Consider the following 72,089-nt stretch of genomic DNA (forward strand, 5'->3'; position numbering starts at 1 on the left):
CCATTCGGAATCTAAAACGCCATACAATACAACAGGTTGTGGACCAAATTGCTATTGTTTTATTGTAAGCAGTGTACAATGAACATTTGATCAACTAGTCTTCCTAAAAGCTTTGGTACAACTCTCCTCCTGGTCTAGTCTTGCTTTTACTGCAGGTGTGGGACACCTTATGTGCTCCAGCTCCTCTACACAGTTACCATGCAAACACATATTGTCTACTAAAAGGCACTTATGAATACCTCATGATGCAATGCAAACGACTTTGACAGAGACATCCTGAAAAGGCTGCACAAGGGTCTTTTTTGGGATTTCTACTGGCTTCGCAACCTGCTACCGTTAGAAGCTCCTCTGGCCTTCTTGATTTTATTACCCTGCCATCACCCCACTAAAAACATAGACGGGTTGGACTACCTATTTGTAAACAATTCTTTAAGTACCACATGTATAATCCTGCTTCTTTCACATTTGCCCTAGTGCCCCTGCCAGCACCTACTTAATGGCAGCTGAAGGCACACCAAAGGCAAGCCCACCTGTGCCCATCCACACCTGGATCGTGACCAGTACCACAAACCTATGTCAAAGCACACCCCAGCGATCCACAGCAGCACTTCTCCATTTGTTCGATCTGAGACACATTCTTCATTGCTACCATGCCATGCCACACACCACAGTGAGAGCCTTCATTTGCACACATTGCCGCCTCGCCATCAGCCATCTAGCCGCACCTCCCACACAAACACTAGCCACCACAACAATTATGTTACACAACTCTTAATGCAACAGCAATCACGGCAAACCAACACCTCAAAATGAATTAATGTGCATGCCACTCAACACCTGCTCACATAGCAAACATGAAACCTAAATTGCTGAGCAGCAATGCACCAGACCTTCTCTTCCTCATGTAAACCTAGTTCAACCCAACATTGGCACCCGACATCACCACAGCAGTCACAGCAGTCTACAAGATTGCATGACAGGACCACCATCAGAAACCAGGGGTGGAACTTGATATTATGTACAAAGATGCTAATATTTGCTGAATGACTACAGAAAAAGCAAATCCATCAAGGGAACATCTGCACTTCATGCTTCTAATCGCTAAAAACTCACATCAAATAGAACCCTTGCCCGTCGTCCGCTGGGACCATGAGCTCCCTTCACCAACCTCATCACAGACTTTCTGGCCCTCCTCACCATCGACTCGAAAGCCTTCATACACCTCGGAGAGCTCAATTTCCACTTGAAAGACAGAACTGACCCTGCTACACAGCACTCCTAGAAACCCTAAACCATATCAGACTATCCCAGCTTGTCACAGAACCTATACACATTGCCGGACACACATTAGACCCCATCTTTACAGCCTTCAACTACATTAAGTTCCACTCAACCTCACCCCCTCACATGGACTAACCACACAATATTACACTTCCAAAACAACACACTGCAGACCAATGCCTCCACCAATGTCAGCCTACACCCTGCAGCTTGAGCAAAATCTGAGAATCAGGTTAGCTCAACACCCACCACACTGACCTACCCAACCCTGCAGACATCATACAAATGAAATTGATGACTTTAACAACACAGTCAAGAACTGCACAGACTCCCTCGCACCCATCAAATACAACAAGCAGGGAAGATCCAACAAGCAAGTCAGTTGGTACACAAACGACCACCAGGTCACCAAAAGACACTGCAAATACAGCTGTGGCTGCAGCAGGTAAGAGCAATGGGGCGGTGGGGTCTGGTGAGGGGGGATTTTGAGAGACGACCACGAGGGAAAATTAACTATTTACTTAAGTTTCCCATGTGGTTGTCTCTCGATATCTCTCCTCACCACCGCTCTTACCTGCAGCGGCCGCTGCTGTGCAAATCGCAAGAGAGAAAATGGAGAGCAGACCATGAGGAAAGGATGTGAATCAGCTTCTTGTCTGTATTCAGATTTTAACAAAAGGCAAAGGAGGAATGATATTCCCTAAGGAAAGAGAATTGAAAGAAGAAAGATGGTGTCAATGGACTGATAGTTAAGGAGTTCTAACAGACCTGCTAGTGAATTTACGTTAGAGTCCCAGGCTGTGGTGGAAAAAGAGCAGTACATGAGTTTCCAACTATAAGCTAGTGCTTGCAAAAAAGTCATTCGTGTATGTGCATGTCTGTATTCGTGTGCATGGGTGTGCTGATCTGGAAAGTTTTGGGGTGAATAAATTATTAATTCAGCAAATTGATGTTGTATAAAATCCACCATTTTCAAATTGTATCTTCCTGTCAGGGAGTTGGACAAAAAAATGTCTGGACATGGCAAGTAAAGTATATATAATATGTGCTCACAGTTCGCTTCAGCCCTGATACTTTGACAACCTATTCGCAATTATGATTAGTACTGAACATCTCCTTGCTCATAGTGATTTATCAGAAAAACGTTGTCATTGTACCATAAATAGCTATATCAGTATGAATGAGCAATTGGCAATGACAGAGACATGCATGTGTAGATAGTTAATTTAGGAAACTAGCTGCCATGGGGACACTAGTGTTTTTAGGATGGTGCAACTCAGAAGAAGTATAGGACCTATGTATAACATTGGTAAACTTGTTTATGTACATTATTAACTTTATCATATAATCTGTGATTTTTCATGTCTTCACAAGCAGATATAGGCATGTAAGAGCCATTTGACATCACGTACATGTTTTGTTTTTTTACACACTAAGCAATAGTGATATGCCCAGTTAGACAGTTAAATATACAAGGCAGCAGTCATTTAATCAGTCTCTGCCACAGTCAGTGGGCCTGATTCACAGAACTAACTTAAGACAAAATCCTAAACGTACTACCATTTTGGTATTCAAAGAAGGCACTTACTCATTTTGGTATTCACAGAAGTTAGGAGTCCTAACTTTACTACTCCTAAACTGAGAAAAAACCTAACTTTAAGACTTCCGGTATTCACAGAAGGCATTTAGGAGTCTTAAAGTTAGGACTCCTAACTTCTGTGAATACCGAAATGAGTAAGTGCCTTCTGTGAATACCAAAATTAGTAAGTGCCTTCTGTGAATACCAAAATGGTAGTAAGTTTAGGATTTTGTCTTAAATTAGTTCTGTGAATCGGGCCCTCAATCTCTGTTTATTTCTGTCACTGACGTTCAAACACAACAACAGTACTACACAACACTCTAAGCAAACGCTCAAGTGCACATTTGCATGCAGACACTCGCCCTCATAGACATAAATGTGCATTCTCGCACTTGCAGTTAGCACACTCTGTCCAACAACAACCCACCTTTGGCCCCAGAAAACCCTGTTTAATGATGATGGAAATTGGACCCGAGGACTGGATTGAACAGTCAAATCATCAGGATTTCTTCTTAGTCTCGAGACAGAGTAAAACAGATTGGTTTTCGCTATTTATGGCATTTCAGTCGTGATCTTTGTAAGCACTGAGCTTGGTGTTGTCCTGTTCAGAGTTTTCTGTCAGTGGTGATAGAAGCAGGCCATGCTATTACCGAGATCATTATTTATTGAAAGTCCCAGCAGGCCACGTCAATTATGCAACCCCAACTAAGTAAAAAAAACTTCCAATTGCACACAATAGCATGACAAGCAGATATTGTGCTAAACAATGTTTATTTATGGAGCTTGTGAACTTTCAGATGCACTAAATGACCTTGGGATCTATAGACATTACCCAGCCATGCAAGCAATATTGGATTTGTGTCATGAGCGTAAAATATTTAAAGCCAAATAATTGAAGATCACAAGTCCTTCTAGCACAGTATGTGTGAACCTTTTGGCAGATGAGATTTACAGGAACGCAGTTAGTTTACTGTGGGCATAAACCAGTCATGCATTTTCGAATATTATCACCTTATAGGGCATTTAGAAGAAGGAATATGCAACAAGCACGCATTGTGCTTAAGGAAAAACATAAATATGAATACAGAAGACGTTTTCTGTGGGAATTATAGGCCATTCAGTCTGTCAGAACATATTATTTTATATTATCCTGGAAACTGTGTAACTGTGTTGTGATTTATTCAATTTTTCCTTTAAATAACCTTGACTTGATGCAGCATCATAACATATAGCAAGGTATGCGGCTATAATTATAATGGTGAATGTAACCACATACACAAAGAGTTGGAGTTTGAACAGGATGCCAATGATGCGCGCCACCGCCACGGTCTGGCTTTAAATATAATAATCAACTGCGTTATGTTATGGCTTAAATTGCTTTTAACTGAATAATTTTATTATTTGTATTCTCAAATCATAATGGCTGTTCATTGCGCCACATGTTTTATTTTTGGCATGAAAGAAACATCCACTAAAAAGACGAGTGTGACTCGCAGGTTCAAATTCTGGAATGGCTGGTTCAGGTTATTATAATACACGGGATTATGTAATTCTTGTATAAACGCCGGTCTGTAATTTCTTTATAATTCATTGACTTGTGATGCACCTAGTCGCAGAGATGCCAGAACTCGACTATTACAAGTTATTACAGTCGAGTTCTGACAATGTTTGCTGCTAGAGCCAGCAGCTGAGGTGAAAGGTCGTAAAGCATAACTGAAGCAGCTGTTGAAAGAAAGGAAAAAATTGAACATTGCTTTTCCTTATTCTGCTCTATTTTTCTAGTTTACAATGACAAGCGGTTAATTTATTGCACTCCTTAGATAGCTAGAGAAAAGCTAGAATCTTTCTGCATGTTTCTACACATTTCAAACTACTTCTATTTAAAAAAAATAATTCTGACGTGTATTGAGCAGTTTCTAATATCCGTTTGCAACAAATATCTTACTGTTTTGTATGTACTTAATTTTGCAATAGATGTTTTGTTTTTATTCTTCATGTTTCTAAACATGCTCATTCTTTGATATGAAAGTGCTACACACCAAGGTTTTGAGTGTTTTGTGGGAAAGGTGACAATGTGACCATGTATTATGTGGAATAAATTCCACACTGGCGTGCATGATAAGGATATTTTAAGTCACCTTAGAGTTCCACAATCTCATAAACGAACTTGCTCTTGTTCCTCTGTATGGTTATGAAACTCCTTTATGACTGCAATACCTTATAATGTTCGGTAGGTGGCATTTATCCCTTATATACTTCTGTGGTCAATAAGGTGCCTACCTCTGAAGACCTCATTACCTCTACGTTCCACATCCTCAACCCAGTCATAACCAATAAGGTAGTATCCAATTACAAACAGGAACAAGACAGGAAATGCTTGCTAACCCCACCACCCTCTTGTTAAGGGCTATAATACAATAGCCATACCATAGCACTCCCTGTTTTATTACCTGTCTCTGACAGGATACGGGGGATGCCGAGATGACAGCCTGGCTTTTTCCTCCAATGGAGTTGCAGGCTTTTCTCTCTCTGCTGGGCTTTAGAGAGCGGTCGTGACCAGCGTGTGAGCTATGGGATTCAGGACTCCGTTATGGTCTCCTACAACTCCAGGCCCGTGCTTCTTCCTCTTACACCAGGTAGAACTGCCTGCTTGGCTTGCGTGTTTTCCCAGGGTACTCTCAAGCAGATTGGCCTTCTTGGGCTGAACGACGTTCCCGCACAGCGGAAGCACGATCGGTGTGTTGATGGCTTTCAGCAGTGATTGCATGGGGTTGCCCATGGGTTATCTGTGCACTTCGGGGGGGGGGGGGTTGGTCACCAGCTGTGGGGGTGTGGGAGAGAAGTTTGGATCTCAGTTACCTGCATTCTGGCTGTGGATGGCTGGGCAGTACCAGTGTGGCTAGGTCTGCTGAGTTGGCCGCTGTTGTCCGTGGCAGTATTTGATGCTGGTGGCTCCTGGGGTTTCCACTTGCCCTGGGTGGTGTTTGATGGCCTTCACTTCGGAATGTCCTGTCAATCATGTGTTGGTTGTGTCAGATCCGGTTTCAAGTGCATTTTTCGAATGCCTATTTGTGAGACGGTTGTTGGCTTGCATTGTGCAGTTCTTTGGAGTGGTGTTAGTTTCTCTCTGCTGGGTGCACTTTGGGGAAACATGCTGGGAAGAGTGAGGCATTGTTCACCCATGTCTTTGTCATCTTCTTCTGTGCTGAGTTTGGTATCTGCTCCTCCCTCTAAGACTAAACTAGCTGATTTTGGAAACCTTGGCTTCCATCAAGAAGAAGAAATCTGGCTCACTTTCTGGTGGTGGGCAGGAGCTTTATTCTGACATTTCCAGCTCAGATTAATCTTAGGAATCCTCTATGAGTTCCATGGAATATAAGGGGAAGTAGATCTCCAAGGACATGTTACCAGACATTCTAACCCATGAGAGTGAGAACATGGGGTTTCCTGATGAGGAGGTGGCCCGCCCACGGTGTTGCCACAATTTAGAAAGTAATTGACTAGAGCACTGCCCATTCATCTCTTTGTGATGGACATTCTTTTGAATGAGTGGAAGGATCCTGAGCGTATTCTACTGCCTTGCTGCATGTCCAAGCTTTATCAATTGAGGTATTTGGAGGATTCGATTCCGTAATCGCTCTATGTGAACTCTATTGTGGGCAGTTTGGTGGGGAGGTCATCAATGATGGAGGATAATGTCCTTAGGGAGAGTGCTGACAAAAATATACATTCCTCTTTGAAAAAGGCCTAGTCGGGGTATCATCTTGCCATTCATTCTGGTACATAAGGAGAGTATGTTGCACAGTTGTTGTGGTCAGACCTCAAGGCGTTGTTCGCTACTATGCAGGAAGGTGGGTGTTGTCCTGAGTTATTTGAATATATGGAGCACTTTTCGGACATTGCATTTGATTGAGTCAGAACATCAGTTTTGTCCAGTGGTGCTTCCATTGCAGTCTGTTGCTGAAAGGGTGGAACACAATTCTGCCCAGAAATTGATGGCTTTGAGATTGCCATTTACGTGTCCAAGACTTTTTGGGACAAGACTGGAGGAGACGTTGCCTAGGGTTTTCAAGGTGCTGAAACATTCCTTTTCCTTTAGGAACCCACAGCAGCCAAAACAACCTTTCTTTTCTTTGAATAAGTCCTTTGCTTAGCCTCCCTGTTGGCAAAAGTATGCCTTGAAGGGTCAGAAGGACCAGGGCCAGTGCCAGGGCAAGGGTTTCTAGGAAAATTCCAGAGAAACCTCCTCCAGAACTGGGGAATCCTAATCAGCATTCCTGATTATACTGCCGCCAAGGAGCAGGTTGGTGTGACACCAGGGGTTGGAGAGAGGCTGCATCAATGACTGCCGTGTTGGCGTCACATGACACCGGACAAGTGGGTGCTGAGCGTACTAGAACAACGTTACCAGATCAAGTTCCTCATATTTCCACCTTCATCTGGCACTGTTTCGATGCCATTTCAGTGGGATGTTCTCAGGAGGAGCTATGTTGGATGGGGTTCGATTGCTGTTCCAGAAGTGGGCTATTGTTCCAGTTCCAGCATCAGAGAGAGACAGGGGCTATTGTTCTGTTGTGTTCCTCATCCCGAAGATTACAGGGGGTTTATAGATAGTGATCAACTTCAAGTCCCTAAACTAGTTTGTACAGAGGATCCCTTTCAAGATGGAGACCCTGCAACAGATTATTCTGTTAATTCAGGCGTGCTTTGTAGTGATGGTGTTGGACCTCCAGAATGCTTATCTCCATGTTTCTGTGGCTTTGAGATCCCAGAGGTATCTGCGGTTCTCACAGAGCGGTCATTTCCCACCATTCAGACTATGCTCTTTGCCGAGGGTCTTCACCAAAGTGGTGGCTATCTAGTTACTCACCTTCATCTCCAGGGGATCTCAGTGTATCCATACCTGGATGACTGGCTGATGCAGGCTCCGTCTGCTCTGGTGATGCAGCAACATCTGGGCTTGACCATTCTTACTCCAAGAAGCCACGGTTTCATCCTGAATCTTCCGAAATGCAATCTCCTACCCTCAACCTGGAAGACATTCATTGGAGCAGTGTTTCAACACTGTTTTGGGCAAGGTGTTCCTCCCTCAGTCCAGGATCCAGCGGCTGACGGACTTGGTGCTGTTACTGTTGTCGCGGAAAACAGCTTCTTTGTTTCAGTGGATGGAAGGGCACAAGGCGCCCTCTGTTTTCACGGTTTTGTTGGCCAGGTTACACCTGCGGCCGTTGCTGAGGCACCTACACCGGTTTGTTAGTTTCATGATTTAGGATATGCCCTTGGAGATCCCTGTGTCTCCGATTATTGTGCGCAGCCTGCAGTGGTGACTGGACTCCTTGAATCTCACAAAGGGTGTGTGGATGACAACAGACACCAGTGCCCTGGGTTGGGGAGAGACTTTGGGTCTGTGGTCCGTCAAGGCTCATTGATATGTGATATGGTCAGTTGGGTGGAGCTTCATCTCCAGGCCCTTTCTGCTCAGCACATAAGGGATACGTGGTAGCGGATATCCTGACCCACAAGTTCCCGTCTTCTCAGAATCTGTGTCTGCCTCCCCCCAGCGTGTTCCGCATAATCTGACGGACGTTCAGATGCCCGGAGGTGGATTTGTTTGCCTCCAGTACCCATGCTTTCATCCCAACATTTTTCTCAGGCTTTCAGGGGTGGGGGTCTGGGGAGTGGATGCATTGTTGATCCTGGGTCCTCCGAGATTCCTGAATCCCTTCCCTCCCTTTCCTCTCATTCAACCTTTTGTTTTGAATTTTCTGAGGGAGAAGGCTCAAGTGATGGCTATGCCGCACTATTGCCCATGGAGGTTGTGGTTCCTCCTGTTAATGAATCTGGCTGTGGGGCCTCCATGGATCTTGCCTCAGAGACCTTCTCCTCTTCAGTCCCTCACCCATCCCTCGCTGGTTCCTCTCACCCTATAAGTTTGGAGGTTGAACGACAGACTCTACTGAGACACGGTGGGGATCCACTCTGTCGTGTTATTCTAAGCATTGGACTGCTTTCGAAACTTGGTTTTCTCTTCATGGTCTGTCTTCTACTTCATGTTCTGTTTCTTCCATCCTTCAATTCTTTTTGAATGGGCTTCATAAGCACCTTGCCCGGTTGACATTGAAAGGCCAGTGGGCAGCTGTCAGGGCCTTAGAGATTCTGGTTCTTTTTCCTACGATGCAGGACCATTTGTTTCCAGGTTGTTTCAAAGTTTCTCTCCTATTTCCCCTGATGACTGCTCTTTTGTACTGTTGTGGGATCTTTTTCTGGTCTTTCACTCTCCTCAGTCCTCACCTTTATAGCACTTGACTACTGTGGATTTCAAGTTCATGTTTTTTAAAGTGACTTTCCTAGTGGCTATCACATGGCAAGGCAGTTGCGGGAACCTTCTGCTTAAAGGTGTTCCCCTCCATTTCTATGGTTCTTGGATGATGCTGTGATGTTGAGGTTCTTCCTCAAGGTTCATTATAAGTTTCATACCTCTCAGGAAGCGGTGCTGCCTTCTCTCTGTCCTGCTCCTTCTTCTCCTCCGGCACACTCAGGATTCAAAGAGGACAGGTCAACTGCTTTCCATTATTCTGACAGTTTATTTGTTTGATCTTGCAGGGCAAGGGAAGACTGCATCTAAGATGACCCTGTGGCGGTGGATTAAGGACACCATCTCTTTGGCATATTGGGGTGCTGCCTTGCCATATTCTTCCAATGTTCAAGCCAGGCCTACTAGAGATGTTTCGGCCTCGTGGGACACTTTTAAGGGAGTGACCTTGGAAGAGATCTGTTAGGCTGGGACTGGGGTTTCTGAACATACCTTTATCAGGCATTAGCACTTGAATTGTGCTCAAACTGACTGTTTGAATTTTGGGAGAGGGGTTCTGCAGGCTGTGGAGAGTCATTCTCCTGTTTGAATTGTTCTCTGGATGTTGCATTAAACTTCACTACTTTGTGTTTCTATCCAGTGTGGTTCTTTTTTTCAGACGGTATCTCAAAGGCCTTCCATTTTATGTCTGCTTTGGTACACCTCATTGGTTATGACTAGGTCTAGGATAAGTGACGTATATCTAATGCCCTGATTACTTACCAGTATTTCTCATTACTCATAGTCCTACTTGTCCTCGATTAGTTACACTGTCCACCCACCCTCCCGGTATCAGGCCTTTGTGTAGCTTGGTAATTTCGGAAGTGCTTCCTATGGCTATTGTATTATAGCCCTTAGTGGGGGTCGGTGGGGTTAGCAAGCATTTCCTGTTTTGTTTCCAGTCTGTGAATGAATACTACCTCATTGATTATAACTGGATCGAGGATGAGTAGGACTAAGAGTAATGAGGATTACCAGTAAGTAATCAGGGCATTACCTGTGACCTTGATTTAGAGTTAGAAATCCTGCATCAGGTTAACTATTGATAACGCAGGCTGAGGGAATTACCAGGTGCCAGATTCCTTCATAATTCTAAGCTTTGCTGCTCAAAATAAGGAAGGGTACATTAAATCTACATCTATTTGCTCTTTCTGATCAATCAAACTTTTAGTCCTGTGGTGCTTTAGCACATTTTTCATGAGACATTTCCTATTGAAAAATGCAGTGTACTTTAAGGCCCTCTACACAGTCTGTAATCCAGATTTTAACAGAAATTCAGATTAAAACAGGTTTTATAAAGAGACACTGATTTTGGAAATGGCCAGATTACATAAACTGGGAAGTGGTGCAAAAACAGGAGCATTTGCATTCTAAGTATGCCTGCATTAAAGAGGCAGAAAAACCATCAAACACAAAAGTATTACACAGAATCGAAAATGTATTGAAAATGATTGTAAAATGCATTTTCCGATGTATGAAATATCTCTGATATATGAAGTGTATTTATCTTTTTTTCTTGTACAACAAATATTACAAAAACATGATTAATCAGTAATTAACATTTTTATAAAGAAATGCAGCAACTTGATGTTGGACTATTTCTGTTGCTCCTTCATTTTGTTTTAATGTTAGTTTACATTTTAAATCACATATTGGCAAATATGGCTTGCTTTGTTTAAAGATACAATGACATTCCCCTTTACATGCCTTTGAAAAGCTGCTATTGGCCCTGAACTGTTGCAGTACTGTATACTATTATTCAATTGTTGATGGGCCTCCTTCAGAGAGCCACAGGAGTTGAGTGTGCAGCAATCCAGACAATCACAACACAAGCAAGACTGTGCTATAATATACATAGTTAGAAGCCACTGAATTTGGAAATATGGCCTTCAGGTAAAGTGCACTTTCAACCCTGGTGACACCAAAAACCAAGCATGGTTAAGCCATGAACTCTGGTTTTAATGTGCTACACACACACTCACACAGGTACACCACTTTCCCTGCACTTATATGGTCACATTCTTTTACAACTGGCGTACTGTGGCAAACTTAATATTTAATCCACCCCGACAACAAAGAACATCTAATTTAATTTTATTTCAAGTAAGAGGGAGATCTTTCCAAAAATTACCCAGTGAGGTGGAGTGGGTTGAAAAATGAAAAAGAATGAAATAATTAATAATGTTTTTTTATGAAGTTCAACAGCTGCCTGAAGGTGTCTCACCTCTTGAGAAAACTACACGAGCCAGTGTTTCTCCTAGAAGGACTAAAGAGTAAGGAAAAAGAGATAGTGCACCAATCTCTCGTGAACGATCTGGTAATTCCTTCCAGTGAGCAGGAGTGACAACTGAGAAAAAGCATCTCTCTTTTCTGGTGGAGAGGACATGGGCACAACTGAAATGCATTGGAAGAGGATTGAACCATGCAAGAGTGCCAGTGGAGCTGAAGCCAAGAACTCAGATTTGTAGAACAAGTGACAACTAGCAACTTATGAATGGATGTCATTTAAGGGTCGGCAGGGTTGATGCTATTACTCCTGGCATGCCCCTTGTGCCCCTATTATCGACAGTGGCAAAATAAGTGGCAGGAACAGAAGCAGCTCGTTCTTATGGAGTCAGTGGGGGCTTCACTCACCTCGTTTTTGACAATTAATTATATTGATAGTGAATAAAATTACATTTCCCTGGCAGCTGAGGAAAGTAAAAACATTGCTTTTAAATGTATGTATGTTATGTGCTTGCTTGCAGTTGTGAGTGTGTTTATGTAAGAGAGAGTGTATGCATGAATGTATGTGCATGTATAGGCAGAGTGTGTGTGTATGTGTGAGTGCATGTTTATGTGTGAATGGGGTGTATGTATAAGCATATGTATGTATGAGTGAAAGTGAAGGTCAAGGGCAGGTGAAATAACTTCCACTACCCCATGCATTTTAGTTATTTGACGTCCATGAGCTTATGCGCTGATCAAAGTAACTTAAACAACATACCTTTCTTTTTTAGTAACCTGTGAAGAAATCCAAATTGGATTTATCTGAGCTTAATTATTAATTATGTAATTTTACGCAACATGAATACAACATATAAGAAATGTAGGTAATCCATCCATAGCAAGATTGCTTCCTCCTAATCCAAACAGGATAAAATTGCTTCCTAGATCACCAGCCTGCCCCATTCTACTTGGATGAGAAGAATAATTTCCCAAAAATGTTTACATTGGTAAAATAAGGCTTGATATTCAACACTCTGATATTGTATCATAGTAGTAGGGACCATGGGTCAGCTAGGAGCCTATTTCGACTGGACATAGGACTGGGAAAAGGTTCCTTCCCTAGGAAGAAGAGCTTCAGTATATCTGCATTCAATGTATAAGGTTTTGTCGCAGGGATTCTGCTACTACACAGAACTGTGCACAGAGACCCAGGACCTCAGTGAATTGTGGTGTACCAAAAAACTCCGTATCACTATAAGTACTCCCTTTGGTAACCTAGTCTCTCATTCTGAGATTGAGGCTAACTAGAACAGTCTATAAGATGTGGATCGATGGTATGCCCTATGTGAAGGTATTAACACCACTCATGCGTGGGGAAGGAAGCATTTCCTTTTGTTATTTTATTACCTCACACACCCTAGTGGTGTCATGCTTCATCATTAGGACACCCTGATGCCTAGAAGTCGAGTGGACTCGACCATCTTTTTCAGGAAGCACTTGCTGAAATAGATTTTGGCCAGGGGGATAAAGATTTAAAAACTCACTTTAGTGCCTAGAAACCCTAACCTGCTAGCATCAGTGTCACATTAGCTCTTACTCCTGTAGCAAAGGAACCAATGATTAGACAACACAGAACATGCGACTTAGGTTATACTCAGGAATGGTGGGAAGCAAGAACACTCTTTTGTTATACTCTCATACCAGTCTACAACAGGATTATACAATAGTCACGGGTAAGGTTAAGATATTTATTTTAATGACGTGCTCTAAGATGCAGTATTTTTGCTAACATAAGCAGACATATGATTAGAAACAATATGATCAGAAATGTTACAATTCCAAATAACACAAAAGGAGAAATCATATTACAATGATGGTGAAAATAGGTCCTATAGCGCCTAGTAATTCACCCTCCCTAGCTAGGAACCTTTGTTTTATAAAAATATAGAAGGTCTCTTAGGCTTGTGTGGGGGACCCCATACCTCTAGAATCAGCAGAAGTGTATCACATCAGGATCTGCAAAAGCTCTCTGTCTCTCTGGAAGAACGAGCTTCTTCCAAGTGTGTGAAATCATGCTTAGAGTGCATTATTAAAGGCGCTAGAATCACGTTGGCTTGCAGCTGCATATATGTTATGACAAAAACGTGAGCCGATCAGCCCGAACAACAGCTACCTTGTTATGATAACCTTGGAGGCTTTAGAACTCTGTGTGCAGACTAGAGTCACGATGTAAGTCTAGGGATGCTGAAAACAAACCATTCTCATGTGAAGCATTTCATGCAGCCTAACTTACAACAACAGTTATATGCAGTGTTGTGTGCAAAAGCGGCAAAAAGCTAAAATGGCGTTTAAACTTCTAATAAGCATATGCTAACTTAACAATGTGCGCAGCAAGGCCCAGCCCTTACTACAGTTTATTGGTGATCCAGGATGTGACTAGAGCAACTTTTTCTCGAAATTTAAAATGACAGTGACTACCACTTACTACATCATAGAAAAATCCCTCACAGCATACTGTGTAGTGATGAGGCCATTTTACTTGTTTTACTGACGTAAGCTTACTGGCTCACTTATTTAAACTCAGCTGTTGTGTGCTTAACTCACCCTTGGTCACATTGAACTGGAGTGTAGTTGTCAGACCTGATATCCTTGGAGTAATAGTCCCTCAAACCTTTTGCCTTCACTCCTCCTGTTAGCTGACATTTTTCTTGTTGGCTTTAGGACTTGGAGAACTATACCACTGCTAACTATTCCTTAGGTTCTTGTGCTATCTCCCAAGTACATTGTAACATGGGGTTAGATCTGATTGACACATTTAATTTACTTGTAAAGCACACTAGAAATTACGTACTACTTTACCCAGGGCATGTAAATTAAACATTACTAGTGGGCCTGTAGCACTCACTGTGCCCCTCATATATGCATTACCTTAAAACATGCCCCAGCCTGTAGTGCCAGTTTTAAACTGCCATTTCAACCTGGCAAAATGTATCTTTTTCTAGGCTTAATCCTTCCTTTTAAATACATATGTCACCCCTAAGGTAAGCCCTAAAGATCCATAGATCAGGGGGCATTTGTTCTTACGTTTTACACATGCTGGTAGATAAATATCATTAAATTCAGTTTTCTCTACTGTAAGGTCTATTTCTCCTATTCACTAGCATTTTGTTACCTTATTTATTTATTTAATAAGTGCTAATTTTTGAGTGGGTCAAAAAAAGGGGAGTGTTCTTCATAGTGCAATGAAACTAGGGTAATGAAGGCCAAAAATAGAACAATGGTCCAAAGGCAATCATTTTGAAACATCCCATACTGTGGCACGGATTAACACATTTAAAACCTGCTTTGACAGCAAATGATTTTAAAGAATTCTTCAATGTAATTGTTTCTTACAATGCATGATGAAGGTAACAATTCCAATATGTGGAAAGGTGCAACATGGGATGGCACAGTGACATGTGACCTACCTATTTCCCAATTCACCTAAGGTTCATTGCTGGTCAGCCTATGTTCTACTCTGCAGCAACAAATCCTGGTCAGCGGCTCCTTGCAGAAGGGGTATGTGGCTTATGTAATCCTTGTCAGTTACAGCCTGCAACTTAGTCCCTCCATAGATTTTCAAAAGAGAGACTAAGGTTACAATTACGATTTTTCCAAACCTGTGATGGCAGTCCATGGACCACCAGCCTCGGGGTCTACCTACTGTATTACAAGTAGGGATGTTGGACCACCACTGGGCTGCTGCTTCCACCGGGATCCCTGATCCCATGACAGTTATGCAGCGGTCTGAGACAACAATATTTGGTGGTGTCGCTGCAGCACCGGTGAGCATATTATGAGTTCCCTCTTTGCGACCCTTTTCATGGTGGTGAGCCCTGTCATCTCGTAATCAGGCCCTAAGTTTGTCGTCAACGACATCGCCACCTGCCTTGCCCCACTGAACCTCATCTTCTCTGACATTTAAAAAAAACTATTCTATGTCCAAAAGAAAGGGGAGGCTGGGCCCAATGCATTTCTTGTTTCCGACACACGCTTCATTGTGGTCAGCTAAAACATTCAACTTAGCCATTGTCTTGCCTGCCTAGATCTCCACAGTTGGCGTTTTAACATTGTGGCCACTATTTTACACTTTATACTTTAGAACTTCATAACTCTGATTCTATTGATTGGATGATTGTTGCTTTTGTGTCAAATAATGCATTTAAATGTCCTCTATGTGTCTAAATTAGTGTGGATTTATGTTCTGTTGTGTTTTCACCTTATTACTCATTAATTACTGCATAAATACTTTACACATTGCTTCTAAGTTACACCGGACTGCTTTTTGTGCCAATCTACTAAAGGATTAAGCACATGTTAATTTAGTGACTTTTGTGGTCCACCCAGATGAGGATTGTGGCTGTTGCTTGAAGAAGGTTTCACCCCCTCAAGCAACAACCTGATTTCTCACATTGGTGATCAGTAGTATAATTCAGTGATTGTGTGTGTGTATAGTACCATGCAATGATTAGTGTAACACTACCATTCTACCTGACTGTGACTCTGCCTGTAAACACAGAGTTAAAGCTCAGTAGCATGAAGTGCTTCACTGTGGTTGAGTTCAGAACATTCTACAAGGAAAGGGAGGCTTCAAGCACAAAGAAGCTACAAGAAAAAGGAGGTCTGAATGGACCTCAGAGCCGGGGAGGAAGGTCACCAGTTTCAAATCACAACACATGAACAGGGAGGGGAGGAGTTTATGCAGGTCTGAGAAGAGAGCCTGGCCCAGGTCCTGGCCTACAGCACCCCTGAGAGGAGGAGTTCCCTGCCATGGCAAACAGCATTGTGCCTTCCAAAGGGCTTCCCCTAGAGGAGCTAAAGGACAAGAGAGCTGTAAGGGAAACCAGGCTGCAGATGGCCACATTACATTTGGGAGCAGGCGAGGAGTAGGCTGCTGCAAAAAGGCCAGTGGAGGGGCCACCCAGGGACCTGAGAAAAAGAAGTTGGAGGAGAAAAAGATGGCCATGGAGGAGAGGGGAATGGCCCATGAGCTAAGCACCCTTATGATGACGCACCCAAGAATCTTTGCTGTAGAATCTATTAAGAAAATTGGGCGGTAACATGCCAGGGAATTCTGGTCACTCTTTTTTATAAATTGGCACTATGGTAGCCTCTCTCAAGGAATCAATTACATTACCCCTAACTGCTGCTCTTACAACGGGACCAAAAACAAGCACCAGTATTGCCTACAATTTAGGAAAAGGGGACCTGAACGTGACCACGAAACTTACTCACAAAATCAGTAAGTCTTTGGACAACTTTTTTAATCCAGAATAAATCAATTATTTTAATCCTCAATTATTTATCAAAACATCATTGCACGATATTCACATATTTATAGACAGAAATATTTACACTCCACATTTATTCCACACAACACTTCTCACATTTGGTACCACTTTCAACCATGCATACACATCCTAACACACATGAAAAAATAATTGGCATCAATTTACACATTACATATTAACAAGAATTAATTCAGAAAAAACAACACAGGAAATCAGATCAAACGTTAAGTAATTAATTGTGTTTTCAAGAAAATATCCTAGTGTTGTACAGAAGGTCTACGCGTTTCGAAAACCCTTTTCTTCAAGGGAATTCTCTTCAGGACCACGTAGCTGTGAATTAAAGAACAAGAAATGGTCAGTCTCAAAAGACGACCACCCCTGTGTCACTAATCAAGAAATGAAGGGAGAAGCTAATCCTACCTCAAGGTGCTTGTTTTCTTTAACCTCAAGGTTTCTGAAATAGACAACAACAGCAGGCAGGCTCAGAATGGTATATGGCTGCTCAGCAAAACAACTAGCAGAGTCATAAACACCAGGACATTTGTAACCAAATCAAGTACTCACATAGATCCACTTATACCGCTTGTGTCGACTGGAGTGTGAAATCTGTGTGGTTCAAAGGGCATATGTTATTAAAAGGGCAAGTGTTCTTGACAGCGTTTCTCTAAGTGCGGCGGGGAACAAAGGAGCACGTTGCCGCATTACTTACTTATTTAACTTTGTTTAGATGGCGTATGTATGGGTTCCGCCGAAAAATCGTTTGACCGGGGGATTAAGTCCGGGTAGCGGATGCCTCTCTGTAGGGATACAACAGAAAGCTTCGTAAGTGATTGGAGCCTCGCATCCATCGGGAGGGTGGCTCGAGAGTGCCATTCAGACCGTTCGTTCATTCTTACCCATGCTTTTTCTGTCTTTTGCCGTACGCAGCAGTCTTCACATACTGTCAGCATCTCTCCACAACCTCCGATAGTGGAAAACTGCCTATGTGGCAGCGTGGGTCTCGTATGAGGTTTCGCGCAACGTTCCTTCCTGTTGCTAGGGATTGTGGGATTTGGAGTTTTTTCGGGGGACGGAGAACTAGTCCCGAAGATTTTTTGGAGAAAAGGGGGGGGACTAGTCTCTGTGTGACGTTGCCGGTGGTCAATGTTATCGAACTATATATCTCTTAAACGAGATAATTGGATGTTTGTGCAAGGCTGATTTTTTTCTCTTTCGCGGTCAGGTGGAGTTTAAGCTTTAATGGTGCAACATGGTATATTGAGTCGGGTGTAAGCTTGGTCCTCAGATTCACTGTGTTACAACTGCAAGGCCAAAATTACTGGATTTTCTTAAAGTCGGTAGAGTTCTGACAGTTCATTAAGGCCTTCCACTGTTGTGTTGAACTTAATAATTAACATTGCCTCGCTGCGAGCTAATTTATTTTCGAGGTCCCCACCTCTCGGATCTTTTTCGATCTTGGCAATAACCGACCACCTTAGGTCGTCCAGTGTGTGTTTTTCTGTGTGCCACTGGTTAACCAGTGGGGCAGTGGTTACATTCTTTTTAATTCGCGATTTGTGTTGTGTGATGCGGCATCTCACTTCTTGGCTTGTTTTGCCGATATAGAGTTTCTTGCAAGGGCATCTAACCCCATAGATGACATATCGGGATTTGCAGTTGGAAAATTTCTCATGTTTCCAAAAAATATCTCCATGTTGGAACAGTGAACCTTCTTCTGTACTGTCGCAGCAGATGCAAGATCCGCATTTGTGGTGTCCTTTTAAAGGTGGCAACCCAACATAGGCGCCTACTGTTCTTTCTTTTTTAAAGCTGCTCTCACTAGGTGGTTTCCTAAATTGTAGGCAATACTGGTGCTTGTTTTTGGTTTTTTGTTTATAGTGAGGCTTGTCCTTATTGCCCGTGAACCCAGACCCAGTTTTGGTTACGGCTCTTACAACGGGAAGCATCCTTAACCACGATGTATAAACAACGACTCACCGGAACAACGAAGATTGAACAACGAAGAGGGCTGAACCAGGAAGGTAACATCCACGAAAGAAGGAACAACGAAGGATGGAACCACGACTTTTAGAACACGGAGCATGCTAGGAAAACGTTTAAAAGGGTAGATGGGGGGTGTGGGGGGACTCCCCCCATAAATACGATAAAAAAATATATATAGTTAGAAATATACGTGAAGATTAAAATCGTAATAGTTAAACGTCAAATAGAGCTAAGGTTGTTAAAAAAATTAGTTTACATTTAAATTACCGGTTTATGTCAGGAGATGGCAGTGTTGCTTTGATTTTAACAATTGTAAATGCTTTTCATTCACGAAAAGAATATGATCAGTGTGCTTGTTTTAGTAAACAGATCTTAACTAGTATTATAGAAAAAAAAGGCATTAAAACTAATTTTTGGGTGGTTTAGGGAGTAGTGGTTTAAAATGTAGTGGTTAAGTAATGGTCGTGGTTTAGCCTTCGTTGTTCCAGAAGTCGTGGTTTAGGCAATAGTTGTTAAGTCATACAGGGCCAGATGTAGGTAGGCCAATACCGGTCGGTAACGGCCAAATTGACCGATTTTCGGCCGTTACCGACCGGTATTGGGCATTCGGGATATAGGGGACCCGAGAACATCCGAATCGGAAAAAATACGAATCGGAAAAAATACCGATTTGGTAAACTTTCCGAATCTGTAAATTTTTCGAATCAGAAAAAATACCGATTCGGAAAATATACCGAATCGGAAACATTACCGAATCGGTAAATTTACCGATTCGGAAAATAAGAAATGGTAAAATGAGTTTTTGAGATGTAGGAAACCTCTTAAATACCGAATTTGCACGAAATTTGGTGTTTAAGAGTCGGTATTTACCATGGATTCAAATCAGGTGGTAAACAGGTGCATGGTATAAAAAAGGCCCCAAAATGCAACATTTTCACCAGAATGGCGGCCTTCTATGTCATTGCGAGGCGGATACGGCTATAGGCAGAAGGAGAGAGGGTCTGGAGGAGGGAGGAGCTGGTGTACAGGCAGGGGATCACTCTATTCCAGCTTACTGAGCCTGAGATCCTCCAAAGGTACAGGCTGGCTCCCCAAACTATCCTGGACCTTATCAGGGAACTTCACCCACTATTGGAACATCCAACCACAAGGGCACACGCCATCCCCCCATGTGCAGGTGCTGTGCAGCCTACACCTGCTTGCTTCTGGGAGTTACCAGAGTGTGGTTGCTGTGGTAGGTGGGGTGTCCCACAGCTGTCTCTCACGTTTCTTTAAACAATTCCTTGATGCCATGTTGCAGAGAATGCATTTCTACATCAGCTTCCCTGCAACGCATGCAGAACTGCTAGGGACAAAGACAGACTTTTATCAGATGGCGCATTTCCCAAACATAATTGGCTGTATTGATGGTACCCACAAACCAATATGCCCACCTGCTGCCACAGAGTACATTTATCAGAACCGGAAGTCCACCCACACTATAAATGTACAGGTGATCTGTGATTCCAAGTACATGATCACTGGCCTAGTAGCCAAATTCCCCGGGAGTACCCACGACTCCTACACCTTCCAAAACAGTGGGATCTACGCACGGCTGACAGCGGGGGAATTTGGCAAATGATACTTTCTAGGTAACACACTGTGTGAAATTCCCTTGATACGTATTACAGGTGGATGTGTGTGTGTGCATGTGAGTAATGTTTTTTCTCTTGCCATTAGGGGACAGTGCATATGCCCTCCGCTCCTTCATCCTCACTCCCTACCTCAACCCTACAACACCAAGTCAGAGGAGATATAACAGGGCACACAAGACAACCCGAAACATTGTGGAGCGCACCTTTGGCATGTGGAAGAGCAGGTTTCGCTGCCTCCACAAGAGTGGAGGTGCCCGCCAGTACACACCAATCATCTGCTGCAAGATGATTGCAGCCTGTGCTATGCTGCACAACCTTGCGGTCAAGAAGGGCACAGCAGTGGAACTCTCAGATTACGAGGACCATGATGATGAGGAAGCAGTGCCTGAACCACACCCATCTAGAGCTGCAACACCTACTGATGGCAGACACAGGCGTGATGAGATCACACGCAACTACTTTTAAGTAAGTTAAGAGACACAGACAGGTGGAGTATGCACAAAATGTAGTTTAATTTGGTAAAGAGGTAGATTATTAAGGCACAACTGTGCAACAGAAAGTATTTAACTGCAATGATGTCAGTCCTGGTTCACACCACCATGAACTTTAAAAGTCATTTCCTTCCACGCTTCCCTGTAACACCTGTAGGTTGCTCACCCTGCTCACTGTCTTGCTGGCCTGTGGCCTCAGCGTGGCGCCTGCTCCTCCTTGTTTCAGGCACAAGGGTGCTTCCTATGCTGCTCCTGATTGTGCTCTCCTCACTGACAGGCACATCCAGAGCAGCTGTATGTGCAGTTTGGTCATTTAACAGCGCCTCAAGAGCACTGGTCATCCTGCCCATGCCCCTAGTGACCTCATTGGTGTTTTGGGTCATGGCCTCCTGCATGTTACTGCTTCTCCTGCATGATAGGGATGTGGCATGGCCAGGCGGTTGATGGCTTTATTTAGTCCATGACCACGCTGCCTTTCTCTGTGCCTTGCCTCAAAATCAGTGTCTAGTTTGGTGCTCAGCAGCTGCACCGAGTTGCCAATTACCCGCATCCCTGCTGCCATCTCTTTGTTGACCTGTACCAGCTCACTGATGCCCTTTCCTATTTCTCCAATGTTGCTGTTCAGGGACCTCATTTGCCGTTGGCATGCCTGGATGGCTCTTCCTTGCATCCTCTGTATTCTCACCATGCTCCCCTCCAGACCACGGAACACACTTGGACCCTCAACTGGTGCATCTGCTGGCCTCTCTTGGACTCTGCGGCGTCTTGAACCACTATGGGCCACCCCTGCACTGGAGTGCCTTGTACCAGTGCTGACATCTGCAGGCAAGTTGTGTGTTTCGCCGCCCTCACTGTCAACTGCTGAAGACTCCATTTCTAGGAGTGGGGCCACAACATGCCTCCTGCTGGGTTGTGATGCAGGTGTGGACTCATGCTGTGATGCTGGCATTTCTGGGGATGACAGCAACAGAGGGGATTGTGATCTGGCAGGGGACGCCAGGAAGTCTTGAGGCATTTCTCCCGGTGGCGCAGCGGATTCAGTTTAAGGTCCTCTGCGTCGCCTATAAGATCTTGAAGGGGTCCCCGGCAACGATCCTTACGACCCTCATGGCCAACTACATCCCAGCACGACCCTTAAGATCGGCAGACCTCGAATTGGCCGTGGTACCGCGCTTTAAGCGAGCCAGGGCCGGTGGACGCTCATTTCGAGTGCGGGCCGCTGCTTTGTGGAACTCCTTACCCCCGGCAATTCGCGCTATGAGCGATTTGCTTTCTTTTCGTCGCGCCGTGAAAACATTTTTATTCCCTTAGTCATTTTGCTTGTGCTGTTTTTATTTAGTTGTGTTGTGTAGCTGCCTTGTCGGGCGCCAGGACGCTCCTTAGCTGGATCATCTGTGCGCCTAATAAAAACCACATAACATAACATAACATAACATTTCTGTGTCTTGTGCAGGAGGATGCCTACTTGATGCACCTGTGTCCTGTGGTGCGGTGTGGGTAGTTGGACCTGCTTCCTGACTGTCCTCCCTCTCAGGTGGTGTGCCTTCAGTCTCCTGCGAGCGCCTGCGAGACGTTTCACCTGTGGACATATGAGCGTACATTAGCTATGCGCTACTGTCTCACAGTCACAACAATTAAATATGTATCACATTGGCTATATTCTCTATGCAGCCATTTCCTTCACTAGTTGGTTGTTGTGCTGTATGACATGTTATTGCATCTCTTGACTACATATCGCATCATGAATTGGCCCTGTATAGTGCTTGCAGTACTGGACTGGGGTTCACTGGGCCACAAAGGGTACAGGTAAGGATGATGGTATGGGGGGTATGCTGTGCATGTCTCTTACCTTTTTTGGTTGCAGCTCTGGCTGAGCTGTCTACTTCTCCCAGTCCGCAGACGCTGTCCGGTTCGATGGTTGAGGCCCCCATCTCCTCCAGGTCTGTAAGGGGGGGTGATGGGTTCTTGCCTCCACCAGTTTTGGATGCCTGCTTGTGATGTTCAGCCATTTTCTTTTTGGTTTGGCTCCTGAGGTCATAAAATCTTTTTTTCAGGTCCTCTGTGTCTCTGGTGGTCACCCAAACTGCATTTACTTTGTCCAATATTTCCAGCCAGATTTTTCTTTTGGCAGATTATGCCACAGTGAGGGACTGCCTGCCAAACAGTTTGTGGTGCACCTTCACCACCTTCTCCACAAGGACCTGCAACTCCAGGCTGCTGAATTTCAGTTTCCTCCTCCTCCTCTCAGGCTGCTCTTTTTCCTTGCTGCTTGCCATTTTACACTTTTAAAAGTGCACCAAACCCTTTCTGCTGCTCAGTGACTCGGCTCTGCTCCAACTGCCATTCCAGGAGCTACTAATTAGTTGCAGCTGCCTGTGTAGCCACTTCCTGGGAGGGAGGGGGAGGGTGGTAGCACCTGATTGGCTGCCTGCCTAAGTTTCACTTTTGTTTCCCTACCGATTCTGTATTTACCGATTTGGTATTTACCGATTCGGTATTTACCGATTCTGTATTCCTAATGCATTCCTATGCGGCGAAAGGCCCATAGGAATGCATGGAGTATTCAGAATTGGTAAATACAGAATCGGTAAATACAGAATCGATAAATACAGAATCGGTAAATACAGAATCGGTATTTGCCGAAAGTCCGATACCGATTTTTACTGATTCAGTATTTTTTACCGATTTTTTATCTACATACCATTTACAGATTCTAAAATACCGAATCGGTAAAATTCGGTATTTTAGAATCGGTAAAATCGGTTTAGCTACATCTGGGCCACAATCTTTTACAACATTAGTTAAAAGAGGGACCCAAAAGTCTAAATTATATTTAAATAGATCTATTGTGACCCCATTGGGGCCTAGGACCTTGCCACTGGCTGCACAGTGAATGGATTTAGTAAAAGATTCTAGGTCTAACAGGTCTACTAACCAATCCTTGTTTTATACTAGAGAATCTGGCATAGGGCTGGGTCCGTGACATAGTCAGTTTTAAAAAGGAGAGCAAGATGATCTTGTTCAGGAATGTGACACTCAATGCCAGTGGCTGGATGTCCATTAAGAAAGGCTGGTTTACTGATTCCCAAGAAAGTCTTTTAACTCTGAATTGGGCAGCCTTTTCTAATTCCTACCAGTCCTTGCCTCTAATATCTTGCCCCCTGTTACTGAGAGCATGTTTTGAAATATTTCTAGCTCCTCTAAGATCCTCCATATTACGAGGAGTCTTGATCGTGGCCTTTTTTAGCGCCTTAAGCGCAACTGTACATTCACAACTGACCCTTGACTTATTTGCTGTGGACACCTTTTTTGCACAGTATCTAATGAGCAACTTGTCTGATATCTCTGGGCATATATTAATCACAAGAGATAGAAGAATAGGGTTACGATCACTGAAGGGAAGAGGACACACCTCATAGTGAATGAGTTTTGTGCAAGATCAGTTGTCAAAAGAACAACATCTATTTTGCTCCCCTTACCCTCTTCCTATGAATGTAGGAGAATTTGAGTTTCCATGATCATAGAAGTACAATGAAAAGGTAAAATTATATGTTAAGATTAACTGATTTAGGGCTTTTCCGGTTGAATGTATAATATGGCTAGTGGCGACCCCCTGAACGTTGTAAGCCCGCAAATGCAATCCCTACTACAGATGCATTTAGTGATAATAAAGTCTCCTGCCCATATATATGGAGTGTTATTATTCCCCAGTCAATTCACAAAATCTAAAGTGTCCTCCCCAATTCTTGAATGATCTGTACAATCTGAGAAGAAAAAAAGTTAAAAAATAAAAATGCATTAAAACCACGTTTATCACATTTTTTAATTGTAAATATTAGATTTATACCATGTGGTGGATGCTACAACTTTAACCTTCAAGTTTCCAATAGCAAAAGACACAAAAATAACCAAGGCCCCCTTTCCTCACCGCATAGATGATGGTATTGCATCGGAGCAATAAAACCCATTTAAGGCAATAAAGTCAGCAGCCTAAGTTTCCAGACAGCATATAAACTCAGACTTTTGGGTATAAACCCCCCAATCCTCATTATTAAGTTTGTCCAGGGCCCCCGCAATGTTCCAGGAAAGAAAATTCATTCCTTGCCCAAAATCAGCATTGGACTTATCCACATTTGCATTACTCTGCGGCTGAGCAGAAAGGGGAAGATTGATAGCAGCGTCCGCTATGTTAGTTGGTCTAATTCTACCATCTGTGGGGGTGGCATCTGGTGTCAATCATTTTCTGTAAGCCCTACTAATACTTCAAATCAGTTAGAATGAGTAAATGTTGCTGGTGGTGGCAATCTTTGCAGGGATCTCTATGTTTAAATGCACAGAGCATTTAAAATATAACCTTTTGGAGGTGTGTAAAAATAGCCTAATAGGCACGCCTTCATAGTACAGGAATTAGAGCTGACCATATTCAGGCGTGGCCATAAAAAACAGACACACTCAGGATCTTTAAAAAATTAGGACTACAAAATCCCCCTCTATAGATTTCAGTGTAGAACCAAGCGTATTTGATCTGCGGGCCATAATTAATTTGTCAGTGACTGCAAAATGTCAGACGAGACCTAGATGAAACAAACAAACAAACAAACAATCCCTCATCCAAGAGATTACTACAAGATCTAGAGGCCTTGCAACTCATTCAACAAGTAGACACAGACACTGATGAAAAAGGACACATCCTTGACCCCATCTTTTCTTACGACCCAAAGATCGAGGTCAACTCACCCATCCTGGTACCATGGTCAGACCTTTACTTTACCCCTTTTACCCTCATTAAGACACCAACGCGACTACCATCTAACATCACTGCAAGACTGACCAGGAGCTGGGCCAAACCTGCACCTGAAGCCTGGGTCAAGACCCCGGAGACCTCCACTCCACATCTAATGTTTAACCCAGATGAGGCCCAACAAATGTATACCGAAATCCAAGCGCCCTCTGGTTTAACCAGCATCTAGCCTCTTTGAAAAAAGTGCAAGAAACCGGAAAGGAACTGGAGGAAGTCTTATGGCTCTGCGCTAAAATTGCAATATAAAATGACCATCAAATTAAACCAGCTCAGTCAAAGGTCTATAAGAAAACTATTAACCAGCATGCCAATTTCCCTAAAGAACTATTTAAGATAGTAAATACCCTGACAAAGGTCGAGCAGTGCAGCTCTCCCCTACAGTCTACTAAGAAAAGATGCAACAAGCTCACAGCCTTCTTCAATAAGAAAGTGGTAGACATAGGCACAGATCAGAACCAACTGGCAAACTGCACGGTTATTCCATCCTTATCAGCCCTGACTCATTTACCAGCTTTAAATGAGGAGAACACCTGCCTACTTATGCATAAAATGAAATCAGTCTCCCCTCTAGACTCTGCACCTTGCCATATCCTTCTCAAGGGTATGGGAGCCATTCTTCCAACTACAATAGAGCTATTAACACTCTCACTATACTCCAGGACAATCCCAAAGAAGTGGAAACATTAGATTGTAAGGCCCCTGTTGAGAAAACTCACTTAGATTCAGGAATATTGGGCAACTGTTGCCCAATCTTACTACTACCCATCCATTGGAAAATATTTGAGAAAAACATCAATCACACCCTTTCCCAATTTCTGGAAAATAATCATTTTTCACATCAGACAGATGGGATTTCGCCCACAGCACAGAATCAGCTCTCCTGGTGGTTTCCGAGAAGCTTTAAAGCATCTTGGACTAGGGGTTTGGCTGCAATTCTGCTCCTGGACTTAAGGAAGGCATTTGATGCTGTAGACCACCGCACTCTGCTAAGTAGGCCTAGGGAAGTCGGGATTCAAGGCAGAGCCCTACAGTGGCTCACCTACTTTCCAACAAACAGATCAATTTGGATAATGGAAACCTCCTGTCTCTCTCACACCATGCTGGCTAAATGTGGAGTTCCACAGGGTTCGCCTCTCAGTCCCACGTTGTTCAACATGTATATGCTCCCGCTGGAAGATATCGCACAGGAGTCTGGGCTCTCTGTCATCTCCTACCAGATGACGCACAGCTGGAGGTCTCCTGTGCGAATATCCCAAACTCGAAACATCATCAATTAGTGGCCTGTCTTGAAAAGATGTCAATTTTTAAAAAATACATCTTTTTATTGAACTTTCAAGTAAGTTACAATACATTTACCAATAACTCGATGGACCATTACACTACTGCATTCTTCATCCATGTGTAATCCATGTACATTAAAAAAGACTCTATACCATTACCATTTACCAATAAAGTGGGAATGACACATATACACAATACAATTAAAATGAGGGGTTGGCACTCATATAGTCAGTAAAATACTTCCACATGTCTTTAGGCCGAGATCGGGCTGCTAGTTCTTCTTCATAGGTGTGTAGTGTATCTGGACAATACGTCATATCACAGATCCATTGCCTAATACTTGGTGCATTTTTACTTTCCCAGCACATTGAAATTCTACATTTTGCTAACAATAGCGCCACCACACAAAATTTGCGCTTCACCGCATGCACATTTACCAGTAGGCCCAATAAAAATGCGGATGGTACATTCAATCCCTGTATCTGTCATTTACGCTATTAACTTTAAAACTTCCCCCCAGTAATCATGGATCTTCGGACAGCTCCACGCTAGGGGGATAAAGTCTGCTCGGTCGGACCCACAGCGTTTACATCTTGCCTCTTGTCTATGCCTAAATTTAAACAGTTTGACAGGTGAACAGTACGCTTGATGTAAATATTTAAAATGCAATATTTGTAAATTTCTGTTAGTTGTTAGCATTTGAGTTAAAGCACAAGTGGTTTGCCATTCCGCCTCTGTGAGGGGGGCATCCAACACCTCATTCCATCTCTCCATGGCTTTGTTAGTATGATAGGGAATTTCACTCAGTGCCGTGGTGTATAGCCGTGAGACTAAATGTGTGGTGTTTGAGGATGACAGCAGAAGTTGCAGGGTGTCTTATTGTGAAGGTTCAGCGGGATACGTAGGATATCATTTTTTAATCGCTTCTTGAAGTCTATAATAAGTGAATCGAAACAGCAAAGTCTGGTTTTTAATATAGGAGAGGTCTTGCAGCGGTTTGAACACCCCTTCAGCATATAGGTCCCCAAAAGTGGGTATTTTAACCTGATGGAGTAAGTCCATGCCCACCTTCTCCCCAGTAACCGACAGCTCAGGATGATTATGTAGCGGGAGTGCTGGAGCATAGAGAGGCAACTTATGTGTTAGTCGGCCTAGGTGCTGCCAGGCAGCGTTGGTGGCATCAATGGTATTAATATCATTAGCGTGCAGAGGTGGCAGCTTATGCGTAATTATGGCTGTCAAAGGTATGGGCAAAGCATCACCCTCCTCTACCGCCGTGTGTGTTAGATAGGGGATCTTATGATACCAATAAGCTGCGTACTGCATCTGCGTGCATAAGTAGTATAGAAAAAAATCCGCCACGCAGAAGCCTCCTTTTGAGTAGGGAAATGTTAGTGTGTGAAGCTCTATTCTTGCCTGTTTGCCTGTCCTTATCAATTTAAGCACTAATGAGGTGATACGTTTGAACACTTCTCCGGGGGGGGGATTGGAATGTTGTTGAACAGATAAAGTAGCTTGGGGAAGATATTCATCTTGACAATTGCTATGCGATCTGCAAGAGATAGCGGCAATTGTAGCCAGCGATGAACTTTATCATCTAAGGATGATAGAACCCGCCCATAGTTGGTACGGATGACAACCTCTGGATGCCTGTGATACCAAACTCCCAGGTACTTAACGGGATAAGTCTGCCATTCTAAAGGGAATTCGGTTGTGTGTGATATAGTGGTGTCAGTGAGTGGGATTATAGAGGATTTCGTCCAATTGATTTGAAGCCCAGAATGTCTGCCAAACTTAATGTATTCCCTTAATAATGGGGCCAAATTTTGTTCGGGGTCACGGACATAAAGAAACAAATCATCCGCGTAAAGCGAGATGTGTAAAGGCCTGGATCGAAACTGCAACGCAGATATGTGACGTAATTGTCTGACTTTACATGCGAGTGGCTCCAAAGCTAAAGCAAATAACAGCAGGGACATGGGACATCCCTGACGTGTCCCAAGGGATATACTGATGGGATCTGATATATATCCGTTCACCCGGACCCTGGCTATCAGCTTGGTGTATAGTAATTTCACCCATTGTGTGAATATTGCCGGGAAACCCATCCTCCCTAACACCGTGATTAGGTACGACCATTCGATAGAATCAAAAGCCTTAGCGGCATCTAGCATAACCACAACTGCTTTGGTGCTGGGTATTAAATAGTGAGATAATGCAAACAGGGTCCTAGTGTTGTGTGTTGTAGCCCTGGATGGTATAAACCCAGACTGGTCTGGAAGGACCAAGCTGGTCATAAGGGGTTGCAGTTTGACGGCAAGTAGTTTGGCTAATATCTTAGAGTCAACATTAATTAGTGATAAGGGTCTGTATGAGTTGCAGGACTCAGGGTCCTTAGCTGGCTTTAACAGTGCTATGATCATTGCCTCACGCAACATCGGTGGGAGTATATTCTGGTCAAAGGCACTCCCATACATTGCCACTAAATGAGGGTCAATCATATCAGCGAAGGTTTTGTAGAACTCACAGGTAAACCCATCCGGGCCTGGAGCCTTTCAGTTGGGTAATGATTTAATTATCTCTGTCACTTCCTCCACCGTTATCGGTAAGGATAAATATGTCCTCTGAGTGTCTGACAGCCACGCAATGGCCACATCTTCTAGATACGTTAATACTTCCTCTGGTGGTGCCCTTGGGTGTGAGGCATATAACTCGCTGTACGATTCTACAAACCCCTTTAAAATACCTTCCGTGTTGGTGGATACCGAGCCATCCTCTCCCTGTATCTTCAACATCGACTGGGAGCTACGACCTTCACAGATTTTTGACGATAATATCTACCTGGAAGGCCTCCCTCTCCAAACCTTCTAGCCGCAGGACGTTTATGGACATATCTAAGTTCGTCTTCGGCGAAGGATTGATGTTCTGTGAGTGCCTGTCTCAGTTCTCCCAGGATGGACGGGTCGCGTTTACGTTCATATTGAGACTCTAGCGATTTCAACCAATCTTCACATCATGACAGTTGCCCTCTAATATCCCGCAAGATCCCTAACGTGGTGCTAATACAAACGCCTCTCAGAGTGGCTTTAAAAGCCTCCCAGAGGATGCATGGATCCTCCGTGGAGGGTTCATTTAATTGAAAATAGTCCTTAATTGCTTTGGCTATTGTGTCTGCATATACTGAATCAGTAAGCGCCCTAGCGTTGAAACGCCAGCTATATGGAGGTGGGGAGTAGTGCGGTATCCTAAGAGATAGAAGGATGGGGTTATGGTCAGAGAGTGTTTTGGGGATATGGTTAATGTCCTGAGTCCAGAGTAAGGCTTTTTCCGACCCCAACCAATAATCTATTCGGGACCAGCTCCCATATGCCGCATTCGTATGTGTTGCCTCCGTAGCCCCCTGATTCCTCATCCTCCAGATGTCATGCAGGTGTAATGTAGCCATAATATCTCATACTTTCGCTCGCACCTTCCTGTGTGGTTCAGTGGTAGGGCCAGAGCGGTCAAGATCGTCATCCAATGCAAGGTTCAGGTCACCCCACCATAGCAGTGTAGTGTCAAGGTCATCTTGCAAGTGTGGCCAAACCTCCTGATAAAAATCTGGCGCATCAATGTTGGGCCCGTATGTGTTACCAATCGTAACTCGCTGCCCCCGTAAAGCCCCCGTAATTATTACATATCTCCCTTGACTGTCCTCTACTGTGTGCTCTATGCGGAAAATTGTACCTTTTCTCACTAGGATCAGGACCCCTCTGGAATAGGAAGAGTATAGGGAAGAGTACGTCGACTCAGCCCATCTACGGCCTATTTGCTTATGAGTGTGTGGGGCATTGTGGGTCTCCTGTAATAATGCAATATCGATATGCCATCTGTCCAGACATGCAAAAACCTGTCGGATTTTTGGGGGATTCGTCAATCCGCGGATATTCCATGTGATGAGATTTAAGTGCCGCCTACCCACTTTTTCGTCAGACATATGCATCATATACATCTAAGAAATGACAAATGAACCCCTAATTGCATATTCAATGTGTCTCACTTGGAACAAAATTCACACCACTCTGGTATATACGTCGTCTGATCAGCTGTGCATACATCATGAATATCAGCAATGCAGCTTAAGTGCCCTGGTTCATCAACCTGAACAAACCCCCAACCCCACCTCCTCCCTCCCACTTCAGCACCCCAAACCTGCCGAAGCCATTCCCCAGAAGTAACTTCCCTACATCCCATATATTGAGCGGGGAACACCCATGTGTAGGTCCGCCTAGGGTGCACTACACCATCCAACTTAATGGGTGGGGGCAGACCATGATGATTAACACAGATCCGTGCATGCAACAAGCTGCACCATTACACAACCAGAAGTGAGGCATCGACTTAATAAACATGTCGGCATTCCAGCAGTTTTCGAGTTTGTCATTATCTAAGCACATATAGTACTAAGCATGGCTATCCAGTCTCTCTGTCTGTGGCATACAATGGCACATTTATTCCGCAGACATTAGTGTGCCGTTTATCACAGTTAATCTTGTACAATGGAATTGTGCTATGAATGACCCCAGGCTAGTAAAACCCGGCATTGAGAAGCTCCTCACATGCAATCATATTATCACACAACAGTCTTGTGCGGTACCCACAACCCCAGTTCGACCATTGCCTTCCGCAATAGGTACCACTCACTGTCGCCATCTCTGTAGTTTCGGGAACATGTTCCAGGGCAACTTGTGTGTCTAATTTGCGTGTGTAAGTTCAGGTAGCGCACCAATATGAGCCAGGTCCACGTCCCTCTGCTCAGCCGTCTCACATTGGCTCAATTAGTCATCTATTGAGTCTAGGAGACCTGTTAGTTCCATATCGCCACACCAATTTAGCATGTTATGTCCAAAAGACCAGCCCTCTGTACATCACCTCCAGTAACCGGATGTATGACGTTACAACGCATACTTTTACAACGCCTACCTTTACATCGCAAGTTTCACAACGCATACCATTACAACGCATAATGCTTTTGGGCGCTGGATAGTGAATAGTTTAATTTACTATTCCAACTCCAGTCCCCGTGGACACTACGGAAGGTTATTGGATAGTATATTAACCTATTCCCTATCCTAGAGCGGCCCCAAGCGCTATGCGTTGTAATAGTTTGCGTTGTAAAAGTTGCGTCGTAATGCTAGTGCATTGTAAAAGTTTTGTTGTAAAGGATGTTTCCCCCAGTAACCACTCTCTACAACTATCAGGCATTTTTCTATACCTTGCAAGCTGGAGTCAGTTTGTGGATCGTAGTCACTTACCATCCCAGGCAAATTGTTATATCAGCAGTCTTACCCAGAGCAGTTACATTAGTGATGTCGGCTAATCGCCTATTGTAGCTACTACCGCCGTAACTGAGAGTCTTCTTGCGGTAGTCTCTTTATTCCAGGTCTTGTTGCTGATCCGCTTGTTTCTGCTCTTTACACTTGCTTGATAAAACCTTGAGCCGCTTTAGGTGTAGTGAGAATCGTGGATTTGCCATCCCATGTTAACTTCAGACGCACTGGATATAACATAGCATAGTCTACCTGCAGGTTTCTCACTTTCGCTTTAACATTCGCAAATTCCCTACGTGCCTGTTGAACCGCAATAGTGTAGTCTGGGTGAAATTCAATTTTTATTCCCTTGGTAAGTCACTTGCCCCTTTTCTCTTGCCATCCTCAGTATGCAGTCGCGGTCCCAGTAGTTCAGCACCTGAGCCACAATAGGCCGTGGCGGGGTTTCTGGTGGCGGTCTTGGTGCAAGCGATCTGTGCGCTCGTTCGACTATAAATATCGACGACAGCTGTTCCACTCCAAACACCTCTCGACACAGATCCTCCACATATGTTTCCATATGACCCGTATTCGTTGATTCCGGGACCCCTGCGATCCGGACGTTGTTTCGTCGTGAGCGGGCTTCTAACTCCAACGCTTTGGCCTTGATCACCTCCAATACCTTTTCCATATCCCCACATTTACCTGCAGTGACAAACGCTTCATCTTCCACTGCTGATATGTGATTTTCAGCCACATCGAGCCTCTTCCCCTGCTTGTCCAATTTCGCCGCCATATTATCCACGTGACACGTGAGGTGGTCCAGCTTCCCATTTATATCTTGCAAGTTGAACTGAATTGCTTTCAGGATAGCTGTCATGCCATTTTCTGTAGTTATTTCCGCTTCAGTTTCCATGTCCGAATGCGCTGCCGGACCCCGTGCCGCCCTTCGAGATTCAATGTTCAGTTTTGGCTGCTGGTTGTCAGGTTTTCCCATTTCGGCAGCTCGTGGCACTACCTGCAATGCTTTCTACTATGTTGACCGTCAATACCACAGATTCAGACTAGTAAATCCCTGGTGTGCGGAGGAGCGTTCTGGTCAGACTTGGAGCCGCTCCCAGAAAAGTTCTATATAGGTGCGGCGGGGCATATCACTTTGAAAACGATGTCAGTATTAGATAATCTGCACCCATTATGCAGCAGCACCCTGCAAAAGATTAGTGACCCCCAATGCCACTAACGTTAGTTCCTGTGGGGTTGCCCCGCAGAAAAGGATGAGGGGAGAGCGCGATTAGTGGCTGGAGTTATGCCCGGGAAATTGTCTGCATCGCAGTGGCGCAGTTACCTTCAGTACCCAGCAGGAGTGTCAGATTGCCTATGCCACAGTTCCGCTGTTATGGAGCGTGCGATGACCAAGGTGGCCTTCTATTTCGGCTGTGGCGCGCAAACTACCCAGCAGCTTCAGCCCCTTCTGCACGTCATACGTCGGCACCAGAGTCTTTAATCTTACCAACTGTAAGGGGGCTCACAGACGCCGGAATTGGCCAGGAAACAATATTACTTATAGCAGTCAACGTGTATGTCCCCGTTCAGGGCAAGACCACTATGCCGCACATGGTGTATCAGCTGTGTTAATTATGACAGCTCTCCGGCTACTCAATCAGGCAATCAATAGTTAGAAAGTGGAGCGATAGCGCCATTATTGCGCTGTCAGCACATTCCACATTTGTGCCACAGGCAGTATCAGGGGTTCATATCACGCCATTTTCTGCACCATTTCCGCAGTGCTGGTTATACTGCGCCCGGAGTGACCATACATGCGTAGCTGCAAGGCGTTCAATATGGCCAGGGCAAATCATTCACCAGCGGGGGCTCATCCATCAATCTCTTAGAGGCATTCAGTCCCACTCACCGTACCGGGATGTTCAGACTGTCACAAACTACGGGCGCCGCCATTTTAGGTCGCTTTGTCTGGCGAACTCAATTTCATGCTGCAGCTATATCAATGAGCCTGCAATCTCCCACGCAGGCATGCCAGCCTTTCCTGCTCTATTCCGCTCGCCTGTCCACTCCAGAGCATCATCGCCACCGGTGCCGCGCTCATTTACCAGCACTGCCGGTCAGGGAATCCCGTTAGGTGAGTAGCCACCATGTTATGCCGTAGTCTGCTGTCCGCCAAACTGTCACTATCTTCTCAGTTTGCCCACCAAAAGTACAGCTGAAGCGCTCCGCATTGGCACTCTACATTCCCACGTTCAGTGGTGCTTTTTCCACGCTGTTTGGCATCTGTTCCGTTCTTTTTTCCCGTTGGCCCGAGGTTTACCCGGCGGAGCTGTCGTTTCAGGCAGCCATCCGCTGTGCGCTCTCTAGTGCCCCCCTGAAAAGATGTCAAATTGGATGGCCAACTGCTGCCTATAATTACCTGGTGACAAAACATAATTGATGACCTTGGAGAACAACCATTGACCCAGGCCTGTGTTTAGCTGCCTGAAGGAAATTGGAAACGCTTCAGTTCCCAAACCCTCCATAAAGAGCCTTGGTATCTGGCTGGACAAAACACTAACAATGGGCAATCAAGATAACAAACTAGCTTCTACGTGCTTTGTTGTTCTTAGAATGACCTGGAAGATTGTAGGGCTTATCCTGGAACACTTAAAAAGAATTGTGATTCAATCTCTGGTGGTGTTCTGCCTCGATTATGGCAACTGCCTCTATCTGGGCTCATCAGAATATGTCAAAATAGACTGCAGGTCACACAAAAAGCGGCACCCAGTTTACTGCTCAGAGTCACAAATTGGTGCAAGCATTCCTGAAATGGCTCCAATGGTTGCACTTTGATGCCATAATCAAGTTTAAATCACTTTGCCTGACTCAAAAAGCAACGATTGGCAGGGGCCCTCAGAAAGCTCCTCATCTCCTCATATATGCCAGCAAGATGCCTTAGGTCTGCACAAGACCGTCTTATGAGAACCTCAAGAACTAAGAGATCAAGATCGGGAGGCAGATTGTTCTTATACCTGCTCCCGAAGTTGTGGAACTCCATGTCCCGGGAGTTGAGACTGCTGGAAGAGGAGCCCAGCTTCAGGAACAAGCTTAAGGCATTACTATTCCCACTGTAACCTCTAACTTTCCACCATCTCTTTCAGCACTCTCATCCAGCACTGGGAAGACCTTGGGCAGCCATGAGCTTTACTCAAAATTAGCCATAAACATAAAACATGGCAGTCAGCTTTCTTTGTACACCGATGTACACCTTTATTCATAACACTTTGGCTATTCTCATAAGTGCCTTCTGCCAAAGCTGGAACTCCCGAAAGGATAATCGTATATGGAGTAGTGTTGGGAGCTAAGTGCAAGCTTTCAGTAGTACCTTTAGGTTGAGCTAGGGAAATGGGCTGAGGTTTATTATGTGGAATCCTAAACCCAGATTCACATTAATGTTATCACATTTATAGATATGCACTAAACTAAAATCATTCACATTTCCATAGCTTACACAAGTATCTACACCTTTAAAAGTGATTTCACAAAATATTAACCAGATCCCTTGACCATGTAACCTTCTCAGTCTACTTTTTTAGGAGTCTTCCTCATGCGGGCCAGAGATCTCCCAATATAGGGCAGGGACCTCCCCAAACAGGTTCAATACCTATTTTGTTGGGGTGGAGATCTCTGGCTACTACAGAAACAGTAAATTACATAAAGAAACACCAAGTTGGCCATTTTCTGGTCACTTTGAGCCATCCGCTCATTGCAATAATATTCTCCTCCATGCTGATGTTCCTGGGTGTCTTAATTCCCCAAATGACTGAGAAGCAAGATTAGAGGATCGCCAACTTCACTGATGAGTAACCAGACATTATTTGTGAGGAGAACATCTAAAATTACCCTTGGTTCTATGGAGGACAGAGGTCTATCTAAGTATTGCAGTGAGGGATTAGATTTGGAGTTATACTGGCATACACTGCAGTGCAGTCGCTTTCCACACCCAAAGAACGAAGAGATGCCATAAGCTATACCTAGGGTACTGGGCATGTATAAAGCCATAGAATGTGTTTGGCCTGTTCTCCCACTCAATTTCATGATAGCTGGAAAGGACATCATTGCAAAAAAGGGTCCCCTAAACACTATGGCTAATCCTCCACACACACACTGTACGTTTTTGAGCAACAGAGATGTGGTGAGTGAAACATGTGTCTAATAATATAAGTGCATATTTATTTATTACTCATTCTGTAGTTATGTATCCATTCTAATGTTTTCCTTTTATGTCCATGTTGCTTGTATCATGTGTGGTCCTGCTGAGAAAGTGGATTGAATGATTGTTATTTGTTTTAATTCTTTTTAAACATATAGGGTCATATGTATCAAGCCTTTTTCCCATTCCCAAACAGGCTGATTCTCAGAATCGGTCTGTTTGCAAACAGGAAAAATCTTTTTGGGATGTATCATCCCAAAAGGCCATCGCAAAATAGGCAATCGCAAAATTTGCGATTCCCTATTTTGCTAATGCATTTAAGAAATCGCAAATTGCGATTCCTTAAATGCAATTCTGAAAGCACCAAGTTGTGCGCATTGACCTTATGAAATCGCATATTACCACCAACTTCAAGTTGGTGGTAATTTGCAATTTCCTAGAAAAATGCACTTTTTTGCATTTTTCAAAGTGCCACGTGGCGCACATAGGGCATGTGTGTGCGCTACATGTGCACGGATGCATATTTCAGGGGTGCAACAGGGTGTCCTTTTGACACACTTGCACCCTTGAAATTGCATTCGCAATCTGTGAGTACCTAATGGGTACTCAAAAATTGTGAATGTCTTCCCATTCATTCCTATGGGCCTCTAGGACCTTAGGAATGAATGGGAAGGTATTCCTTATTTGGGATTTGCAATTTACGATTCGCAATTAAAGAATACTTAGGAATCGCAATTAATACTGCGACCCTTACATACATTTAATTTTGCGAGACCTTAATAGTGATTCGCTTAAATTCGCTATTAAGGATCGCAAAATGGTTTTTTGAAACATATACCCCCTAATGTTTGAAAAGTAGCACTACATTGACACAAAGTCAAGTCAAGTCAAGTCAATGAATTTATATAGCGCGCTACATACCCAGAGGGTCTCAAGGCGCTAGAAGAAGGGTGGGGAATTACTTGTCGAATATCCAGGTTTTAAGTTGCTTTCTGAATGCTAGGTGGTTCTGAGTGAGGCGAAGGTGAATGGGAAGTGAGTTTCAGGTTTTAGCCGCCAGGTAGGAGAAGGATCTTCCTCCCATGGTGGTTTTGTTGATGCGGGGTACAGCAGCAAGGGCTTGATTGGAAGAGCGGAGCTGGCGGGAGGGGGTGTAGAAGGAAAGTCGTGTGTTGAGGCATTCGGTTCCAAGTTCGTAAAGTGCTTTGTGTGAGTGGGTTAGGAGGCGGAATGTTATCCTCTTATTGACGGGGAGCCAGTGGAGGTCTTTCAGGTGACCAGAAATGTGGTCTTTACGCGGGATGTCTAGTATGAGTCTGGCTGCTGCGTTCTGGATGCGTTGGAGTTTTTTCTGAAGCTTTGCGGTGGTACCAGCGTATAGGGTGTTTCCGTAGTCCAGGCGGCTTGTAACCAGTGCGTGGGTGACCGTTTTTCTGGTTTCGGTGGGGATCCAGCGAAATGTTTTTTTGAGCATGCGAAGAATGTTGAAGCAGAACGATGAAACGGCGTTGACTTGTCTGGTCATCGAGAGTGAGGAGTCCAGGATGACGCCCAGGTTCCGAGTGTGGTCCGTCGGGATGGGTGCTTTTCCAAGGGCCTCTGGCCACCAAGAGTCGTCCCAGGCGGAGGGGGAGGTACCTAAGATAAGGACTTCTGTTTTGTCTGAATTCAGTTTCAGACGGTTGTGCTTCATCCACTCGGCTACTTCTTTCATTCCTTCCTGTAGGTTGGTTTTGGCGGTGTTAGGGTCTTTGGTGAGTGAGAGGATCAGTTGAGTGTTATCAGCGTAGGAGATGATGTTGAGGTTGTGTTGGCGTGCGATGGTCGCGAGGGGGCTCATGTATACGTTGAAGAGGGTGGGGCTGAGTGAAGATCCTTGTGGCACGCCGCAAATGACTTCAGTGGTCTCTGACTTGAATGGTGGGAGGCGGACTCTCTGAGTTCTTCCGGCAAGGAACGAGGTGATCCATTCCAGTGCTTTTCCTTGGATTCCGATATTTCTGAGGCGTTGTAACAGGGTGCTATGACAGACTGTGTCGAAGGCTGCGGAAAGGTCGAGGAGGATGAGGGCGACTGTTTCTCCATTGTCCAGTAGAGTTCGAATGTCGTCTGTTGCAGCGATGAGTGCGGTCTCAGTGCTGTGTTTGGCTCGGAAGCCGGACTGTGAGGAGTCGAGGGATTTGTTGGTTTCGAGGTAGGCGGCGAGCTGGTTGTTGACAGCTTTCTCGATGACTTTGGTCGGGAATGGAAGGAGCGAGATGGGGCGGTAGTTTTTGAGTTCAGTGGGGTCAGCTGTGGGTTTTTTCAGCAGGGCGCTGAGTTCGGCATGTTTCCAGCTTTCCGGGAAGGTGGCGTTGTTGAGGGAGCAGTTGATGACGTCTCGGAGGTGTGGTGCTATGATGGAGTTTGCTTTGTTGAAGATGTGGTGAGGGCATGGGTCTGTGGGGGATCCTGAGTGGATGGAGTTCATCAGGCGGATGGTGTCCTCAGTGGAGATTGGGTTCCAGTCATTAAGGATGTTCAAGGGGGGTGAAGGTACAGCAGAAGGTTGTGTGGGTTGGTCTCCGGGTTGGTTGTCGAAGCTGTTGTGGATGTCTGCGATTTTGTCGTGGAAGAACGAAGCTAGGTAGTCGCAAAGGGTTTGAGAGGGAGAGATGTCGTTGGAGTTGGCATTGGGGTTGGTAAACTCTTTGACGATGTTGAATAATTCCTTGCTGTTGTGGGCGTTGTTGTCTAGTCGGTCTTTGAATGCGGCTTTCTTGGCAGTCCGGATCAGTTGGTGGTGTATGCGGGTGGCGTTTTTGAAGGTGTCCCTGGTGTTGGTGTTTGGGTCTTTTTTCCAGGCCTTCTCAAGGGAGCGACAGAGTTTCTTGGATTTCTTAAGATCATCGTTGAACCAGGAGGCGTTTTTGCTGCCTAGTTTGATTTGACGTTTTTTGAGAGGTGCCAGGTTGTCGGCGCTGTTGGTTAGCCATTGAGTAAGGTTATTGGCTGCTTGGTTGGGGTTCGAGGAGTGGGCAGGGGGGTTTTGAAGAAGCGTTGAGGAGATCTGGTCGATGGTGATTTTGTTCCAGTTTCTTCGCAGAGTAGGTTGGGGATGGTTGTGGGTTGTGGTCTTTTTGTAGATAAAGTGAACGCAGCTGTGGTCCGTCCAATGGAGAACTGTGGTGTGACTGAAGGAGATATGTTTGCTGGAGGTGAAGATAGGGTCGAGTGTGTGACCTGCGTAGTGAGTGGGGGTATTAACAAGTTGTTTGAGTCCGAGGTTGGCGAGATTGTCCAGAAGAGTGGTGGTGTTGCTGTCGTTGCTCTTTTCCAGGTGAAAATTGAGGTCTCCCAATAGAATGTAGTCCTCAGAGGGGAGGGCGTGTGGGGTGATAAAGTCAGTGATGTCTTCACTGAATTGTGCCCGGGGTCCTGGTGGCCTGTAGAGGAGGGTGCCTCTGAGTGTGGTCTTGGGGTCGGTGTGGATCTGGAAGTAAAGGTGCTCAGCGCTAGCGAGGTTGACGTCTGAGCTGGTTGAGATGCGGATGGAATTCTTGTGGACGACAGCGATGCCTCCTCCTGTATGGTAGGTGCGGTCTTTTCGCATGATCTTGTAGCCTTCTGGGATGGCAATGGTGATGTCTGGGGCTGAGGAGGTGTTCATCCATGTTTCTGTTAGGAAAGCGACGTCCGGGGAGATGGTGTCTAGTAGATTCCAAAGGTCGATGGCGTGTTTGTGGACCGAGCGGGTGTTGAGCAGAATGCATTTTAGGTGGTTGGAGTCAGTAATCTTTTTGGTGTTAGTGGATGTGGAGTTGGTCTTGGTGCCGTCATACTTGCAGGAGATGCATGTGAAGGGTCCGTGGGTGTGTCCAGGGGTGGCTTGGGCGCAGTTGGGGAGTCGGCCGGGGTTTAGGGCTAAGAGGGTGGGGCGTCGTATGTAATGCGGGTGGGGTCGGTGGTACGGGGGCCAGGGGGTCTGGCGCTGGGCGCGGTCCAGGCGCGGACGGGCGTAGACGGGCTTACCTTTGGCGCACCTTCGGCGCGGCCGCAGCGCGTGGACGCTGCACGTTGGAGCATTAGTCATTAAAATGGATGGTCGAGGGGGCGGAGCGTGGGAGGGGCAGCAGGGAGGCGGGAGCGAGGTCGAAGGAGGGCTCGGGTCAACAGACAAAATGGCAGCAACAACAACAACAAACGCTGCAGTGCAGGGCGAGAAGGGGCACTGGCAGTGGGGGCAAAGGGGCGCTTTGAGGGCCAGATATAGTATGGGTACTGCCGCAGTGGGAGCGTATGCAAGCGCGGAGTGGAAGCGCTATGCAGAAAGTAATATCAGCCCAAGGAAATGTACAGTCAAATGCACGCAGGCAAAGCGCTATGCAAATTAAGTACAGTCTAAGGCGCTTTAAACACAATCACAGTCAAGTTCTGAGTAAATGCCCAGAGGTGCACTCAGACGAAGCGCTTTCAGAATATAATCACAGTCTATGTAGATGGAACCACTACAGTGCAATAAATAGTGTCTAGAGGTGCACGTAGTCAAGGCGCTAAGACAATGCAACTATACAATAATGCACAGGGATTAAGTTAAGAGGAGCGCGCCAGCGGATCAAAATGCGAGCAGATGAGCTTAACGATACCACAATAATCAGGAGGAGGATGCGAGGGGAGCGACCACTCGTCAGGAAGGCAAGATGGTCACAAAGGAAAATTATTATGAGCATAACATATTGGGTTCCATCAGGTACTACAGTATGAACATTAACTCATGTTACATTTCTATTTTGCTAAAATAATTGCCTAAAAGGCTGAAATGGTGTACCTTTAACTTGCGATCCCACACGCAATGCTTTTTTTCAAAAACACCAATAACCTGACAGCATGAAAGGGGCACTATTGCCCAAAGAGGATTGCTTGCCATGACACAATCCTACCTATATCTCCCAATTCTACAAAATACCTGGTTTCAGGTTTTTAAAAGTATGGTTGATATTTAAAAAACATAATGGGCATAAAGTTTAGACATTAGAAAGGGAGTAGGGTAAACAAGGTCTTCACAACATCAATCATGTTCTATTTAATGGTATACTTATTTAGAAAAGTATTGTTATGTATATGAAGTTGTGAACATATGTATACATCATCAGCTGTGGCATAAAACATGTAGTGCGACCTCTTAAAAAAACCTATTTGAAAGGTAAAAACGTTCCTTTTGAATATTAGTAGGTTGCCCTATGTAGACCTTGTAGCCCATAAGGGCAACCTAATAATATATAGAAAATTAATGTCATAATGTCCCCACAGTGACAAGTCCCTAAAAGCTTTTTTCACTGTGGCAGGCCTTGCTGTCCCATGTAAAAAAAATTCAAAGCACAGATTAGTACACTAAGGGCCTGATTTGCAAAGTCAATATACACAATTAAACGTGTTAAAGTATTAGTTGCATGCACCTTCTCAGTCTTGCACTAATTAGCATTAATTACACATTTTAGAGAGTAAAATGAGTATGTATTTGTGAATTTACACTACCTTTCAAAAGGATCTAATATGAAGATCAGATTGATTTTAAAGAAGTTAGAGAACTCCTTAAATTGTTTTGCTGATCACTGTATGGTAGTTAGCCTAAGATAACGCTTTACCTAGAAGTATAGAGGCAGATAAAAGAAGTTAATCATATAACATAATTGTAGGAAAGTGAGTTATTTATTAAGGTGGTGTAAGTGCAACCACAAGGAATAAGACTACGGTGGGGCATAACTCGCACTATTCCGTGTAGGATATTTACACAGAGTTACCCAAAAATGCAGCCATATTACAGAGAATTATTCTAGAAGACTTATTCTGCTTTAGAGGATGCATTTTGCAACACAAAATGATATCTGGACCTTACTTGCTTTCACAGATCAGGCGCTGTGCACCGTGAACTGCTCCTCGAACGAAGAGGTGATTGCGAACGCCATCTGATTGCTCTGCTTACGTTGCTTGGCTTCCGACGCTACTCACACAGCTCTGACGTTCCCTGTTACAGTGTCGCAGAGGCGGCAGTGGCAAATCTAAATCAATCAGGATGACAGGCCGTGGATCAAGGAAAACTGGCCCGAATGTTGGATTGTTGGGTGCCTCCTTCTACCTCCTCCTCCCAGGATGCTGGTAAGGGGGTGAGGGGGGTACAGAATCAAGAAGGGGCTGCAGACAAAGGAGGGCTCAAGTCTACTAGCCTGGTGAGCGGCACCAGGACCTGACAAGGAAAGACTGTTCTCTGGCAGCAGCAAGGTAACCGCAGTGGAAAAAAAGCTAAGCAAGGGGCAAAGGGAGCTTTAATTAACAAGCAGACCAAGGAAGAAGTGGAGGAAAAAGTGGATGCTCCCTCCCCTGGAGATATATTTGATCTGGGGATTGCAGGTAATCTTAGCTCTACTCAGAATGAGGCGCAGATCCCTGCTGATGGTTCCCAAATTAACCCCATAAATTGCGTTGGGGGCCCGATAGCGATAGCCCCCACTATGGTAACACCAGAAATTGTTAGCGGGGATGGCCCCAATAAGGTGATCGATAATAGGACCCAAGATCAAGATAGAAGAAAGCAGACGCAAGCAACCAAGGGGCATAAGGAAGCACGATTACTGGTCCAATCTACAGTTACAGGGCAGAAAAAGGCCTTAAAAAAAAAGATTGCAGGGCTTCCCATGGAGAAAGTGCAAGATTGAGGGAAGGTGGAAATGAGTTATCTCCTTGAATAGCTAAGTCTACTGATCTTGTTAAAGGTAGGCAAATGTCCCAACTGAGCCACAAAATTATTGGCTCAATAGACAAGGCAGGACAAGACCCCTTAGCCATTATTACAATAGATGCGACCAAGGCCTTTTCTAGGGTGAATTGGCAATACCTTTAAGGCCTGCTTAATCGCTATATCTTGAGGAAAAGATTCTGCAGAGGAACACAGGTGATATATAAGTCCCCGGCCATTAGGATCTTGGTCAGGGGTAACTTAATATTTAGTATTAAGATCACCAGGGGTACAAGGCAAGGTTGTCCCCTTTCCCCAGTATTGTTTAATTTATATATTGAGCATTTTGCAGAGAAAATAAGAAGGGAACAGCGGCGAGTCCCTTGAGCAGTTAACCCCTTCGATGCTCATGACGAAGCGGTTCCGTCATGAGCATCGGTGGAGCTGTGCTCATGACGGAATCGCTCCGTCATGGCACTCCCCCGATGGGTAGCCGATGTGCACCCTCAGGCTGGGATGGCAGCGGAAGAGTTTCCGCTGCCACCCCCGACCCCCCCTCGGCGATCCTTTGACATCTGGGATTTGTTTTTTATTTAAAATGGAAGCGACTCCTTGGACAAGGGTCGCTTCCATGGGGCCGAATATTTTTGTATGTATTTTCTGACCCCCCTGGAGGGCAGATCGGCACATGTTTTTGGCTTTTCTGTCCCCAGGGGTGAAAGAAAAACCCACTAGACACAAGGGATGTTTTTAAAAATTTAAATGAAATCGACCCCTTGGGCAAGGGTCGCTTCCTTTAGGGGCATCATTATTTTAAGACTTTTTTGCACCCCCTGGGGACAGATCACACTAATTTTTTGGCGTTTTTGGCCCGTGGGGGGAGGTGGGCAAAAAAAAACACTAGAGCCAGGGATTTGCTTAAAACAAAAAGGAAGCAACCCCTTGGGCAAGGGTCGCTTCCAGGGGGCCAATTCTCTTTTTTATGGGAAGTCTGCCCCCTCTAGGGGCAGATCTGCCCTTTTTTCTGGCATCGGGGGGGGCAGAAAACCCCACTAGACAGCAGGGATGTATTTAAAATGTAAATAGAACAACCCCTTGGACAAGGGTCGCTTCAGGGGGCACATTATTTTAATGTGTATTCTGCCCTCCCTGGGGGCTGATCAGCCGTTTTTTTGGACCTTTCTGCCCCCAGGGGCAGAAAAGTCCACTAGAGTCAGGGATTTAAATACAATTTAAAAAGGAAGTGACCCCCTTGGGCAAGGGTCGCTTCCAGGGGGGCAATTTTAATGTGTGTTCTGCCCCCCCAGGGGTAGATTGGCCTGTTTTTATGGCCTTTCTACCCCCGGGGGGGAGAAAACCCCACTAGGCACAGGGGAATTTGTTTTGTGAGTAAGGGAAGTGACATGGTTGCTTCCAAGGGGGTAAAGTTTGGTTAATGTTTTTTCTGCCACCTTTTTTTGGGCCTTTCTGCCCAAGGTAGGATGGGAGGAGGCAGAAAACTATAATAGGCACCAGGGAGTTATTTCTTTTGCAGGGGGGGGGGCACATTTCTGTCTGCTGTTTTCTGACCCACATGGGGGACAGATCGGCCTGGCAACCTCACCCAATACCTTGGGCAAGATCACCCCCCATTTTTCTTATCCCTATTTGACGGCCCATTTGGCAGCTTGACCATTTGGCTACTGACATAGCGTGTTATAATGTTAATTGTTTCTTTTTCTTGTGAATTGCAGTTGTAATGCTTTATTTCACCCTTTTTGTTCTAGCTCAAGGCGTTTGCTCTTGAGACTGTTCCAAGTTGCGGTTTCCTTACAGGGGGTTCTGCTGTTTGTGTAGTTGAATATGTTTGGTAAGTGAATTTTTTTTTACAATGTAAATGTGTTTAATTTCCCTGCATGAATGTGTTTTTTGCAAATGGTGTAATAATAACAGTATGTTTGTCTTCTGTATTTTGAGTGTCAAAAACGTTCTGCATTTGTGCTTGATTTGTATTTTGTTGTCTTGTTAGTAATTGGATTTGTTTTTTTCTTTCTAGTGGAATATTGTATGTAATATTAATATATTATATATAATAATATAATATATTATATTAGTATTTATATTATATTATTTTATATTATATTTATTATAATATATATATTGTATATTATATTATATATTATATATAATGATATAATACTATTAATATATATATAATATGTAATGTAATATTGTATGTAATATTGTATGTAATAGTGGGGTATTGTATGGCTTGTGTGGGTCTCCCAACATTCTCCTACCCAGAATCCCCTGCAAACATCCAATTTTGCTGAAAAAATCACTTTTTTAATCTAATTTCTGTGTGGGAAAGTTTTGGAATCTGCATTGATCCAAAAATGTCCTTCAACCCAGCGTTTCCCCGGTCTTCCGATAAAAATGGTATCTCACTTGTGTGGGTGGGTCAAGGACCCGCGACAGGCAAGGGCCCAAAACCTATTGAGGCGACATCAAAATTACCTATCACAAACCAACCTGGTTTTTCAAGTGTTAGTTTCTTTACAGAAACCTTGAAGGATATACACAAATGACCTCTTGCTGAATTCAGAATTTTGTCTACTTTTCAAACATGTGGATACCTTATGTGGTCAAAAAGTTACAGGGGCCTAAGCGCGAACTACCCCAAATAGTAAAAAAAGGCCTCACACAGGGTGGGAAAAGGCCTAGCAGCGAAGGGGTTAATAAAAGAATTCGGAGAGGTAGCAGGCTATGAGGCAAATGCAAGCAAGAATGAGGTAATGGTCTGGAATACCGTAGAGAAGCACGCATCTGTAAAAGACAAAATAAAATATTTGGGAATAAAAGTAACGCAATCTTTAGGGTTTTAAGTTTACGGGATTTCTGGGCGCTCAAGCAATATTAACGTCAAAGTTTTTTATGTGGTTAGAAGTTGTGGTGCTAGCAGGGAGGGGAGACCCTAATAACCCCTCGATTTAAATGAGCCAAAGACACATCTAGAGCAAAAAACACAAAGTCCTGTGCACTCAAAACAAGTATAGCAAATAATATAATGAAGACTTCCGGGTTGTAGACGCCAGTGAAGCGAGGGCGATTCGGCCCTAGAGTAAGTGATGAACACAAGTGCCCGTGTGCTTATGAAGTAAACTGACTTGGCTACAAGGATTTGGAATGCTGATTATATTTTTTACACTGTGATACAGACTACTGGTGTCTACTACTACAATTCTACTCACTATCGGAGTGCTACTTACGTTAATCTTCGCAATACTACGTTACCCTGCCGGGTCGGAAGTATCACCGAACGTGGGCCATAAATCTAAGGATTCAGCATTTGAGCCCTGAAGAGTTGTAGCATCTGTGAATGTACAGACCTACACTATACAAGGTGATCAAACCAGCTTATATTAGAAGAAATCATCTGTTTTGCCTTTACAGAGTCTATTGGACCCCAAATAAATTATTGAAATTGAAGGGATCGACGGGAGCAAGGTACAAGAAGTGTGGGCTCGGAAATACCGACGATATATACATGTTCCTCAGCTCCCCTCCCATTCTCCGCTACTGGATAGATGTCTGTAAGTTTGTAGCAGACCTGTTACACATGTCTTTAGAGGTAAGCCTTGAGCTTGTAATATTTGGACTGGTGTTTGAGATGGGAGCTAAGCTAAATCTAGAGCATAAGTTATTGTTCTATCTAATTCTACTGGGTAGGAGGCTGATTTGCAAACACTGGGTTTTTTCGACTGCTCCATCTAAATCGGAATGGCTTGAATCAGTTTTCTACATCTGTGAGTTAGAGAAGAGTCCGAAGAGAGCTAGCAAGACATATAAGCTATGGTCTCCCTTGAAGAGGTGGCTGAGAGATAACATAGAATCGGAAGGTGAAGCCACCAATACTATTGTCTGATGATTGAAGCGGAGGGTTGTTTGTGAGGTGGGTAGGTCCTTTTCTCCACCCCCTCAGCTTTGTCCGGATACTGTTTCCTCCATGTTTCTATATCCAGGGTTGGCTCCAATATTGCACATAAAAGAGAACAAAGTTTGGAGGTATCAGTTGAAATCAAGGTACCTGAGGAAAAAAAAAAATTGCAGGGTTTCCCATAGAGACAGTGCAAGATTGGGGGAAGGTGACAAATGAATTATCTCCTTGCCTAGCTAAGTGTACTGATCTTGGAGACAAGTCTTTTTTATTAACAGACGAGTCAGACCTTTCGATATTAGAGAATCATCATCCTCCCTAACCAATAATCCAGCTTCAGAATCTTCCCCCAGTGATGTCCCAGAAGAATCTACCTACGCAACCCAGGGTAAACGGTCGGAGAGAAGATCTCGGTGAAATAAAAGGAGGGATAAGAAAGGGCAAGCAAGTGGAGAAGCCTCTAAAGGCAGTAGTGGGGATGGTCCCTTGGGCAATCTTCACTGGGACTGTCAGCGCATCACAGCTGGTGTTTCCTGAGCGGGAGCCTGAAAGATCTGCCAAAGAAAGCACTATGGGAACATCTATTACTCACCTGAAATTCCCCTCTGAAGAGGGATCTCTAGCAACAGTTCAGCAAACCATAAGACAAGTTCAAGTTGAAGCTAGGACCTCAAGTCTCCGGGCGATGCTTGCTATCAAGGAACTGCATGGGACTGTGAAAGAAATCAATAAAACCTGCTCTGATATTGCTGGCAGATTGACCATGGTAGAGGAACCCACTGAGCAATTGGAATCCGATGTCAAGACAATAAAATTACAAGAAGATTACCAGGCAGCAATGATGGTCGACGTCTTATGGAAACTTGAAGAGTATGAAAATAGACAGAGACGTAATAATTGAGAGACATTGTGATACAGGAGGGGGTTGAGGGCTCTGATGTACATGCCTATATAATTTCTCTCTTCAAGGGAGCCTTCCCTGCGAAAACTAATTGGGACTGGAGCGCAGAGATTCAACGTACCCACGGGTTCCCCCTAATGATGAAGAAGTCTCCATCCAGTGATATGGAAAGGCCTAGGGCGATCCTGGTATATTTTGGAAACTTCCTGTTGCAGCAAGAAATCTATGACCAAGCTCATCCCAATTCAAGGAAGGTTTTCAGGGATGTGTCATTCTTTGTAAGACCTGACTTCGCCCATGCCACAGTAGATAGGAGGTGGCGGATGCAACAGATGTTTAATTCTTTCCAGCAGCACGGAGCAGAAGTCTGTCAAATCATGCCTGCTTAAAAGTGATTTACAAAGGGCAAACACAAAGTTTTACTTCCAAAATTAGCGCTCTAGAGTATCTGAAAGAAATAGGGGGAGGAAACATAGATAAAATATAGCTTAGTAAAATAGTTAGGGATTCCTGCTCCATGTTTTCCGGAGCTAGATAGCATCAATTGGGGGCTTTAAGGATAATCTAGTCCTCTTTGAATCTGAGGGGAGTAGATATCTAATCTAGGGATTTTTTCTTGTGCTGTCCTATTTTCTTTGCTTTTTTCTTTTTGTAACACTTTCTCTCACTTAAGGGGGGGCACAGGTTAGGAGCGACTAGAGATGCACTCTTGCATAGGCGCTATCCTTCAGGCTTTCGGCCTGATTGCCTTTTTGGTGGGGGGGAGAAGGGATGGGGGGTGGGAAGGGCGCCACACGAGAGGATAATTGTATATAAGAAAAGAGTAGGAAGAGATAACGCCTCCTTGGATAGGAACATATTGTTCTTGGATGATTAGGGGCGAAATGTTTAGCCTGAGATATGTAAAAAGGACCTTAGAAAACTGGATCAATGTGTAAACTAAGAGTCGCCATAGTGAACATCAGCAGCCTCAATGATAAGAAGAAAAGAGCCAAGGTAACCTTGGAATTGCAAGCTTTACATGTGGATATACTTTGCCTTCAAGAGACCCACATTGAGGGTCACATCTGTCTTTATTGGATACTCTAGGTTTCAAACTAGATGCGGGCACACGACAAAACACACAAACTTGTGCGGTGGCTGTTTTGGCCAAAAGAGACTTGGTTCAGTTTTTTTCACCTATTCGTACGGACATTCGGGGAAGATTGGTGATTCTGGAATTTTGGTCTAATGTGTGCACTTTTACAATGTGCTCTTTATATGGGCCAATTCTACATGATGCTGGGCAGTATCACTGTTTAAATAATGAACTCGTGTCTTGGCCAGCTCCCATTATTCTTTGTGGAGGTTTAAACATCAATCTGGCCAATAGCTGGTCATGCAAGGAACAATACAAAAACAATGACAGGAAAACCAGGGTATTTTGGTAGCTTAAAGTATGTGTAAAGATCATACCCTGATGAATGTTTGGCAGTGTAGGAAGCTGTCATGACCCGTCTGGTTCTGGCCATACCCTGTCAACATAGCCCTGCTGCAGTGAATGTACGCCGTACCCATTGCATATTGACATAGACATGGACAGAATGACATTGCCAGAGGCGTGCAATGTGAACCATATTCATTATGTACTTTGACTCCCTATGTACTTTGACTCCTTGTGAATCCTGCATAGCGCACTCTGAACTGCACCATAATGCACCTTGAACACTCAGTCAGTACAACACTGCTTGCTATGTTCTTATTGTTTATTTTGTATTCATATGCCATCTTTTTTTATTGTAGGCAAGTTTGCATTTTGCCTAAATTGGGCGCATCGCAACCACTGTAGCTTAAGCCTCTGGCTATAAATGCAGCCACGCCCAGCCGCAACCTTCGGATTATTCAGTTGGCAGTGCTGGAGTTCAGAAGCCTCTTTCTGCTGAGAACAGAAGCTGCGTCATGGATACATCTTTGCTTGTTTCCTGAAAGGCGAATACTCTGTGAAATATTCCGATGGATGGCAGCAGGTAAGAGACAGCAGAGTTCTCTAAGTAAAGAAATACCCCAGTAGAATGGATCGTTAACCAGTAAGGCGCTGTGGAAAGAAAGACGTTCTGGTTTATTTTTGGAAAGCTGCACAGTTTCTCATTAGTGGGCTCTGCTCCTAGGCCTTAGAAAAAGGCTTAATGCTCCCTTAATAGTTTGTGTAAGATCATGGGACATATTGTGCAGACTCTTGGAAAAGTAAACTTTTTAAAAAGAGAATGAACGTAACATTTGTGACATTTTCGTGTTATATTTTAAAAAGTACAAATGCCTGGAAAAGTGTAACGGTTTCGGAAGATTGAGCATAACTTTTGTTAATTGAGTAAATGACAAATTCAGTTTGTCTACAGTTCTGAGCCTTAAAGGTCAAAAGGTTGCTTTTAAGACTACGGAGATTAAAAGCTTTTATGTTGGTTTACAAAAATATGCTCTTGCTGCCTGAAAGGTTAGAAGGTTGCTTTTGATTCATGAAGCAAAATTGCGCCCGCAATCGCTGCGAAAATGCAATTGCGGGCGCAATGTCCGTAATCGGCATTCAACATGAAATCCCAAACACATAATAGCGAATTCGCAATAATATTCGCAGAATCCCGGTAGGAGAGCATTAGCGAATCGGAAAATGCGACAATCCACGGATCCTGCGAAATAAATTGCGAATTCGCTATACAAGCGCAATCGGTAATCATGAAAAACCGCAAATAGCGAAAAACCCAAAAATCGCAGTTTGCACGGCGCAAATTAAGGACAACTCAAAGCAGGTGGTAACCATAAAAGCCATTCAAAAATATTTTTCAAAAAACCGTTGGCCAATCAGTAACAGGTTCAGGCCTGACCAATCACACATAAGGACAATCAGCAGCAGCATTAGGAGTTCCACAATGCCAGGAATGTATATGGTGGTCAGGTGGCGAAGGCTACAGCAAGCAGCACGGAGGAGAGGCCGGATGCAGGAGAGGATATTCCGCCAGCGGGTCACCTTGCTGGGCCAAACCAGAGAGCAGATATATGCAAAATACAGGCTGAATGGGGAAATGATAATCCAGCTAATACAGGACCTTGACCCCCTGATGCAGCACCCAACAAGGCGTACCAATGCGGTGCCTACACATGTGCAGGTATTGTGTAGCCTGCACCTCCTGGCCTCCGGGAGCTTCCAGGGGATAGTAGCGGCTGCTGGGGGGATATCCCAGCCCACCATGTCACGCTGCCTCAAGACTTTTGTTGACGCTATGCTTACCCAGCTACACCGACACATCAAATTTCCCACCAGCCAACAGGAATTGGACTTGACCAAGCTACAATTCTACAATGTAGCCCATTTTCCACATGTACTCGGATGCATAGACTGTACCCACATCGCCATCTGCCCACCAGCTGCCACGGAGTATATGTTCCGCAATCGCAAGTCCTACCACTCCCTCAACATACAGATGGTCTGCAATGCTAAGACATACATCACTGACATTGTGGCCCAGTACCCAGGGAGTACCCATGACTCCTACATTTTCCGGCACAGCGGCCTCCACACACGACTGGCCAGGGGAGACTTTGGGGAAGGACACCTACTTGGTAAGTACACTGTGTCGACAATGTCACAAGTAGTAGCGCAGCACAGGCACTCACCCTCTGCTCCTCTCATTCAGGTGACAGTGGCTACGCCCTCCGTGATTACCTCCTCACCCCATACCTCAACCCTGCTACACCCCAGCAACGGCGCTACAATGTTGCACACATTCGGACAAGGAATTGCATAGAAAGGACATTTGGGCTGCTCAAGAGCAGGTTCCGCATACTGCACAAGACAGGTGGGGCCATGTATTACAGTCCTGCAGTGTGCTGCCGCATTGTGGCTGTCTGCGCAATACTACATAACATTGCAACCAAGCGCTGGATACCTGTCGACATCTCTGGCAGTGAATCTGAAGGGGACGACCGGCCACCTGCACATGCGCGCCATGCACGCGGGGAGAATACAGCTGAAGGCCACAGACGTCGCAACCACATCACACTGAACAGTTTCTAATGCACCCTCTTCCCTCACCCCAGAAATCACAAATGCATGCAAAAAGTAATAATGACACAACGCCAATGTGTGCTGCTAAAATAAATATTATTGTTTCATTCACAATAATGGTACCACTTTAAATGTTGTCATTGCTAACAGTATTTCAGCATACTGCTGTGTGAAAGGACAGGGCAGGCTTATACTCAGCCTGTGCCTGTAATAGTCATATGAAGTCATGTGCGCCTCCTGCGCGTACCACCCAAGTGCCTCTGTGGCTCATCCTCATCCAAGGCACGTGCAGCTGCTGTGGGCCTGGTGCTGCGCCTGAGTGCCCCTACGTGTGAGGCAGAGTGGCTGCTCACACTCGATGTCCCTCACTGGCATCATCACCCCCAACAGTGGCAGGTAGAGCAGGAGGGTGTAGTGCTGTCACGGCACTGGTCAGGTGCTCAAGGACCCTGGCCACATCCTCACAGCACTGGATGAGCTGCTGCTGCTGCGCAAGGGACCGCCGCGACAACTGTGATGTGGCATTGCCTATGAGATAATTGGACCTGGTGTAGGCGGTCAGCCGGGTCAATAGCTGACGGTGGCGGCGGCGTGCTGCGTTGCGCTGCAATGTATTTGAAGCAGTGCTGGCCTCCATGGCTACAGTCATGCGGGCCATACCCTCCCCCACACCTGCCATGGCTGCAGTCATGCGGGCCATTCCCTCCCCCACACCTTCCATGGCTGCAGTCATGCGGGCCATTCCCTCCCCCACACCTTCCATGGCTGCCGTCATGCTGTCCATCTGGTCCCCCACTCCGGCCACATTGCGCCCAATGTTGTACAGCTGTAGCTGTATGGCAGCTTGCTGGCGTGCTTGCAGCTGATGAATACGGAGCATGCGTCTTTCCACGCTCATTCTCACCAGCTCCTGTCCATGCCCCCTCCTGCTGATAGGTGCATTGGTCTGCAGGCGAGGCCTGCCACGCCTGCTCTGCTGGCCTGACACAGTGGGTGGCCGCTGTGTTGCCGCTGTCGCAGGCCCTGATGTTGAAGCACCAGCTGCTGGTGGTATCACGGCAGGCGTTGTTGATGCGGCAGGGGCTGGAGGCACACTGGTAGTGGACCTGGCTGCGGGAGTAGTTGCTGCGCCAGACGCAGGAGGCACACTGGTGGTGGACCTGGCTGCGGGAGTAGTTGCTGCGCCAGACGCAGGAGGCACACTGGTGGTGGACCTGGCTGCGGGAGTAGTTGCTGCGCCAGTCGCAGGAGGCACACTGGTGGTGGACCTGGCTGCGGGAGTAGTTGCTGCGCCAGACGCAGGAGGCACACAGTTGGGGGACCTGGCTGCGGGAGTAGTTGCTGGGGCAGGGGCTGGTGGCTGTGTATGTAGCGGCACCTCCTCCTCATCCTGTGCCTCCTCATCTATTAGCAGCCTCTCGCTGTCGCTGCTGTCTGCACCACCTGTGAGGGGAAGTGGACGTTCATTAGTTGCATGTATCTGTCACACGTGCAGTTGCTACATGCATGCTGGGTGACATTCCCTGACTGGCTATGGCTTTGCGTACTTTGGAACCTGTCTGGCTGCATTGTGGTACATCTACATTGTGGCCACACTACATGTCCCACAATGCTTCAGGGCATTACCTGATGTGGAACGATGGCATGACTATGGAACAATATGGGAGGCTAATTGGTCATGGACATTCATAGGGGACAGGGTCGCAGTCGCATGCCACTTACCTTGGTTGTCTTGGGTGGGGCAGGATGAGTCCAGATGAGTCACTCCGATGACCGCCTCTGTCTCAAGGGTGTTCTCTACTTGGTCCTCCATGGGGGTGTTTGGAGGGACTGTAGGTCCTCCCCCTCCAGTGCCCGATGACTCTCCAAGGTGCTCAGCCACCCTCTCTTTGGCACGACCTCGGAGGTCGTACCAGCGATTTTAAGTTCGTCCAGTGACCTATCAGCCACACCCACGGAGTTCACCGTGGACGCTATACCCTGCCAGATCCTGCGTTTTTCCTGCTCCGGCACCCTCCTAGAGTCCTTCCCAAACAGTTTTGAGTGGTTGGCCACCATCCCTTCTATTAAATGCTCCAGCTCCTGCTCGGAGAATTTTAACTTTCTCTTCCGCCCTGTGGTGTTGCTGCGCCCAGGAACTGCATCCTCAGACATTGCTGCACTATACTTTCAGAGTTGTATCCAAACAGAATTGCAGGAGCTCTCCCAGTTGCTGACTCGAGGTCTGCCTCACTGTGGTGAATGGGGCTGGGAACGGACTGCTTCCTGGTTGTGATGTCATCACTGTGCTCGAAAAGCGACTTCCCGTTTTCCCGATCTCGCGATTTTGCGATCCCGCTTTTAGCGAATTCGCAATTTCGACACGGATTTAGCCGGAAATAGAGAATTTTCTGCGAATATCGATAATCGCTAACGGCTTTTGCGGCCGCGTGCGATTCGCTTTTTTTTGTTGCAAAGCATCATGAATACCGTTCTGCGGTTACTCAATTGCGATTTGCAGTTTTTCGCAATTTGAGACTCGCAGAGTCCGGTTTTCATGAATCAGGCTGTTAGAGCTTTAATGTTGGTTTACAAAATATGTTCTTGCTGCGTTTGGAAGCAGAAGCCTGGATCTGTTTGAACTTTATTTTGAACTTCTTTGCAATTGACATTGACAATGTTTTATAAATCTACAACTCCCTAATTTCTTCAAAAGACATTAAAGGAGGCCTTAATTAGGATCTGATTTGAAGAACACTTATGTAAATGTAAATGTAGTATACTTGTAATACTTATATGCATGCTACCTATTTTTATTTCAGATCTCCCTCCCCGCAGTACCCTCCCTAATACCCTTCCCCTCGTCTGGCCACTTTGATCCTCCGGTGTGTTTTAACTCAGAGTCAGACCTGCCGGAAGGAGGGCCTGACAGAAGCCAACGGAACATGGTTTTACCTTTTTTTCTTCACCCATTCAATCACATTCACATCATGAATTTTTTTTGTCACACATGCTATAATTCAAGATTATGATATTGAACTCTTCCCCTGGGTCATGTCTGACCACAACCCATTAGTTTTTGTAGTCCAGTAGTCGGTGTCGCGCAGAAGTGGCAGTCAATTGAGTTTTGAGCAGGCACTATTGGTAAATGGTGAATATGTAACTCTTATGAAAACCTGGATTCCAAGGATCCTTAGAATAAATCTGGGTAGTACTTCTCTGGAAATAGTGTGGGACACTTTAAAACTGGGATTTGGGTGAAAACTCTCCAGTTCTCGCTAACTAGGGTAGGAAGGAGAAGCAAAAGATGCGAATATTATTTGCCCAACTAGCCCTGGAAGAAAGAAAATTAATAACGGCTACACAACAGGGGGGTGATTGTTAGGAAACACGGATTAGAGTCATGATGGCTAAAGTAGCTATAAAAAATATTGCGATAAAAAAACAGCAGCAAAATCCTTAGTTTACAGCAAGCAAGTGTATGAATATGGAGAACAAGTGGGACTCACGCTACCTATAAGGACCAGGCAAAAGAGTGGCCAGAATGAAATTAGGGAGATTAGGGACCTAGATCTGGGCATTATTTCTGATGCAGTGAGGATAAGAGCTGGCTTTAAACGATTCTATCAGAACTGTATTTGGAAACTGGTACGGGGAACCGGAGGACACTTCCAATTATTTAGACCTAAGCATAATCATGAAATTTGATGAAGATGATCTGGCCGGGTTGGAAGGGACTCCCCTGTGGGAAGAGATCCTGACAGCCATATCCTCATTGGCGATTGGGAAGGCCGCTGGGAAAGATGAGCTTTGAATGGAATTCTATAAGACATTTGCATCGGAGCTTAAGGACTGCCTTGTGAGACTGTTCAAACATATTTTTGAAGACAATAAACCCCTCCTTCTTGGTCTCAGGCAATGATAGTAGTTTTACCCCAAAAAACAAATCTGTATCCATTCACTCCTAATTTCCCAACATACCTTCTTTCTATCACACTGTGAGCACTGTAAATACGGCACTGAATTGAAGTATATTCAAGTAGATACATGAGGTAAAAATAATGTTTTGAATTGTAAGAGCATCTAATGAATGTGTCACTTAGAATAATACATTTATGTCCCTGGTGAACAGACCATGTACTGTCTCTGTGGTTAACTGTTTGTTAAAATTCAATAATATTGATACTACTCCGACCCTTTTCCCCAAAGTATTGTTGCTATGACCCAAGTCGGATAGTTTTTTTGGGTTAACCTCGTTAAAACTCAACACAACAAGTTTGCAAAGTAGGTGGAGTCTCAAGCTGAGCGCAAAATGTTAAATTCCTTTTTAGCCTTTGTAAATTAGTTTGTCTCCTTCCAATCATAGCAATGTCTATAGTGTTGGCCAGCTTTTGAACCTGTTGAGTGGTGCCACACTTAACAAATTTGTTTATACCTCTTTGATCTTTGTCTCTTGCTTTTACAGATTTCTTTCCGGTACATCAGAGGACGGGCCGTCCGGAGAATGCGTTGGAGTTTCCAGAGGACTTCCAACAGGTGAGTCCCACAGCAGGCAAGGCCATGCGGAGTCTCATGCTCCAGGTGTGGTCTTTAGAGCCGTGCACGTCAAGGTGACTACCCGAGCACGTGAGGACTCACTGTCCTGAGGGATCTTAGGCGCGTGCTTCAGAGACTTGGTGCCACGTGGCGGTAAGAGCGCACATGCTAATACAGACTTACCACTGCCACCAGGTAGTTGAAATGGGCATATTCAGCATTACATTAAGAACTGACATTACCACAAGAGGGATTTTGCAACACTTAAGCAAATACCATGAGTATGTTGCACTGGACATATTCAATCACGTTTGAACTACCTCCATCACCAGGGATTTTGAAACACTTAAGCAAATACGATGAATGAAACCTGGAACCAGGGAGGGCAGCCACCAGTCCTATAACCTATGGGTGAACCTAAAGTCATAGGCCTGTGAGTTTGTGCTGCATTCAAAGTATGGGCAGATGGGCTGTGTGTGGGACGCATGTGGACGAGCCATGGCTGGGACCATGAGAAATATAGATAGTTGAATGTCAATAGCTGTTAAACGTTTCATTGCCACTTCTGAATAACAACTAAAGAACTACACCCAACCCATGCAACAATAACTTCTAAGGGGGGTAAAATTTGGAGTATGTCCAAAAGGGTCTCCTGTACATAATCTAAATCAGGAATTGTGACAGCTAAGTTAGAAACTCAGGTCCCGATTCTCAAAGGTACAGTTAGACCAAAAGTCTAACTTTACTACTTTTCAGGTATTCACAAAAGTAAAGTTGGACCAAAAGTCTAACTTAAACTAAAAACGTAGCTTTACTCGTAGTAGTAAAGTTATACTTTTGGTCTATCTTAGACTTTTGGTTTAACTTTACCATTGTGAATTGGGCCCTCGATTGGAGCGTGGACCGCATCTACAGGAAGGCAAATATCAAGGTGAGGGGATTGGTATGAACAGGTGTGGGATATAGAGAGTGTTTGGAAAAATAGCTGTAAAGCACACTGTTGGGGTGAGATGCAAGTGAATTCCAGCTAAGTAAGATAGTTCAGCAGTGGCTTTCACTGCATAAATCATATGTGTGACTTTATGGGCTATTTATTCCATGGCAAGGGCAACTCAAAGACTATTGAACCAGAAGGTGATGTGGGAGGTGGCCCCACTGTTCAGCAATAAGTTGCTTATCCGCTCCCACCATCAGTTTAGTGAGAGCCCAGTCTGGTGATGGAGCAAGGACTCGTAGAAAAACGACTTGCTCGAACTTATAATGTCATACTAAATAATGTATTGTGTAACCAATGTGCACCACATTTCAAATATCAAGAATATAAGAAGCTTGCATACGTGTCTTATTAACAAGTAGTCAGAGGGAAATCTAAAATGGCCGCTAATGCGGGAAATTGCATTACGCATGGGTCAACTACCTCTATGTAGAGATGACGTGCTTTTGCTTGGAGAGAATCTGTTGCACATGCGCAGACACCTCCAAATTGGCCGCTTGAGAGCTCACATGTTAAGCATCTGCTTTGTTGAAACTAAATGACATTAATTTACTATTTGCTAATGCGGGGAGAGCATAAAGTACATGGGATTAGAGTAGAGACAGGTGGTAAATAGTGAAATCATTTTATTTTGAAACTAATCTACATTTTTTTTACATTCTTATTAGTTAGTATTCGGGCCTCCTGAGAGAGACTGTGGCCTATATCCCACGTGACCCACGTGGAGCCGCCGTTGTGAAGGGTACATGATGGCAGTGGGATGAATCAGATCTCTGCAAGGTGGGACTGGGCCGCAGTGGAATTGTGAAACAACCTTGTGACCTCCGGCGGGGGCTGGAGCCATCCTGAGCTGAAGTGGCCCAGTGTGGATGCAGCCAGACAAGATAAACTGCCCTGAGGAGTGAGAAGAGATAAGCACTGGTGAGGCTGCAGCAGTTGCAGGTGCTGGCGGAAAAATGCCACATGCTGCAGGGGACCTGGATAGAGCGGTGGTGGTAAGCGACGGTAGGAGCACTGGTTCGCCCCTAAGTGTATGGCCACCTGTAGGTAGGCTTATATGCACAGAGAATAATCCCCCAGACTGGAACCTGGGAGACAAGAGAACAGCCCACCGCCAGAACAGACAACAGGGAGCGGTAGTGCAGGCAGACAACTACTCAAGGGAGCTCCTCGCGAACTAGGGAGCATGCAGCCCCAACTGATGGCTTCACTGAAGTAGCCTCTTTTGGGTACTGAGGAGGGAAACAGAGGAGAGGTGCACGAAAGCCGAGGACCCCACTCCCACACACGATACACATCACCGCCTACAGGGACATACCTACACAAATGGCCATCTTTGGAGGGGGAGGCGGTGTTTCCATCGGCCTGCATTGGTGAAGGCCCATGGGTCTGTGCCCCCACAGATATAACCAGACACCCCGTCATTACTGGGACCCCGGAGTACCTCCCCAGCTTGCAGACTATTAAAGCAGAAGCAGTAATCTGACGTCACAGGCCAGTACAAGCCACCCTACGTATAGAGAGAGATAAGGAGTAAGGATGTTACTGGCGGCCCTGTCTAATCACCTATCCTGAGTGACTAACACAGATACGAAACTCCTTACAGTGTCATCTCCACCGGTGCATTGCCCCTTCCAGTAACTAGCCACGAATGCCCATGGCGCAACAGCAAGTGATGGGCCGGATGCGGGACAAGATGCAACAGGGGTCCCTGCGAGAGGCTTGGACCACTTACACATGGGTGCTGGAGGAGAGACGGAAACAATGACCATGGCCCTGGCAGCCAAAATGGACACAGTACTTGTAGCACTGGAGAGAATTGGGACCGCACTAGAACACACCAGGACCACCCTGGAAACCTGGACTGATAAATCTTGTTACTCCATGCAGATCACCGCAAACTGGCTGAGAAAGTCACATCTCAGGGCCAAACCATAACGGAACTCCAGCCTGTCATGGAAAACCATACAGCTGCACTACAAAACCTGATGTACTGCGTTCATGTCCTGGAAGATAAAGCAGAAGATGCGGAGGGACGCTCCTGCTGCAACAATATTCACGTGGTTGGCCTGCCGGAGGGGGAGGAAGGAAGGAATCCAGAGCAATACATGGAGAGCTGGCTGCGCGATCTCCTACCCCAGGGAACATTGTCAATGCAATGTGGAGTGGAAAGAGCTCACCGCGTGCCGGCACAGAAACCCTAACCAGGAGCCAGGCCAAGACCATTCATATTCAAAATGCTCAATTACAGGGATAGAGACGCGGTGCTCCATGAAACACGCAAGATGGAAGGCCTCAAGGTGAGTGGCAGCCAAGTAATGCTTTTTCCTAACTACACCGCCCTTGTGCAAAGTCGTAGAAGTAACTACACAGCGATGAAGCGCCAGCTCAGAGCCCTAGAACTGCCATACTCATTGTTCCAGGCCCGGCTGCGAGTGGTTACGAAAAAAGGGACCCGCTTCTTTGACTCCCCTGCGAAAGCATGGGAGTGGCTGGAAGAGTCCGGGCTGTGGACAGGCGCGATAACCCGGCAACGCAGACGGCAAGCGACAATGCGGAAAGCGAAAACAGGTACCGCAGCCACAAGTCCGGAGAGAATGAGGCAGGAAAGATAAGGCGCCAGGGAAGCAGTTACAACACTCAGATCCCCACACTCTGAAGTCCGATCAAGCTCCTACGAACAAGATGTGTTGGAGATAAGTGGCTCTTCGTCGCCATCAACCAAACTTTCTGAGGACCTTGGCTTGCCAGAGATAACCCCACAAACTGCTAATGGCACTATATGATAAAGCACCAGAGAAACGGACTCTGACACAGGCAGCACAATTGCAAGTAGAACATTGATTGTTATAGCCTGTGGTCCTGCGCATTGCTGGGGATGATATAGTATTACTCTACCCGCCGCTAGCCACACTAATCATATCTACAGAGACAACATATGCACCTGTGGCAGCACTTAGATCTATACACTGCTGATCTCGCAAGCAGATGCAGGTGATTAACTGGATGGCATACTACACATATGGGAACAAGGGGGGACAACCGTGGCACATCATGGCCAGTGTGCGCACCCAACAGACAACACACTGATCTAGTTTGCACTCCTCAATTGTTACAGAGATTTGGACGGACATTCCGAAATGTTTGCCGAAGATGTTATGATGTTCATGGTTCATCTATTGTTTTTGTTGCAGCAACTCGACGCACTCACACCTGACTCCGACCCCCACGCTGCAAGCTGCGCCCCGAACCTGGCACCCTGGTTGATCACTCCCGCCAGAAATAGCACGATCTAACATACTCACATGGAACATACGCGGCATGCACACACCCACTCGAGGCTACTCCATATTTGCATACCTCCAGAGGCAATCGGTTGGAATTGCCCTGCTGCAGGAAACACGCAGGACACAACCAGAACTAGACGACTACGCAGGCCCTGGATGGGACAGGTGTATGGCACGAGATATTCAGCACTTGCAAGGGGCACATTAATCTGGGTGAGAGCAGGCATCCTATTCATTTGTACTGACATGGTGACAAATACTGAAGGCAGATACACCATTGTGCGGGGGACACTTAATGGCCAAACAATACTGCTAGGCTCAATATACGCACCAAACATAGACCAGCCCTCGTTCCTAACACAATTGTCCACAGTGCTAACCCCTTACACTGGGCTCCCCTGGCTCCTGGGTGGGGACTTGAACTCGGTGCTTGATGTAAACACAACACAAAAAGATGAAGGACGGAATGTTAAACATTGTGAAACATTCACCCCCAGTCACAGATCTGGATTTAACCCATTGTTATTTTGCTCACCACGGCACCCCAGTTCAGACATAGCCATATGCAAATCAGTCTTGACCCTGTGCCTCATGGGAACAGTCCAGACCGAACTGCCTAGCCATGTCTTCCATGGACTGGAATCAAGCATCCTAGGACTGGTTTCAGGCTTTCAACCCTCATCAGCCAGGATAGCTTGACTCCAGTGGCGTAGTGACCTCGGGACCCAAATCTGGGCATACCCTTCCCACTTAGGGTGAAAATGCAACACAAAAAGATGATTGACAGAATGTTGAACATTGTCAAACATTCACCCCCAGTCACAGATCTGGGTTTAATCCATCGCTTTTTTGCTCACCACGCCACCCCAGTTCAGACATAGCCATATGCAAATCAGTCTTGACCCTGTGCCTCATGGGAACAGTCCACACCAAATTGGCAAGCCATGTCTTCCCTGGACCGGAATCAAGCATCCCAGAACTGGTTTCGGGATTTCGGCCCTCATCAGCTAGGATAGCTTGACTCCAGTGGCGTAGTGACCACGGGACCCACGTCTGGGCATACTCTTCCCACTTAGGGTGAAAATGCAACACAAAAAGATAATGTATGGAATGTTGAACATTGTCAAACATTCCCTCCCAGTCACAGATCTGGGTTTAATCCATTGTTATTTTGCTCACCACACCACCCCAGTTCAGACATAGCCATATGCAAATCAGTCTTGACCCAGTGCCTCATGGGAACAGTCCAGACCGAACTGCCAAGCCCTGTCTTCCCTGGACCGGAATCAATCATCCTTGGACTGGTTATGGGCTTTTAGCCCTCATCAGCCAGGATAGCTTGACTCCAGTGGCGTAGTGAGCACCGGCCCCACATCTGGGCATACCCTTCCCACTTAGGGTGAAAATGCAACACAAAAAGATGATGGACGGAATGTTGAACATTGTCAAACACTCACCCCCAGTCACAGATCTGGGTTTAATCCATCATTATTTTGCTCACCTCGCACCCCAGTTCAGACATAGCCATATGCAAATCAGTCTTGACCCTGTGTCTCATTGGAACCGTCCCGACCAAACTGCCAAACCATGTCTTTCCTGGACCGGAATCAAGCATCCTAGGTCTGGTTTCAGGCTTTTAGCCCTCATCAGCCAGGATAGCTTGACTCCAGTGGCTTAGTGAGCACGGTACTCACGTCTGTGTATACCCTTCCCACTTAGGGTAAAAATGCAACACAAAAAGATGATGAACGGAAAGTTAAACATTGTCAAACATTCACTCCCAGCCACAGATCTGGGTTTAATCCATCGTTATTCTTATCACCATGCCACCCCAGTTCAGACATAGCCATATGCAAATCAGTCTTGACCCTGTGCCTCATTGGAACAGTCCAGACCAAACCACCGAGCCATGTCTTCCCTTGAGCGGAATCAAGCATCCTAGGACCTGTTTGGGGCTTTCAGCCCTCATCAGCCAGGATAGCTTGACTCCAGTGGTGCAGTGAGCACCGGATCCACGTCTGGGCATAACCTTCCACTTAGGGTGAAAATGCAACACAAAAAGATGATGGACGGAATGTTGAACATTGTCAAACACTCACCCCCAGTCACAGATCTGGGTTTAATCCATCATTATTTTGCTCACCTCGCCACCCCAGTTCAGACATAGCCATATGCAAATCAGTCTTGACCCTGTGCCTCATAGGAACAGTCCAGACCGAACATACCAAGCCATGTCTTCCCTGGACCGAAATCAAGCATCCTAGGACCGGTTTTGGGCTTTCAGCCCTCATCAGCCAGGATAGCATGACTCCAGTGGCGTAGTTAGCACACGACCCACGTCTGGGCATACACTTGAATGGGATGCTCACAAAAAATTCTGCATTCTGTCCATCAACTGTTGTTTTTGCATTGGTCACCCAGAGTGGTACGGGTATGCCTAGATGTGGGTCCTGTGCCCTCCATGCCACTGATATCAAGCTATCCTGGCTGAAGAGAGGTGAAACCCTAAAACTGGTCCTAGGAAGCTTGTTTCCAGTCCAGGGAGGACCTGGCTTGGCAGTTTGGGCTGGACTGTTCCCATGAGGCACAGGGTCAAAACTGATTTGCATATGGCTGGTTTCAAACTGGAATGGCATGGTGAGCAAAACAACGATGGGTTTAGGCCCAGATCCCTGCACTAGGGTGAATGTATGACATTGTTCTGCATTCTGTTGATCAACTGTTATTTTTGCATTTGTCACCCCGAGTGGTACGGGTATGCCCAGATATGGGTCCCGTGCTCTCCATGCCACTGGAATCAATCTATCCTGATTGCAAAGGGGTGAAACCGGTCCTAGGTGCTTGTTTCCAGTCCAGGGAGGACCTGGCTTGACTGTTCCCATGAGGCACATGGTCAAGACTGAATTGCATATGGCTGGGTTCAAACTGGAATGGCATGGTGGGCACAAAAACAATGGATTTAGGTCCAGATCTCTGTACTGGGGTGAATGTACGACATTGTTCTGCATTCTGTCCATCAACTGTTGTCTTTGATGTAAACACAGACAGACCCTTTCCACCCCTCGGGAGGACGACAGCTGTATCAAATGCACAGACTAGCTCTCATGTTGGGCATTGTTAGACATGTGGTGTATCCTCCACCCTAAAAATTGCATTTACTCCTATTACTCTGCAGTACATGACCTACATGTAAGACTTGATAGGGTGGTAGGCTCCCAATCCCTAATCCCACTCGTTGAGAAGACGGAGTACCTAGGGCAGATATACTCCGATCATAACCCTATGAGACTACAGCTTAGTTGGGAGGCCGATCGCCCTCCCATACCCACTTGGCGTCTCCAGCCATCCGCGCTGGAAGACCCAGAATTCCGTTCGTAACTGGGGTCGGCGATCCTTGACTATTTCGAACTCAATGAGGGGACCACTGGTGGAATGGGATGCTCACAAAATGGCTGTTAGGGGTCACAGTCTCGGAGCCACATGGAACATACACAAACAGCTAACACTATAACTCACTCACCTAGAGGCACAGCTACTCCAATACGAATGTGAGGGTGAGGTTGTAGGCAGGCACGCGGAATACCTGGTGAGCCTGAGGGCACAACATGCGTAACTTTTGGAGCGTCTGCGGTGCCACAACTACATGGCCCATACGGCCCATACCTATGCTACGGCAGACAGAGCTGGCCGCTTACTGGCCTGGCTGCTGAAACAGGAGAGTAATCGTACCCCAATCAGAGCAATACATAGACAGGACGGGACCCTGATATACATACAATGTGAGATACACAGGGTGATGTCAGATCACTATGCACAACTGTATCAATCCAAGGGGTGGTGCCCTGGCCCTGACCTAGAGAGGTTCCTTGAACCAACCCAATTGCCCACGGCCTCAGAGACACACCAAGAGGCGCTTAACGGACCCCTCACTCTGGAGGAAATTGGGGAGACAATTGGATTCATGGCATCTGGGAAAACACCGGGACCAGACGGCCTACCTGCCGAGTACTACAAGGCCTATCGGGAGTGTCTGGTGCAGCGCCTGCACACCCTTTACACCACAGCCATAGAAGAGCATACGCTACCCCCATCGATGTATCGAAGCGCGAGGCATATCTGGTGTCCCTGCTTAAGCCAGACAGGGACCCCGTAAGCCTGGGATCGTACAGACCCCTGGTGCTCCTCAAAGTGGACTATAAAATACTTGCTAAAGTGCTGGTGGAGCGACTTGCTCCGGTGGTCTCCGAGTTAGTTCATGCTGACCACAATGGATTTGTACCCAAACGCAGCACATCACTGAACTTGCGGAGGTTTCTTAGGGTGGCGTCAGATAGTGTGCAAGCATGGCCTAGAGTGGGATGCCTTGTACTAGACCTTGAAAAAGCCTTTGATTGTCTGGAGTGGAGCTATCTGGCGGCAGTGCTTTTGCAATACGAGCTGGGCCTGGGATTCCTCCAGATGGTTGATTTACCATACACAAATCCCACAGTCCGAGTGGGACTGGGGCCGTATATCTCTAACGCCATACCAATATGCTGAGGCAGCAGACAGGGGTGCCCACTGTCGCCCCTTCTGTTAGCCCTTGCAATGGAACCGCTGGCGGCGGCATTGCCAGGGATGCCAGGAGCTGAAATACCTCTAGGAGATGCGGTACACCAGGTGTCATTATACGCAGATGACCTGCTGGTCTTTGTGAGGGACGTAGAAAATATACCAGCTCAAATGACACACATATTGCGTAACTTTGCCGCCCTCTCGTGGCTCTGAGTTAATGCTGCCAAGTCCTGTCTTTATGCATTCGGTGGAGAAGCTGAGGACCCGGGTTATATCCTAGATGGCACAAGGGTGCAGTGGAGGGCTGATGTCTTCCGCTACCTAGGAATCCAGATATATCGTCAACTGGCAGACTTATTTAATGGTAATCTTGGAAAGGCCTTGGCAGCCATCTAGTCACAGATGCACTTCTGGAATACGCTCCCTCTAACGGTCACAGGCAGGGTAGCATTAACTAAGATCGTGATCCTTCCCCGTCTCCTGTACTACTTTGCCAACCTGCCACTATATGTTCCGGTGTCCTTATTTAACACATGCACTAAACTACTTAGAGACTTCCTCTGGGGAAACACGTGACACAGGATGGCGTTAGCAAAATTTTATTGACCCACTGATCAGGCCGCACCTTGTTTCGAGCACTAATATTTGCTGCACAGCTGCAGTGGATAGCCCACTGGCTCGCAGACAGAGGCAGCGAAGACACTGCAACCACACCACCCCCCTACTCTCTGGATCATATCACAAAACTTTTTCACCCAGCTACTAAAACCGCAATGCCGACACCGCTCCTCCTCGCGGTAGCGTATACATGCTACTGTTGAAGCCTGTATCTCACCAGAAAGCTAGTCCCCTATTCTCCGGCCATACCACTGGAGGGCTCTCCTAGCGGGCCTGGGGTGCTCATACCTTTCGAACTTACGGAATGGCAGGAAGCCAATATACAGACACTAGAAGATCTGTACAGAGACGGCGCACTCATACCATATGAATCCCTGGTCGCGGAGGTGGGACTGCCACCGGGAAATTCCTGAGGCACCGCACGCTGATTGCTACTCTAACCTCTCAATGGGGGGACATGAATGCGGAGCCGAGCCAACACCTCACCATACAGTACCTTCACGTCATGGGATGTGGCAGACACCTGGTTCGCTGGTTTGCGGCGTCCCGCCGTACACATACGGCGATAAGTCTTGACCCACTCCGCCGTAAATGGGAAACAGACCTAGAGCGACAACTGGAGGACAGGGAATGGGACAAGATACTAAAGAGCCCAGTACGTATACCCAGAAACATGAAGTTCAGACAAATATAACAATTCATCGTCCACAGAGCATACCTCACACCTGAGATGTATTTATTTTTTTATTTATGCGTTTTTATATAGCGCGGACTTTACCCAAAGGTGTCAGAGCGCTTCACAATAGGAACAGAACTGAAACATGAGAACATTACAAGTGAACAAATTACAAAAGAAAAAGTTACATTACATGAGGTAAAAGTGACAATCGTGAGCAAAATACAAGAGGTAGCAAACGGTGCATTACAGAAGGAAAAAGTGACGTGTGCAGGTTACAAAAGCGTACAAAGTACAAGTAGAGGTATAATACTGCAATAAATGGAGGACACTCAAACACAAGAACAAACGTTACGTAGGCAATGGTGGCACTTGTGCAAGTATCAAAATCAAACAAAATATAAGAGGTAGCAAACAGTGTGTTACAAGAGAACAGTGACGTGTGCATGTTACAAAAGAGTACCAAACACAGGTAAAAGGGTATTACTGCAATAAATAGCAGTCTCTCAAACCAGACAAACACACTGGGAAGGCACTTCCATAGTCATGGAGAATAGAAATTTTCTATACTAAAGGATCTTTCTTTAGATAATAGTGAGGGCATGAATTAACTTTGGAAGTGTCTTTGAAGGAGGAGAACTTTGAGGTCAGTTTTGAAGGCCTGGGAGGAGGTGGTGGTCCGGAGCTGAGGTGGAAGTGAGTTCCAGATTCTCACTGCGTTGCCGGAAAAGGATTGGGCCATCGATCTTTCCTTCTTGAAAGTGGGAGGTTCAAGCAGTAGATTTTCGGCATTTCGTGATGCTCTAGAGCCTCCAGAGAGTTTCAGTTTATTCGCCAGATAGCGAGGAGAGGAGGAGTGCAAGGCTTTGTAGGTGATGCAGGCAGTCTTGTAGATAGATCTTGCCTCAATGGGAAGCCAGCGGAGGGTGGATAACATGGGTGTGATGTGGTAGCTTCTTTTGGACCCATAAATGAAGCAAGCTGCTGAATGAAGAACAGACTTAAGGGGGGACAGGTGGGATTTGGGAAGGCCAGTAAGAAGAGAATTGCAGTAGTCCAGTCTCTAGAGGACCAGCGATTCGACCAGGGTTTTAAGGTCATGCTCCGGGAAGAAGCGACGAATCCCCCAGAAAAGGTGCAGTTGGTATCAAGCAGACTTTGCAATTGAATAAATGTGGGAGAGTAGATTGAGTTTTGTGTCGAGTATCACACCAAGGGATTTTGCGCTGTCGACAATGATGGGTTTATTGTTCAGTAGATTCATCTGGTCCATCCATGATTGAACCGGGGGAAGAGAAAGTGAGGAGGAGAGGAGGAGGAATTCAGTTTTGGAGGGATTCAGAATCAGTTGATGTGTTAACATCCAGTTTTGAATGGAGTCCAGAGTAGAGCTTAGGACGGAGAGATCGTGAGTGGAGGCAACCTTGAGGTAGATTTGAGTGTTGTCTGCGTAGAGATGATATTGGACCCCGGATTTACTTAGGAGATTTCCCAGTGTTTCCAAATAGAGATTGAACAAAGTGGGTGCAAGTATAGAGCCTTGAGGAACAACTTGACCCACCGCCAAAGGAGATGACAGACTGTCCGCTATTTTGATCATTTGAGATCTATCAGAGAGGAAGGAAGCAAACCAGTTAAGCACAGTGCCCTCCATGCCCATTCTATGTTGAAGAGTGTTGAGGAGGGTGTTGTGATTGACGGTGTCAAAGGCTGCAGAAAGGTCAAGGAGAATTAGAAGACAAGACCCCCCGAATCGAGTATCCGCAGCGCGTCATCAATCACTTTCGGCAGGGCTGTTTCAGTGCTGCAGTTTTGGATGAAGCCTGACTGAAAATTGTCAAGAAGATCATTGTCCTTGATATGACGAGAGAGCTGTTTCGCAACACATCTTTCTGTGATCTTCGCAAGAAAGGGTAGGTTAGTGATTGGGCAGAAGTTGTTGAGGTCATTCGCATCAGCGGTGGGTTTTTTAAGCAGAGGGGTGAAATGGAATCTGAGGGGTGAGCAGTGGTGTAGTTAAAGCTCAAGAGAAAGACATTCAAAAGTGCGGAAGGCGCTGATGGGAAAAGCCTTACGTTGAAGGGAGTTTCTAAGGATGACTGCAACACCTCCCCCAACTTTGATAGGTCTGTCATTCCTAAAAATAGAATAGCCTGTGGGTAATAGGAGATCAAACATAGAGTGAGAGGTATCGTTGAACCAGGTCTCTGTTAGGAAGAACATGGCAATATTGTGAAAGGTGATGGTATCAGAGATTTCGAGTTTGTGTTTTATTGTAGATCTGCAGTTGTGGCGCAGACATTGCAGCTCTGTCGAGACTGTTTTGGTCACGGGGACACTTGGGCTAAGAAGGGTGATTGGGATATTGTACTTATATGGGGGTGCACGGGAGGGTTTAGGTGGATGCTTGGTTCTGACAGAAGAGATGGTCGGAATAGTGTAGAAAGTAGGGTTACTGTGAGATGCAAGTTGAAGAAGGGTGGCATTCAAGGGCTTGTGTGAGTGAACGATGTTTGCAGACGACAGGTTATACATGGCTATGTTGTGGTGAGGGGGCGAGGTGCATCTCGTGGGAAGCTGAGAGTTTTCCAAAGGAGTTGAGGTGAATGGGAAAGTGGAAATCTTGGCGCTTAAAAGTGAAATGGAAGCTACAAGCTGGGAGATGGAGGTGATAAGAGAGCCTAGCTTATTTTCAAGAGAGAGTAGGCCAGAACACGGAAGGTTGGGTGTCTCGATGGCAGAAGGAGGGGGTAAAATTGGTGGTGGAAGGCAGGGAGAGGTGGGGGGACAGGAGGAGAGTTGGGGTATAGGGTTCATAGGTGGGGAAAGGTGGAGGTTGAGAGCGGGGGTTGGTGAATGAGAGATGAAGGGAGAGTTGTCTTTGTTGGCGTTGCACGAAGGAAAGGAATTAAGGACATATTTAGGGGGGATGGGTGCGGATCACAGTGGTGGAGGAGAGGGAAGGACTGTGAGGTGTCATAGGGGTGTAGGAGGTTAGGGGGGAAAGAGGGGAGGTGGTTAGAGAGGTCCTGTTGGCTAGGAGAGGTGGCTGTGAGGGAACGGGCATCTGGCAGAGTGAGGGGGGTTGGGAGAAGGGGGAAGTTGAAGAAAGGAAATGGTTCTGCTGGGCCCGATGGGAGGAGATGGAAAGGGTTATCAATGGGGGAAAGGGGGTAGCACAGCATTGCTGGCAGAGTGGGTGGAAGGAGAGAGGTGCAATGGGAATGTGGAGAAATCAGGGTAAGAAGCGAGGGTAGGAGGGGGTAGAGAAGAGGGGGAGAGGGAGGAATAAGGGGAGCATAAGGAAAGTTAGCTGGGGGAGGAGGTTGGAGGAGGGGTGGACTAAAAAAGGGAGTAGCAGGAAGGAATAGGGGGAAGGAGATGAGATTGGAGTACCGGGACAGTGCAGATTGGGCGAGGAGCGTAATAGCTAGTGGTACGGCTGCCGTGATGAAGGGGGGGCATACTGTGAAGTGGTAGGAAAGAGAGAGGAGGGCACAAGGGAGGGGGAGGGAAGAGGGCCGACCTATGCCTCCCGAGGGTGCAGCCTATTGGAGTGTAGGGGGGTCATGGGAGGAGAAAGGGAGTAATGAGTGGAGCTAGATGGAGAGTCAGGGCAAAACCCGGTCGCAGAGGAGGAGAGTAGGGAGGGGAAGAGTTGGTCAAAGAGAGAGAGACAGGTCTCTTTGACTTGGATCATGACAGTACCGTTGTTATAGATTGAGATGGTGAGGGAGCCGTTGAAATACGCAGAGGATGAAATATTTAGTTGTGTTCCCATGAGGGATAGAGGAGGGGGATGTGACGTTAAGGAAATTATATAAGCTGGTGGACCAAGAGGGGGTGTCGTGAGTGAAGAAAATGAAATTGTTTTTGCGCCTCCCAAAACGACCATTGTAAAATTGATCAACAAAAAGGGAATCAGGGAAACTTTCAATAGTATTATGCTTCAATCGTTTCACTGAAGCTTTAGTCTGGCTGGGAGGATAAATGATTTGTAGCAGTTAATTCCAGCCTTAACTCGAGTGGTGGCCATGTTGGGGAAATGAGGAGAAGGAGTGCGGGGGGCTGCTGCATATTACATACATATTGGCGGGCGGTTGGTGGGCTCCTACACAAATGTACAGGCCGAGACATACCCTTTGAATGGCCTGTTTACTTGTTACACCAATTCTGCAGAACCCCGGCCACGAAGATTACATCTAGGTTTCTTGATCTGGGAATGGTGGTAGCTAAGCAACTTCTAACTAAAAAGGTGCAAAGCTCAAGACCCGCCACATATACAGGCATGGAGGTACTCATTCCTAGCGTGGGCCAAAGCAGAGGGAATCGTCATCCTACGGGAGGAAACGTTGGGGCTGCGGAAGGAACTCATAGCGTTGCAATGGGAGGGACTTCTCCGGGCCTTAAAACAAACAGAGAGAGATGACCCTGAGTGACAACATGAGAATGAGGGAGGCGTGCCAGCAGCATGCGACAAGTCATCCTTTAGCAGAGCTATGATATGCCGTACATATGCACATACACACTCTGCCTCCCGAGGTGGACAACGCTAAAGGCAATGAGTGGCGTCAGCTTTCTTGCAGGTGTGGGGGGAGGGGCGACGGGAGCGGGGGTAGGAGGGGAGGCAAGTTGTGGGATGATTACAGAAACGTCGGTTTCTGCTGTTGTTACCAGTTTTTGAGAAATGGTGGTTCTAGCTTATAGCATCTGTTTAGTTGTCCAAGTTGAATGATCTGAAAGAACTCTGTACAGCATCTTAATGGAATCACTTCACTATTGTACGATGACTCTTATGTCTGTCGAAATGGACTACTGTGGAGGTTCACTTTCTTGCTGAACTAAGAATACCATTGACATGCTGTTATGATTAATATATGTTCAACTGTAGTATCATCCTGATATTGATGGATGGTTCAGTATATGGTCAGTCTGATGCAATGTAATTTGTCTTTCATGAAAATGTAAAACCAAAATTAATAAAAACAGATTTAAACAAAAAAAAGAAGTATCCAGGTAAGCCATTGGGACCCGGAGCCCCGTCCTTTCTGATGTTCTTTAGTATTGATACCACGCTTTTTCCTGCAACAATAGATTCAGTTGTTTCTTCAGTGGTTGTTAGATGAATATTAGATGGGCAAACGCTGATGAGGGGTCTTTAGTGGTGCGGTGGAGTATGATCAGAAGATCTACAGTACAATGAGCTCACATGGTTAATGCATGTGTGTTAGAAGCGGCTGTCTCTAGTTGGCAGAGGTATACACTTCTGACAAATAGGGACACACCTTTTCTAGTCAGGGCAAGGAGATCACACACTTAGATAACCCCTGCTCACCCCCTTGGTAGCTTGGCAAAGCAGACAGGCTTATCTCAGAGGCAGTGCGTTAAGCATTTATGACCACATACAGTAATAAAGTGAATACACTACAAATGGACACGACACAGTAGTAT

This window comes from Lissotriton helveticus, chromosome 8, assembly GCF_964261635.1.
Source record: "Lissotriton helveticus chromosome 8, aLisHel1.1, whole genome shotgun sequence".
Taxonomy (NCBI): Eukaryota; Metazoa; Chordata; class Amphibia; order Caudata; family Salamandridae; genus Lissotriton; species Lissotriton helveticus.